Here is a 72,089-nt window from a genome sequence, read left to right as displayed (position 1 = left end):
CATAGTTAGAAATTAGCATTTAAAAAACCTTTGAAATTCACTGAAAAAAACCATAGGTTTCAGGCATGTTACAGTTAGGTATTAGCATTTAAAAAACCTTAGAAATTCACTGGTAAAACCATAGGTTTCAGGGGCGTTATAGTTAGCTGGACTTTTCACTTGTACAAAACCATTGAAATTCCCCCGTTATAGTTAGTTCAGCCAACTATAATTTGCACGCCCACAATGCACTACTCATGACGTCACATATTACATCACTCATGACATGGTCAGTGACATCACTCATGACATCTCAAATGACATCACTGATGACATCATCCTTGTGATAGAGTGGCAGACCTCCTCTCACCCTAATATAACCTTTGATACACACATTCAAAAATAGAAACTAAAATTTTCAAAACAATGGACATACCAATACCAGTTACAACAACATATTCAGTAATTCTAAGATCCACATACACATCCACTCATTTACCAACAGTCCTATACAGTCACTCATACATGTACTCACTCATCATATATACTCATACACCTATACATCCTGTTACACAACACCACTCATCTATAGAGTTACTCACACACATATTCACTCATGCTAATAAAGAATCAAACATCAATTTACTTGCATATACAGTTATACATACAACTCCACACTTACTTCTACAGAAACTTACACATATTTAGTCTTTTAAACAATCACTTATAGAAACACATACATATTCATACAGGAACACTTCCAATCTCTCACTCTTACATATACTCACTTATATACACCAACAGTCACATATACTAATTTAAAACATATGTAGTTACTCATAAAGACACTATTGAGACAGTCATTCACTCACTAACACACCATACACACACTCAGCCACCCATACAGTTCTGCACACATGCTGTCTTCAACACATACAGTGAGTCACTCATTCATGCATCTATGCACTACGTAATGCCCCCACCGAACCATACAGACACTCAGACCCTCATACTGATACTCAAAAAACCAACTAATAACCTATATAGACACTCATGTAGCTACTCACCAACCCATGCAGCCACTTATACACAAAGTGAGAGACTGATACAGATATTTACATATTTAAAAATTACTCACTAAGCCATGTATTCACTAAGATACACTTACTCAGTCAGTTATACAATCAATTTTTCAAAAACAATCATTCATTTAGATACTTATATACCCATTTATTCTTCCATCGACCTTGAGATATACATTTATAAAACGTATTAAATTTTCAGAAAAACACACATTCACTGGATAATGTCATCAGTGATGTCATCAGTGATGTAATTTGAGATGTCATCAGTGATGTCATGAGTGATGTCACTGACCATGTCATGAGTGATGTAATATGTGACGTCATCAGCAGTGCATTGCGCGCGCACAAGTTATAGTTAGCTGAACTAACTGTAACGGGGGAATTACAATGGTTTTGTACGAGTGAAAAGTACAGCTAACTATAACACCCCTGAAACCTATGGTTTTTTCAGTGAATTTCTAAGGTTTTTTAAATGCAAAATCCTAACTATAACGTGCCTGAAGCCTATGTTTTTTTCAGTGAATATATATATATATATACACACACATATATACATATATATATATATACATATATATATATATATTACCTACTGGCTGTCACCAGTAGGGAGTTATAGTTAGGACCTATTATCCATAGGAAATGCGCAACATTCTATTTGGAATAACTTTAGCGCTTGTTGACGAACCTTCGCAAAATTTTCAAAACTGGTGGGGCGCTCTGGTCTGCTCCTATCCTGAAAGTCTCGGGGGTGATTCATTAAGTGGGGGACAAAAAAAAAGGGGTGTCCCAAAACGTGTTTTCCCCATGCAATTTTCCATAGGAACATTTAATCGCAGCTACAGCCCGAACTTCCAAACGGAATCACACCAAATTTGGCAAAAAGGTAGCCCTTCATTCACACTCGTGCCTTTTGGTTAAATGGTGTAAATCCATTCAGTAGTTCCTGAGAAAATCAATAGTAAAATCATAGATATATCTGGGCGGAGTCTAACCACACATCTCATCGTGAGATCTGATTGGCTGTCAGCACTTCATCCAAGAAGTGTTGGCAGCCATCTTGGGACCAATATACATGATAGCACCTCATTAAAAAGCTTTGCATTTAATGTAAGGTTTTAAGACTTTAGCTACATTATAAATCATTTGTTGATGGTACCATACTCATTTAAGGAATTGTGGTGTGTTCTAAGGTGATTTTACCATGTGAAAAAGCCTTCTGCTGGGATATCATGAATCATGTTTGAGAGGAAACTATTTTCTCATGCTTTTCCCACAGAGGTTTGGAAGATGATCTATAAGCTAAACTGAGAGCATATTTTCTGTAAATTCACATTATCTTTCTCAGTCATGTGAGAATGAAGTCTGACATTCTCAGGGCAGAGACTGTCAGTTGATTCCTTTGTGTTCTACTGCAGCTTAAGAATAACTAGAGCGCTACGAATTTCTACGGTTTTGTACGAGTGAAATGGCCAGCTAACTGTAACACCCCGGAAATGTATGGTTTTTTCTGTGAATATACATATATATATAGATATTACCTACTGGCGGTCGCCTGTAGGTAGTTATAGTTAGGACCAAGTTTCCATAGGAAGTACATTTTTTGTTTTGCGTATAACTTTGGCGTTGTTAGATGAATCTTCATGAAATTTTCCAAACTAATTCTTTGTTCATATTAGCTCCTATGCTGAAAGGTTGGGGGATGAAAGCGAGTAAGGGGAAAAAAGGGCGAAAAAAAGTAGGAAAGAGGAGGGTAGGAGCACTGTAACCTCTGTGGGGTGTTTAGGGTGTGCTATAGAGGGGGTGCAAAGCAAACTACTCATACCTACCGGTCTTAAAGTGCTGGGTACGGAAATTAAGTGAGGTATTGCGTAGTCTGATGCTGCTAAGGTGAGCTGCTGCAGGAGACGGGGATGAAAGCGTGAGCCTAAACTGTGTGTCTTATGGTGTGAAGTCATGTGCGCTGGCCACTGCAGCACACCTGAGGAAGTAGTGTCAGCATGTGTTTATACCTACTAGGATGAACTACTGACTCCTACTGGTTTGAAAGTCCAGGGGTATGAAAAATATGTAAGTTATTGTTAAGAGTCTCATGGTGTTAAGCTGAGGCGCTGCCGGAGTCGGAGATTAAAGCATGAGTCCAAACTGTGTGTCATATGCTGTGAAGGCATGTGCTCTGGCCACTGTGCCACATCTGTCAAGTAGTGTCAGCATGTAGTTATACCTACTCGGAGGAACTTTTGTTTCGAACATTGTAACTTGTGTATGGTGCTTAGGGGGTGTTATACAGAGAGTGCGAAGGTAAATTTGCGCGTATCAAATCAATACGGTATTTCTAAAGCGCAAACTACTCACCCCTATGGGTCTGAAGGCCCTCGAGCCTGGCATGGAAATTATGTGAGCTATTAAGTGAGCTATTGCCCAGAGTCACATGGTGCTGAGCTGAGGTGTCCAAAGGTGTCTTTCATAAGCATTTCCAACCCTACCCCAGTCAATGTGCCGAGGTCATTTCCACCACAATGCACAATCATGAGGTCAGGGTGTGGAAGATGCAAAGAGGTTTAACCAAAGGTAGCAATTGGTGCCACTTCTCTGAGCAAACAATTTAATGTCCACATTTTGTAACCCTAGGTCTAAGTCAATACGTCTGTGTTCTGCATACCTCTTGCACCAGAAAATATAGCTATGTCCTACGATTCACACTAGCATTTTGAAGGTATGGCTGGAAGGTATGGAAAGATGTCTGTAGCTCATGCAGTTCCTTTGTAGAATAAGAGATGTGTTTAAAGAAGTACTTTTTTTGCCATACAAAACGTTATGTGATTGGGAGATGAAAAGCATTCTTTTTTAAAAGTAGGGTGCACATTCGTTTTGTGGAAAAGCATATTTGTGATTGGTTAAGAAAAAGCAGTTTCAACGTGGAGTACATATCATAGGATAACATTTTCTCAACTGAACCACACCTGCTACTTGCATTTGGAAGGCACTGTTCGAACTTAAAACAATTGTGAACTTTTAACCTGCACATGACGTTAAATGTTCGAGAAAATGTTGCAAAAAATATCATTACGTTTAAAACAATTGATGAACTTTTAACCTGCACTTGTTGTAGAATGTTCTAGAAATTGTGTTGATAGAATACATTGCAATTCTGACTTCTATGTGTTGTTGAATACAAAAAAAACTGTTTATATGGAAAATTAAAAAGAAACCAATAGAGAGAAGTTTTGAAACCTAAAAGAATCAAGGAACTATTCTATTTTTTTCTTTGCATGTGTTTATGTGTGGAGCAACAAAATTTTAGCCACAACAGCACCAGGAAGAGGAAGTAGCAGGGAGTGGGGGGATGGAGGGAGATGGGCAGAATGGCACACATGCACAATCAAGTACAGCACAAGTATAGATAAACAATGGCCACAATGAAACACACCAACAAGGAGCACAAGTCACACAATCCGCCAACATCACACCACTGAACGAGCAGAGAAGTGAAAAGCACACTGCATTCATACAGAATGTGTACAAAGGCCGGTCGTTGGTGTTGTGGGATGTCTGCGACCGCGGTCATCATGGATGAGATGCCCAGCACGTGGCACATGGGCGAGTTCACTGTGTGTTATGTTGCCAAACAGCTTCTCCTCTCTCCCACGAGCCCCCACAATTTTCTACGGTGTGCTGTTGTATCTCGTGCACTCGTATGGCACACCACTGTAATGCCTCTTTGCGCATGTTCTGCTCCATTCAAACTACACCATCATAGTGCCGTTTGGAGGTGGTGCATGCCACTTTACAACATCGAGTGCTGCGGCCCTTGTGGCAGGCCACACCAGAACACAGAGACACTCTTACCGTACTTCCTGTACACGGACATTTCCGAGACACCCCATTCCCCTTGCCGGATAGGTACACCCCTGCGCTGACCTGTGTACTCCGGACCAGCACACACCGGTTGTGCATGCAAGAGGATGCATGCGTAGCTACATGTCCAGGCTCACTGCCAACACTGAGGTGACAGCACACTGTGATGCTGCAGGGCTTATGCCTATCATGCTAAGACAATGACCACAGGGACACACTTGCTCAGATGCGGGTTTGGGGGGCGTTGGCGGTCCTGGGGTTGTTGTGATGAGTCTTGTGGCCCTCATGGGTATCCCTGTATCATGCTCATTGACTCTATGGCACCTGTGGGTGTTGTGGTGTGGCTGGTAGTCGTCCTGCTTAACACCAGCAGAAAGCAGGTGTAAAACCTTTGTGCTAACGTGGCTTATCGCCGGAATTTGATTCGCATTGCAGTTGGTGTGAAAGTTGTGATGCTATTTTTTTTGTGTGCAGAACAATAGATCCAGCAACTGACGCACTATTCCCAATCAATATAAATACAATGAGATGTCTTTATTGATTTTGAGTGTACACTGCAAGTGCAGCCACTACCTCAGTGCAATTCAATACAGGATTTTAGTATTTAGAATAATTCGCAAAGGTGCACCTCGTACGGGAACGGCTAGTCTGCATTTCATTATCAGTACTTTAATGGAAGTAAAGTTGAGATAAATCTAATACACTATTCAGAAGTTGGTGCAAACTGCAGACATCACCAGTATTCCCGCGATAAGTGCCCCAAAATTTAACACCATGGTGGACCCCATCAAATAACAGTAATAAGAACAAGAAAGAAGAACCAAAAACGTTATTAATTTTTTTTTTCCAACTTTATTTTTTATAAATATATATGTAAACGATAAACGAAAACCTATTTTAAAACTTTATTTTTTTATTAACATATATATATGAGTGATAAACTAATAAAGAAAATTTAACAAAAATAATAGAAAAGAACAAGGCGGAACACTCCTGTGGGGGCCATGGATGTCGACGACAGAACCTGGAAAATAAAGCACAAAATAAGGACGTATGTAATGTGCATATCAAAGGAGGGAGACACAGAGAAACAGAGAAGGAAAAAAAAGCCAGAGAGAAAAAGAGAGGGATGGAATGAAAGGGAGTGAGAAAGGGAGAAGGAAGAGAGAGAGTTAGAGAGATAGAAGGAAAAGAAGGAAGAGAGAGAGAGAGAGACAGACAGACAGATACTGCCGGCTCTGTGCATCCATGATCAAATAATTACATGATGCCACCGGAGTGTGCAGCAGTGGGCACTCCACATGCCCGTCAAAACTCCGCACATCCCAGATATGTCGCTGAGTCCTGAGTCATGAATGGCGGAGACCACATTATCTTCTCCACGTCCCGGCAGATTTCACACATGTCGCTGAGTCCTGAGTCATCAATGGCGGAGACCACATCAGCTTCTCAGCGGCCCAGCTGATCTCACACATGTTGCTGATTCCTGAGTCATCAATGGCAGAGACCACATCAGCTTTTGGGGCCGCTAAGCCTGTGGAACTCAAGTGCGTGCCATGTGGTGGTAGGCCCCTGATGGCCATATGAGCTTCAGGTGGTTCTAACCCTGTGCATCTGAAGTCCACGCCAAGGGGTTGGTAGGCCCCTGATGGCTATACAGATCAGGGTGCGACTAACCTTCTGTGCAACTTTTCAAAGACTCTTTATGGTTGATACACGTGGAGCGTCCGCCATCTAGTCAGCACCGGCAATAAAGGATGTGACGTTGTCGATCTATTATATTTGCGTGGTCACATGGCCTGTGATGCATGTGCCAGATGGGTGTGGTGTGTGTGCAAACCTGCCCTGAGGGAGTGGCTGTGAGATGTTAAGAGCTAGACCACTGACCTGCACACCAACAGCGAGTACGCCTGTGACAGGTAGCTATGTGGGGCCAACGTCGGAACGTAATCACAGTGGCGTGGCGTATGACAGAACAAGGCAGGGATAGCTTCAATGACGCGGACGGCTCATTGTACTGCGTCTGTGAGTCAAGCGGACGGTCTGCAGCTGGCCCTCTGCGAGCCTGGATGCGAACTGTTCATAACTCACACTACGTAAGCATTTAAAAACCATTTTGTGATTCAGTCCGTCAGCTGGCATTTGTCCGAAGCATTTTTGAAAACATATCGGAGTTCTTTCTATGATAAATACCCCTTTGATGCTGCCTCTCCCCACATCAGCAGGTAACGCACCCTCTTCCCACATTACCATCATACCCCCAACAACCTTCTTTGGCCTGGAAGTGTCCCTGTGCGGTTGGACAAAGAAGAATCTTAGTCATGTAAAGATTTACATATTAAAAAATGTATTTAAAGTAAAGAACAACAAATAAGACTAAAGGGAGTCTGGTGCTGTGGTCGCTGCCACGGAGTTGGGGTCACTGCCATTCAGGACTCAGGACACAGTTGCACATGTGGGATCGGCTTGTGTTAAAGAGGGTTAGTGGAACTACGTGTCGTCTGCCTTGCATATGGAAATATGCCTCACTGATCAGAGGTGGTCTGGTGCTGTGGTCACTGCCACGGACTTGGGGTGACTGCTCTTCAGGACTCAGGACACAGTTACACATGTGGGATCAGCTTGTGTTAAAGAGGGTTAGTGGGACTATGTGTCGCCGGCCTTGCATATGGATATATGTCTAACTGACCAAAGAGAGTATGCTGCTGTGGTCGCTGCCACGGACTTGGGGTCACTGCCATTCAGGACTTAGGACACAGTTACACATGTGTGATCGGCTTGTGTTAAAGAGGGTTAGTGGGACTACGTGTCACCGGACTTGCATATCGAAATATGCCTCACTGATCGAAGGGAGTCTGGTGCTGTGGTCCCTGCCATGGACATGGGGTCACTGCCATTCAGGACTCAGAACACAGTTATCCATGTGAGATCGGCTTGTGTTGCACAGTGTTAGTTGGCACCACGTGTCCAAAATTCAAATTGCGAGGCCTGCTGCCCGCAGTGTAGACTGCTGAGTGTTCGTTTGTACTTGAAAATGAATTTGGTGATTGTACTAAAGCTATAACTGATATAAAAAACAATCAAGAAGTAAGGATACTAAAAGGATAATATGTAGATTTGAGGCCTGTAATAGTTACTTGCCTAGTGGTCTCTGTAGTTAATGAATGGAGAAATCATTTTCATTGTGAGCCCTACTGAGTGCAGTGTAGGCGTATGATGAAAAGATGAAATAATTAAAGAATACATTGACGAAGTGTTGTATTTTCTGAATGCAATCTTGTTGTTAGAAATTAGCATTTAACCCCTTCAGCGCGGCGCGGATTTCCACGCCACGCTGAAGGTTCCATGCGCGGGCGGGGCCATGACGGAACGGTTCCGTCATGCGCACAGCGCAACCGACGTGCATGACGGAACCGTTCCGTCATGCGCGTCGAAGGGGTTAAAATTGGAATTGCGATCTGTACTGCCTGTAGTGTAGACTGCTATTCCATGTTAGTTTGCATTTAAAGATTATTTTGGTCATTGAAGTAAAGCTATAACTGATATAACTAAAAACTTCTTGAAGCGAGGATACTAAAAGGAAAATGTTTAGGGTGTTGGACTGTGATAGTTAGTTGCCTACTTGAGTCTGTAGTTGCATATGGAAATACCCCTCACTGATCAAAGGGAGTGTGGTGCTGTGGTCGCTGCCACGGACTTGGGGTGACTGCTATTCAGGACTCAGGACACAGTTACACATGTGGGATCGGCTTGTGTTAAAGAGGGTTAGTGGGACTACGTGTTGCCGGCCTTGTATATCAAAATATGCCTCACTGATCGAAGGGAGTGTGGTGCTGTGGTCACTGCCACAGACTTGGGGTGACTGCCATTCCGGACTCAGGACACAGTTACACATGTGGGATCGACCTGTGTTGAACAGAGTTATTGGCACCACATGTCACCGCCATTGCATATGGAAATATGCCTATCAAATCAGAGGGAGTATGCTGCTGTGGTCGCTGCCATGGACTTGGGGTCACTGCCATTCAGGACTCAGGACACAGTTCCACATGTGGGATGGTTTGGCTTGTGTTGAACATAGTTATTGACACCATGTGTCGCCGCCATTGCATATGGAAATATGCCTCACTGATCAAAGGGAGTCTGGTGCTGTGGTTGTCTCACGGAATTGAGGTCACTGCCATTCAGGACTCAGGACACAGTTTCACATGTGGGATTGTTCCGGTTGTGTTGAACAGGGTTAGTGGCACCACGTGTCGCCGCCGTTGCATATGGAAATATGCCTCACTGATTGAAGGGAGTCTGGTGTTGTGGTTGTCTCACGGAGTTGGCATCACTACCATTCAGGACTTAGGACACAGTTCCACATGTGGGATCGGCTTGTGTTGAAGACGGTTAGTTGCACCATTTGTCACCTCTCTTCCACCATGTTGCCCAGAGGTAGCAGTGAGCAAGGGCCCACAGCCACGTGCATACGTTGGTGATCCCACTGGCCTGCGTAGTGTAAGTTCAGTGGCACCACGTGTCTCCAGCCTTCCATATGGAAATACCCCTCACTGATCGAAGGGAGTCTGGTGCTGTGGTCGCTGCCATTCAGGACTCAAGACACAGTTACACATGTGGGATTGGCTTGTGTTGAACAGTGTTAGTTGGCACCATGTGTCACCGGTCTTCCACAGTGTAGGCCAGAGGCAGCGGTCAGCAAAGGCCCACAGGCAGGTGACACTAACTTGAGCTGCACAGATTGAGAGCATTTGGTCTTCTTAACCCATTATAGACTCTTACACAATTTGCGTTGCTACTAATCTTGAATTGTGAACTGTGTAAACCCAGTGTAGGGCGGAGGCAGCAGTCAGGATGGGCACACAGCCATGTGGCAATGATTTATGGTGCAGTGAGGTAGTAGCACCTGAAGCACACAGCGTTTGCGCACCGTGCGATGATGTGTGGCCTTGGAGGGCCGCACTGGGAGCAATGTGTCTTATGAACTGGACTGCAACATCTGCAATCACCACTGCATCTGAATTGTGTGCGCTGCTGTCTGCAGTGTAGATAGAAGGCAGTAGTCGGTACAGACATAAGTTTGCGGTGCTGTGCCGCTGGGTTCGCAGGGGGCCTGTGTCGAGGAGGCCCGCAGTTATGGCAGCAGCCACGTGCCAGGGTGAGGGCTGCCGCTATGACAGACTCGTTGGTCTTCCCTCAAGTGAACCACGCCTATGGCCTGGCCTATTTATTCATACTCCTACGCTGGAGTGGCGTACGTTGGAGCAGCCCACTCCACTTCCGCTTCCAGGGGGGACAACACAGCTACATGACCGAGATCTTCCCCACTGTCTGAGGTACCATGGTTGCGTCCACTGTGCACTAAACTACAAGTATCAATATAATATCTCCACATGGAGAGGTTTGTTCTTTACATAGTGAGGTCTGTGGAGCACATCAGTGTTACACTTGGCATTGTGTACTTCATTGTTGATGGGTGACTTGCCTCCTTCATATATAGTTGGTTGCCACATCTCCCAACATTCAGCTATTGTGTGGCTGAGGGGTATGGCATTTTGGGAAGGTCCGTTGTCCTGTTTTGCGCTGCCTCGGTGGTAGTAGGGTGGGTGGTGCAGGGGGAGGTTCTGGTGGTGGTGGCGCTGGGTGTTGTGGTCTTGTTGCATGTCGGACCTGCATGATCAGTAGCTCTATCATGTGTTGGTCTTTAGATAGTCGACCTCCTTACACCAGTTAAAGGTTGATGTTAATTTGTTACTGCTAACTTGGCTTATCGCCTGCTTTTTTTAATTGCATTGCAGATTTGGCTGGTCGATGAAAATATGGGGAAGTGGTGTTTTTGTAGTTTTTTTGCCTGGGAACGCCTACTTTGCATTTCATTAGTGTTAGTTGTGGCTCTCGTTTGTGGCGATTTTGTTGGTGTAAGGTATCGATGGAAGAGTGGTGGGATTTGCAGTTTTCACCAAGTTGAGAATGGGTTGATAATTAAAAAACACAGAAAAAAAGATAGGTTTAATGAACATTATAATTAGAAATTAGCATTTAAAAAACCTTTGGAATTCACTGGAAAAACCATAGGTTTCTGGCACGTTATAGTTAGAAATTAGCATTTAAAAAACCTTAGAAATTCACAGAAAAAACATAGGTTTCAGGGATGCTATAGTTAGTTGGACATTTTACTAATAGAAAACCATAAAAATTCCCCTGTTATAGTTAGTTGAGCTAACTATAACTTGCGCCCCCGCAATGCACTGCTGATGACGTCACATATTACATCATTTATGACATGGTCAGTAATATCACTGATGACATCACTGATGACATCTCAAATGACATCACTGATGACATCACTGATTACATCATCCATGTCAAAATCCCAATGCACCTCATCAGACCCTAATATAACACTTGATACACCCACTCTAAAATACAGACTATAATTTTCGAAACCATGAACACACCAATACCAGTTAGTACATATCCACTCACTAATTCCTAGGTCTACACACACATCCATTTATTCACATCCCAGGGTCATCGGCTGATCGAACTATGTGATCCTACCTCTGGTAGGATTTATATTTTTTGATTTTGGGCTTCGTCTGCCTCTTCACTACACTCTGGTTGCTGTACCACACATGTGCAAATAATGTTAGTTTGCGTTTATACTAATTCTGTAGTAATGCATTAAACAAAGCATCAGGGTCCCATTGAGCGCCACCTTCCAGGCGCAGGTCATACAATGTCCCGGGGTGTGCAAGCGCGGGACATTTATGTTTGCTATTACAGGGCAGGAGCATTGCTTGTACCCTGTGATAGTAAATTCTTGTTTGCCTCGTTGAAGCGAGAGGAGGAAAACCTCGTATCATTTCAATAAAGCGGAACCGGATGGAAAAAATGGAGAAACAAAAAATGAAGTGGGGTCTCACCCGTTCATTTAAATGAGCCAACTGGTGGGTAATGTTCTGGGGCCAATCCAATTATTATATTGCGGGGTCTCTGCAGCACTGGGGATCTTAATCACCAATGTAAATTAGGCGCGGGAGGGCACAGACACGTTTCGCAGACTAGGGGATCGACACCTCCCTGGGTATTGTTTACGAATTGTTCGGGGGGCTTCGAGGCCAACTCAAGACCAGGGATCGGCAACCTCCGGGGCTTTATTTAAATATGCAGGGTGGGCCTCGTCAGTCCTTGAAGCCTCGGTGGCCCTAGGCAGTGCCTTATTGGTTCTAAAATCACAGAACAGTTCTCATGGTGTTAGAACGTGATACACTCATAGAACGCTTGCCGTTGTACAATTACCCAGGCTTCATTTATGTAATAGTCTTTTGGTTTATATTTGATAGGTGCACCGGAAAATTAAACAAACTTTCCCCTATAACCTACTATCAAACGTCGATTTTCACAATAAACAACAGACAGGTGTTGTCAGAAAAAGAAGACCCATACACTCGGGTATTTATTGGTAAAAAAAATAACTTTTATTAACACAACACAAATAAATGGAAATTTAACTTTATTCGAACAACAGTAAAACATGAAAGAAGTGGGTGGGACTCATCCAGAAGCAGCGTACAAAACCTGCAAGACAAAAAAGAAACATAAGTATGTGTGCCATGTCTAACAGAAAAAGAAAGATAGTGAGAATGAATGGAGGAAAGTGAGAATGGGACAGAGAGCGAGTGGGTGGAAGGGAGAAGGGGAGGGAGAGTGAAAAGAACAGAGGGAGGAGGAGACAGAGCGCCCGCCTACTGCACCCAGCCCTCACTATTCACCTCCTGTCACCCGTGTGTCTGGGATGCTGGGGTCCACGAGAAAGAGTGCGGACCAGCAAGTCCTTAAAACGAAACAGAGATATGAATGAGCCAGATAATACATTAGTATCTATGGCAACATCACTTGCCTGCACCTGTGCACCCAGGCTGCTGCACCCCAGCCCCTTTCTCCGCTCTGTGCTGAGTTGCAGCTCCTGCGCGCCGAGGCTTGAGTGCTCACCTGCCACAACCGGTGTGTCCAAGGACGTGCCGGTGCGAGCTCCAACTCCGGGGTGCCGCTCTCAGGGTGGCACAGCAGGTCTCCGGTCGGGGACGGTGTCTTGATACCACAGTAGAAGGCATCAGAATGCCCAGGGCATCATCACGGGGTGAGCACCCGCTCCGCCCATTTTGGCTCCACTAACCCAGTGTCTGAAAAGGGAGAAAAAATATACTGTTGGAAACGTCTTGAGGTAAATGAAGGTTTCTTTCAGCGTTAATAGAGAACACCAGTTGAGTGCATCCTTCCTTCTTGAAGTACGATCTCCGAACTGTTAGTGATAATCGTGGTTCAAAGAGGAGTTGGAGTGCACGAGAATACACAAGGTTAAATAATAGTATGTTATGCCAACGTTCACATACAAAGGAACAGAGCGCATGGCAGAAGCAGAATGTGCAGGTGTAATGCAGTGGCGCAAACCTGTGTGCATGTACACTTAGTAATCAGCTCAATACAGTGCCTCAAAAGCCAACGCCACGTGTCTGTAGGGCAGCGCTGCCCGCTGGCTCAGGCCTACAGTACGGTTCAGCAGATCCTTAAAATGAGACAGAGATGTTACTGAATGAGGTCAGATATCACATCGGTACGCTGGGTAGCATCGGTTGTTAGCACATACGCAGACAGGCTGATGCACCCCACCCCTCCCGCAGCACTGCACTCAGCACATGTCTGTAGGCCAGCACTGCCCGCTGGCTCAGGCCTACAGTACGGTCCAGTAGGTCCTTAAAATGAGACAGACATGTGACTGAATGAGGTCAGAGAACACATTATTAAGCAGGGCAATGTTGCCTGTGTGCACCTGCGCACCCAGGCTGATGAACCCCAGCTCTCCCGCAGCATCACGCTCAATTGCAGCCCCTGTGCACCCAGGCCCCATTGCTCACCTGCTGTCATTGTTGTGTGTCCAATCACGACGGGCAGCAGTGTTCACAATTCAGGTGCAGTGTTGATTGCGATGATGGTGTACGCCTTATGGATCCCTTTTTTTATTGCGCATTGTGATATGCGAGGTGGATGCAGCCATATCACCTGAGGCAGTGTAGAAGAACTGGGACATGTGGCATTGTCGATATCCTATTGATTTGTACACAAAGTGGGCTGTGCTTGCATACACCAGGCAAGTGTGGGGGCAAGTGTAGGGGTGTGAATAATAGTTTCGGGGACCTGGGCGCTGTTCAGTTCCTGCCTGGCCAGGAAGTGTACTTATGTGTGTTTCTGTTGCAGTTTTGACGTCGCAGAATGCGCAATTTACATTAATGTAGCATGTGCCGGGAGGGCGGCAACTATCGCTAATGAGGTGCTGTTCGAAAACATTGAATGGCCAACATCACCTGTCGTTGTCAAGGTTGTGGATATGTGCAGACACTCATGTCAATGGTGTGCGGTATTATTGAAAGTGTTGCTATCGCGAAGCGCACACATGTGAATGTGCTTGGACGGAGAGAGGATCAGCAATGAGGCTACGTCATAAATAGTGATAAAGTTCATTATAGTCAAGCAATGCATGCCAAACGTTAATCTGAAAGTCTCACATATGACACACTACTATACTGGTAAAGCCTGACAACAGGGAATACAGCAATACAAATGTATACATTACTGTTTACTGTTTGTACATGTGATCTAGGATGTGAACTCTGCCCGTGGCTGATGATACCCCTTTGGGCCAGCAATACCCGGGCCGAAAAACAGCACAATAATGTGCACACACACACACCAGGGGCATCGTGTAACACACATTTGATTTTTGATGTAACGTTTGAGATGCATGGCCATCACACGTGGAAGGCTAATGTACAGACCATGACTATTGATCAAGATGATCGTTGCATGTTGTGTGTAGTAGAAGATATGTGTACAGAGCAAAAAAACTTTTTTTAAAACCTCTCTAATCAGAAGGGGTGTGTCTTATCAAACACTGTAGAGAGAATGATTCAAATGGGTGGGGTCCTCCAACTGTTCCAATTGGAAATGTTATGAACTAATCAAACTCTTTTTTTTAAGGTCACATGGCAATCGCACATCGAGGGCACAAGGAGGACGCACCCAACAAGATTTGAAGTTTATTACAGTTACAAATATATAAATGTTTAAAATATTTTAGATTATCGCCTGCTCTCATATACATTTAAAAGTTATTTAGATATAGTTTTGAGACAAAAAAAAATGAGGGAATGGCATACCCGGCGCAACTCCATAAATCTATGATGTAACACAGGGCCTAGCAGCATGAACTCATCGCATATGCAATGTACAGCGGGCACGACCCCATACGTACATGACGTGACGTGTGGCTTGGTACTGCGTACCCGTCAGATACCTATGTAGCAGCTGGCGTGAACTCATACGTATATGATGTTACGCGGGACATGGTGCCGCGAATCCTTCGGATACGAAATGCGCATCCTTTACAAGTTTAGCAATATGGCAGATAGGATTCACGTGGTGATGGAGCTTGGTACACTACCGGTATGGGAGTGCAGTTTTCTCAAAAAAAAGATATACATATTTTTTTGAGAAGATATAAAACATTACTCAATTTTTAAAGTTAAAAAAAGTATAATGGAGTTCCAAATTATTACAAAAAAATTGAAAAAATATAGGTTTTATAAACATTAAAATATGAAATTAACATTTAAAAAACCTTCAAAATTCACTGAAAAAAACATAGGTTTTACAGACGTTATAGTTAGGAATTAGCATTTAAAAAACCTTTGAAATTCACTAAAAAAAACATTGGTTTCAGGGACGTTATACTTAGTTGGACATTTGACTCATATAAAACCAGAGAAATTTGCCTGTTATAGTTAGTTGAGCTAACTATAACTCGCACGCCCGGAATGCACTGCTGATGATGTCACATATTACATCACTCATTACATGGTCAGTGACATCACCGATGACATCACTGATGACATCTCAAATGACATCACTGATGACATCATCCACGTGATAATCTGAAGCACATACAGATGCCCTAATATAAACTTTGATACACCCATTCTAAAATGCAGACTATAATTTTTGAAACTATACACACAACAATGCCATATACTACATACCACTCACTGTTTCCTTGGTCTACACACACATACAGTCACTTATATATGTAGTTACTCATCAATACAGTAGTATAATATGCACTCATACATCTATACATGCAGTCACACTCCGCTGCTCATCCATAGAGTCACTCACACACCTAGTCAGTAATGCAAAGATTAAGAATCAATCACATATCCATTTACTCATGTATACAGTAATACACACCAAGTCCGTTATTTATAGACACACCTTATCACTTATTTATAGAGATACTAACACATATTTACTGTCTTATACAATTACTGATACAAGCAGACACTCATTTATACACCAACTCTTCAAATAACTTACTCTCATGAATAGTCATTTATATACTCCAACACTCCCATATAGTGCCTTCAAACATATGTAGTTAGTCACACATATACCACTTAGACATTCATTCAGTCACCAACACACCCATACACACAGAAACTCATCCATACAGCCCTTCCCAGATGCGCTTTTGAATCCATACAGCCAGTGAACTACCCACTCAGACATCTATGCACAGAGTCATACACCCCCCCACCCACACCCATACAGACACTCAGGGACGCATACAGATACTCAGACAACAAATCAATAACCCATATAGATACGCATGTAGCTATTCAGCTACACACCAACTGAGAGGCTAATACAGGCTTTCACACTGAGTAGTCACTAACCCATGCATTCAGTAAGACACGTTCAATCACTCACTTATACAGTCAGTCACGCACCTACAAAATAATTCCTTCAGGCGCTTGTAAATGCATTCATTCTTCAATACACCTTCGCATAGATATATATGAAAAATATTTAAACTTTACAGAAACACACATTCACTGGATGATGTCATCAGTGATGTCATTTGAGATGTCATCAGTGATGTCACTGACCATGTCATGAGTGATGTAATATGTGACATCATCAGCAGTGCATTGCGGGCGCGCGAGTTATAGTTAGCTCAACTAACTATAACAGGCGAAGTTCTCTGGTTTTATATGAGTCAAATGTCCAACTAACTATAACGTCCCTGAAACCTATGTTTTTTTTTTGTGAATTTCAAAGGTTTTTTAAATGCTAATTCCTGACTATAACACCTGTAAAACCTATGTTTTTTTCAGTGAATATATATATACATGCTAATCTATTGTGCACGGCTGAAAGTGCTTTCCAAGACCATTCACATTTCACTGACACCCCAGAGGTGGCATGGGAGTCAGTGATGGAACACTGAAATCTCCATTCGCTGTGGGATCAAGCTGAGCCCCACTGGATGGCAGGGAGACCCTGGCCCTAAGTCTAGGACAGGTGTGCTCTGGTAACAGCGCTCCCAGTGGAACCGCACACAAAACAGGAGACTGTCAGGATCTTCAGAATACAATGGATATGAATAATCTGTTCCCCGAAGAGGGGTCTCCCCCCCGTGATGAGGGCGGGCCTCTGTCTCCATGCTAGAACCTAGAGGACAATGCTTTGGAGGGGAAGGTTCAGTTCTGAGGCAGCCGGGAACAGTCGAACAATTACAGGCCCTAAGCCTCAAAATCCTTATTATTGGAAGACGACCATTCCACACACTCACTAACAGTTTGACTTTTTCATTGTTTCTAATTGAAGGAACTGTAAGGGTGACAGATTCTTCTGGGGGAAGTAGGGGGAGAGGGGCGTTGGAGATATCAGATATGGTTTGTGGTTTACTGTTTATTAGAACCCTCTATACCTACGAGCTCATAAAATCTCCTGGAGGCAAGGGCCACGTCCTGCTTGCTTAACCATGAAGGGATTTCTCTTTTCAATTATCTGACTTTTTAATAACATCCCTGTATAAGGAGTACTGTAATGACAATGTTGGGAGAATGCTCAATGTCCTTTTGGGCTTGCCCCTTGAAAGGAATGCCGTGCACTCTATGTTGCACTTTATCCTCATATTTTGCACTTTCATCAACGCATGAAATTAACTTGATGTTATTTTTATGGATTTCCTTAAATTAGTTGATTTTGTAAAAAATGTTTCAGTGTATAAGTTCGAACTGAAATGCTCTTCTTTGTGATGTTATGCTGAAATCTTTAATTAATCATATAATAAAGAATTCAATTGTCAATTAACCCTGAAGGGTTCTGTATACCACTGAATGGTCTCATCCACACACACACACACATATCATTCTCATCTTTCTCCGCACACACCTAAGAAATGAGACTCCCCATTAAGTCTTGGAACATGAATGTCTCCTAGATTGCACTAAGAGAACGGCAGACCTGTAATATGCTAAAGGCCACCATCCTGATGCTTCAAGAAACCTCACCTGTTGGGAACGCACTGTCCCTTTCTCACACACTATGTATAAGACAGGGTGTTCCATGTGGGATTCGGCTGGGGTTCCCTTGGGGTTGGATATCCTCCTTCATAAGAACCTACCTTTCACTGTGCCTGCCACAACTGTGGACCTTTTAAGCATATGGGATACCCAATTGAACAACAGTGATTGCAGGTGACTTCAATGCCACCCCAAGGCCTGATTTGGACACCTCTGACTACCCCGTGGTAGCCCACTCGGCCCATTCACGTAAACTGGGGGACTGGAAGCATGCCCTGGCTCTCTGCAACAGCTGGAGAACATGGCATGTTTATAGGAGAGCATATACTCACACATCGGCCTACCATAAGTCACTCTTGCATATTGACCTCATCCTCCTCTCAGCAACATATATGCTGCAGGTCACTTCCATGGACATACACCCCAGGGATATTTCCTATCACCCTCCAGTGTAGGTGAGACTGGGGGCGAGTAGTGAGGCTCTGCAATTAATATGTTGCCTCAACGCCTGGTACCTCCCGAATGAAAAATGCATAGAATTCCTCTCTACCAAACTGGAATACTACTTTTCACTCAATGAGGGTATGGTGGATTCCCCTAGCCTCCTATGGGTGATGGTTAGGGCTACCATTAGGGGATTTGCCAAGGTATATGTTAGATGAGCCAACAGGTGGGCACCCTGACAGCCCTTGAAATTTGGATTCTGAACCTTGAATGACAATACGCTAGGCACCCGAGTGAGATTCTCCACCACTGGCTGATGGCAGTGAAAGAGACCCTATGACAAACAGCAGTGAAGGAGCACTGCTAATGTTGAGTGGCATCTACGCACCGGGTCCATGAACACAGTGACAAATCAGAAAAACCATTATACTGGTTGCTTACTGGACATATGGCATCATGTGTAGTGCCTGAAATATGTCATGATCCCCATCCCCATGTGACAACTGCTATAAGTGCAGTATTTGCATCTTATTTTGAGTCAATTTATGGCCACCAAGGATACATACAATGCAAATGACAATACTCAATCCTTGATGATATCCCACTCGCTATGCTTCCCTGGACAGAATGTGCAGCCTTAGATGGTCCGATTGCAGAGGAGAACATTGGGGATGCAATCAAAGGCCTAAACTCTGGCAGGACACCAGGCCCTGACGGCTTCCCATGCAGAATACTACTATAGATATTCTATGCAGTTAATGCCCCATCTGCTCAATGCATATGAGGAAGCAACTGAAAGGGATAAGTCTTCCCCAGGCATTGACACCACCACGATCATTGTTATACCTAAACCAGGAAGCCCAGTGGATCAATGTACCTCCTGTGGGCCCAATTCCTTTATTAATGCAGTGGTCAAGATTTTTGTTGAAGTCCTAACTAATAGACTCTGCCTAGTATTAACTACATTGATCCACCCAGACCCATGCAGCTTCAAGACACTGTCTCCAACAGCTCCTCATGGCCATGACCAGCATGGCTGACCTCTGAGATCAATTGGCACTTCTCCTTTTGGACTTTGAAAAAGCCTTTGATAAAGTAGACTGGTCCTTCTTGAAGCTAGTACTGGAGAGAACGTGTCCTGCCCCAGACTCTGTAGCTACATCACCATCCTAAAAACCGGCTCACAGGCACGGGTACTGGAAAACTGATTTCTGTCACACACCTTTCTCATCCATAGGGGCGCCAGACAAGGCTGCCACTTATTTCCACTTCGATTTGCCCTGGCAATTTTGCTTCTAGTTTGATTTGCCAAAGTGGTGAGCTGGGAACAGGTAGACGGCTCCGAGGGCAGAATTACCCTGTATGCAGACAACATCCTCCTCAACCTCTCCCATACTCTGACCTGTGGTCCCTTATGTATAAAAATACTAGATCTCTATCAACAGGTGTTGGACCTTTGGAATAACCTGAAGAAATCCCTTCTGGTATCGCTGACTGAGGGAGATGGAGAAGCAACTTCAACACCACCTATACCTATTTGCACCTCTTGTTTCAAACACCTGGGTATCCACATCACCAGGAAACCCATTGAGACCTGGAGTCTCAATGTTACCTCCTTGACTCACAGGGTGAAAACACAGCTCCAACCCTGGCAGGCCCTACCACTAATGATTTTCGGGGAGATTGCCTTAGTTAAAATGATGGTACTCCCCAGGAATCTCTATGGCTTCCAAAATTTCAACACTCCACATTCCAGATCAGTGGTTCTGGTAACTGGCAGCCACACTTTGCTTATTCTTCTGGTCATGTGGCCCCTTCCATATTGCACATGACAGGCTGAGGAAATCAGTGAATGACTGAGGTGTGAGTAGGGCAGACCTCAAGCTCTATTATAAAGCCACTGGTTATTAATGACTAGTTGACGGGGGTGGAATGATCCTGCCTATCGCAATGAATGAATGACTTGACTGGCTGATGGGGATCCTATATGATGACCTGATCCTTAACGATCTTTCGGACACTACTAGGGTGGTCCTCCATAGCTGGAGGGAGGTGTACCAGGCTATGGGATGGGGTAAAACTCCGATGCCCCAGACCCTGCTATGGCAAGTGTGCCACCTCCTACACACTGCCCAACGGCAAGGCTTCACAAAATGGGACATGATCGGTATCTCGCCCCTTTGGGACATCTGTACAAGTGGTGCAATTGGCTCCTCCCATGATCTTCAGACACACTCACAAGGACACAATTTCCCAAGTACCCCCAACTGCGGCATGCCCTACAGTCATACAAATCTCAAATCTCAGGCCAAGTTATTGATCTGCAGACTGGGGAATGGGTGTCTCCCAAATTTACCATACACTAGTGATAAATTCCCTGACAGCTTCCAATCCCTTAGACAAAAGTTGGAGGGATGGTTTGGGCAACTCAATGATATGTCCATCATTTGTTTGCTGCAACACTTTTCGCCCTAAGTGGGATGCGTATGCCCAGACATGGGTCACTTGCTCACTTTGCCACTGGATTCAAGCTAGCCTGGTTGAAGAAGGGTGACAAACCCTGAAACCCGTCCCAGGATGCTTGTTTCCGGTCCAGGGAGGACCCGGCCTGGCAGTTCGGTCTGGACTGTTCCCATGAGGCACAGGGTCAAGACTGATTTGCATATGGCTGGGTCCAAACTGGGGTGGTGTAGTGGGCAAAAGAACAATGGATTTAACCCAGATCTTTTGACTGGGTAGAATGTTTGCATGGTCAGCATTCTGTCCATAATTTGTTTACTGTAACACGTATTGGATCCTGGCACAAATGGACCCACGGAATGTAGTAATATTCATGAGGCTTCCACTCCTACAACTGAACTACCTCCACACCACCTTCTTTACTCCGCTTCTGACTCTGATGAGCCAGCAAGACCCAGTACCCACAATGTCCTTGAAGCCCATGCCCCAGCGAGGACCTTTACCATGTTGTGTGGCCATGTCCCCCCATTGCATCCTACTGACAACATATCATGGCTGTCCAAACCAGGGTATTGGAGACCCCTATCACTCTAATACCAGCACAGACACTATTGGGTATTCTTGACAGAGTTTGTGACAACTGTGGGGATCGCTTTGTAATCGAATTGGCAATGGTGGTGATAAGGCGTGACATAGCTCAGAGATGGAGATCGGACGCACTGCCCACTGTTGTTGAGTGATGTAGGGGCATGGATTGGTGCACACGATATTGTCAGTAACTGACAAATCAATAAAATTGTTTATCAAAAAACAAAGAACCACTACAGTGAAAATTAACTCTACCAGTAACATGGTGTCTCTAACCTTATCATGTATGTGCTTGTGTTAAAAACAAAGGGTTGGAGGGCATCAGTAACATTTGTCCCCATTGTCCTTAACTGTCTGTATGTGGTTCAGTGCCAATCGACCAACTGACAGATGAATCTCTTTAAATATATATTAAAATAGGTTACCCACCAGAGTTAAAAGGAGGCACTGGTTTACAAAAGCTATAGATGAAGGGAATATGAACAAATGCTTACTTGTCTTTAGCAGCCAGTTTGGAATGATGTGTCTTTTGTGGATTCCCATGGCTATGGCTACACACAAGCGATTTGACCTAAAAATGTTACATTGTGGAGAAGCGGGCACAGTCTGTCTGCTTCACTTCTCTTATGAGCACAATAACTTGAAATTTAAAATTCATACATAGGAAAAAATAACAATGATAAAAATTAGGGGTGGGCGGAATTTGCGTAATCGCGTTACGCAAATCTCCGCGAAACGGTAAAAAATCTCCGCGAACACGCAGAAATTCCGCGAACACGCAGAATTGCTTGTTCGCGATACTTTTTTCCTGTTCGCGATCGCTGTTTGCGTGCTCGGGGTGAAATATCTCGCGAACACGCATATTGAGAACGCGAACAAGCAAAACATTTCGCGAAGTCGCGGAACGCAGATTTTTGGGCAATTTTGCGTTCTCCGCGGAACGCGAAATTACCCAAATTCCGCAAATTCCGCGAACGGAACAGAATTTACCGCCCAGGCCTAATAAAAATAAATTGTCAATATAATGAAAGAAACTTTGCCTCAATTTGGGTATATATCTACTTATATACTAAAGAAAAGGTTAGAGTTTTTTCAGTTAATTGCTATTTTTTTTTAACATAAAGTAAAAGTTTATTACCATATGTCATGCAAGCCCCCGCCACACATGGCTGGACAACATGCACAGCATGCAGTTGGGTGCATGGCCTAGCCTAAGGCCAGGCCCTGCATCCAACCCCTTGCAGGCAGGCAACCACACACTATATGTGGGGTGGGGTTGGCCACAGGGCTTTTGGCCAGGCCTATATCCACACCATTGTGAGCAGCCAACCCCATGCTACACACAGCGTCCTGGCATGCACAGTGTTCGGCTGGTCTAGCACATCATGTCTGCACTCAAGCAAACGTACTGCCTTTGCCAAAGAGTCACAACAAAAAAATATAAAAAGTGAGTCTATAGTCTTTATCAAGGAATATATATATATATATATATTATCTACTGGCGGTCGCCAGTAGATAGTTATAGTTAGGATCGTGTTTCCATAGGAAATCCTCAACATTCTATTTGGAATAACTTTGGCGCCGATTGACGAATCCTCGTGAAATATTCAAAATAGGTGGGGCGCTCCGCTCCTTCCCTGAAAGTCTCGGGGGGATTCGTCAAGCGGGGGCTGAGAAAAAGTGGGGTCCCAAAACGCGTTTTCCCCATGCATTTTTCCATAGGACCTTTAGTCCAAGCTACAGCCCGAACGGCTGAACAGAATTACTTGAAATTTGGCAGAGAGGTAGTCCTCAGGTCAGGGATGTGTCTTTTGCAGGTCTGGTGTAAATCTGTTCAGTATTTCCTGAGAAAATAGCATTTAAAAGCATATATATATCTATACGCTTGCACCGTGCGCGTACGGTAAAACTTACCATACGTGCACGCTGCCGTGCGCGAGCGTGATTATGATTGGTTGTTAGATCTTAGTAAACATTCGAATCGGTCGAAACCAGGAAGTGTCGGCCGCCATTTTGTCTCTCGCAGTCTGAGGGCGTGAAAAACAAAGGTGGAGAATGTGAGAAGGGGGCAGGGTGGACATTTCCTGACCCCCTAGCCTTAGTCAGGGGGTCCCAGAAGGACCCCCAAGGGCCAAAATTTCCTTTAATTTTTTTGCGAAAAAACGCGGAGTATGCGTAGCGTGCGCGTATGGTGGAAACTGAAAAATTCCGCGAACTGCGTAACGTGGGTATGGTACGGTATGCGCACGGCGAAAAACCTTAAAAAAAAAAAATATTAAATACATAACTTAGCATTTAAAAAACCGTACAAATTCACTGAAAAAACCATAGGTTTCACACACGTTATAGTTAGGAATTAGCATTTAAAAAACCTTGCAAATTCACTTAAAAAACCATAGGTTTCACACATGTTATAGTTAGCTGGACATTTCACTCGTGAAAAACCATTGAAATTCCCCTGTTATAGTTAGTGCAGGCAACTATAACTCAAGCGACCGCAATCCTCTGCTGATGACGTCAGATATTACATCACTGATGACATATGTGTCTTTCTGAGAAAAAAAATATTTGTAATATGTGTATAGCTAAAAATTAATGGAAGAAGACTTGGGTAAATAAGTGTCTAAATACAGTGATGTAATATCTGACGTCATCAGCAGAGGATTGCGGTCGCGTGAGTTATAGTTGCCTGCACTAACTATAACGGGGGAATTTCAATGGTTTTTCACAAGTGAAATGTCCAGCTAACTATAACATGTGTGAAACCTATGGTTTTTTAAGTGAATTTGCAAGGTTTTTTAAATGCTAATTCCTAACTATAACGTCTGTGAAACCTATGGTTTTTTCAGTGAATATATATATATATATATTCACTGAAAAAACCATGGGTTTCACACACGTTATAGTTAGGAATTAGCATTTAAAAAACCTTGCAATGTCAGTGAAAAAACCATAGGTTTCACAGACGTTATAGTTAGCTGGACATTTCGCTCATAAAAAACCAATGAAATTCCCCCGTTATAGTTAGTTAAGCTAACTATAACTCGCGCACCCGCAATCCACTGCTGATGACGTCACATATAACATCACTCATCACATGGTCACTGACATCACTCATGACATCACTGATGACATCTCAAATGACATCACTGATGACATCACTGATGACATCATCCAGTGAATGTGTGTTTTTCTGAAAATTAAATAGGTTTTATATATGTATATCTCAAGGTCGATGGAAGAATAAATGGGTATATAAGTGTCTAAATGGATGATTTTTTTGGGAAAAATTTATTGTGTAACTGATTGATAAAGTGTATCATAGTGAATACATGGCTTAGTGAGTTATGTTTAAATATGTAAATATCTGTATCAGTCTCTCACTTTGTGTATAAGTGGCTGCATGGGTTGGTGAGTAGGTACATGGGTGTCTATATAGGTTATTAGTTGGTTTTTTGAGTATCAGTCTGAGTGTCTGCATGGTTCGGTGGGGGGTATTATGTAGTGCATAGGTGCATGAATGATTGACTCACTGTATGTGTTGAAGACAGCATGTGTGCAGGACTGTATGGGTGGATGAGTATGTGTAAAGGTGTGTTAGTGAGTGAATGACTTTCTCAATAGTGTCTTTATGAGTAACTACTTATGTTTTAAACAAGTATATGCGACTATTGGTGTATATACGTGAGTATATGTGAGAGTGAGAGATTGAAATTGTTCCTGTATGAATAAGTATGTGTTTCTATAAGTGATTGTTTAAAAGACTAAGTATGTGTAAGTTTCCGTAGAAGTAAGTGTGGTGGTGTGTGTATAAGTGTATATGCAAGTAAATGTATGTTTGATTCTTTATTAGCATGAGTGACTATGTGTGTGAGTAACTCTATGGATGAGTGGCATTGTGTAACAGGATGTATAGGTGTTTAAGTACATATGAGTGAGTACATGTAAGAGTGGCTGTATAGGACTGTTGGTGAATGAGTGGATGTTTATGTGGATCTTAGAATTACTGAAGAGGTTGTTGTAACTGGTATTGGTATTTTCAATATTTTTAGTCTCTATTTTTTAATGTGTTTATCAATTGTTATATTAGGGTGAGAGGAGGACTGCCACTCTATCACAAGGATGATGTCATCAGTGATGTCATCAGTGATGTCATTTGAGATGTCATCAGTGATGTCATGAGTGATGTCAGTGACCATGTGATGAGTGATGTTATATGTGATGTCATCAGCAGTGGATTGCGGGTGCGCGAGTTATAGTTAGCTTAACTAACTATAATGGGGGAATTTCATTGTTTTTTTACGAGTGAAATGTCCAGCTAATTATAACGTCTGTGAAACCTATGGTTTTTTCACTGAATTTGCAAGGTTTTTTAAATGCTAATTCCTAACTATAACGTGTGTGAAACCCATGGTTTTTTCATTGAATTTGTATGGTTTTTTAAATGCTAATTCTTATATTTAAAGTGTGTGAAACATTTCTTTTTTTTTTATGTTTGCAAGGTTTTTTACATCTTTTTTTTAAAACTTTTTTTTCCCTTTAAACACTATGGTAAAATGTAATGCATTCTGCAATATATAAATTTTCACCTTTTTTTAAAAAAAACAGGTAAGATATAGTAGTATAACATAGTGAATCTTTTTTACCAATTTTTTTTTATTTTTTTTTATTTTTTTACCGTGCGCGTACGGTAAGCTTACCGTAAGCGCACGTTTTGCTTTATGTACGTAATATTTCAACTCTGTTTGCGTATGGTTTCGCAATTTGCGTAGACGTCCGTACTGCCTACGCGACGCGTAAGCACATACTTTACACGCGTACGCGCGCGCACACGTTACGCGGAAGTGTTCGAGCATGCCTGTTATGCGCATGCGCGCGTGCGCGTGTCTTTTGTACGCGCATGCGTACTTTTACCGTAAGCGCTCCGTAAGCGCTCCGTAAGCGTAACGTATGCGCACGGTTGGTCATGTGATCAAGAAACAACACTTTTGATTGGTTTAAACTACTTTCAGTTCTAGAACCTTCCTACACCACACCCATTCCCCTCATTACTGCTTGTGACCCCTTAGGAGAAGGAGCTGAGTTGTCTTTGTGATACGATGGCAGAACAGCAGTCCTCTTCTGAGAGTGAGCCTGGTAGCAGCATCATCAGAGAGAGAAGGAGGAAACAAAAGACTTCTTTTGTATGGGAATATTTTACCTATCCAGAGGGGCAGAAAAAGGTAAATGCTCCTTTAGTCACCTGCTCACTTTGTGAGCGTGTCTTATCTAGAGGGAATCCAAGGAAGAAGTATTCCTTTGGAAATCACTCTATGGTTAGACACATTAAGGATAAACATCCCAGGACTTATGCTCGACATACTGGAGAAACATCTCCAGTAAGTCACCCGAGCACACCTGCAGAAGCTCAGCCGAGTACATCTTCGGCAGCTTAGCTGAGCCCTTTTCTGCTCCTCTGGAAATAAACCTTTCGTTTTGGGAGGGTTACAATGAGGTGCACAAGATGTCATGGCCTTATTGTTCATGCGGAGACCAGTGTTTCCCTCATAAACAATAGGATAGACCAGCACATCTGTGGTCCTTGTTAGTATTCCCATTTTTTCTTTCCTCTTTCCCTTTATGAACACAACGGTTCTTTTAAGAGCCAACCTTACCTCTTAACTTTTTTTAAAATTTTTTAAATGGCTTTTTTTTTTTTTTTTTACCGGTACGCGCATTTTTTTTTTATTTTTTTTTTAAACAAAAAAAAATTAAACACCCTACAAGGTCCTTGAGGGACTACTACAGCAATGAGAAAAGCATAGAGAAGAGTAGTGAAAAAAAGTGAGCATTAAAGTAAATGTGTGATAATTCCAGAAATTTCACATTTACCTGACAATGAAAATAACTTAATTAAAAATAAGTGATTTATTTAACTTTATATAAAGAAGATTATTTTTCATATTTTTCCTTTCTCAATCTGTAAAAAAAGAAAAAGGTATTAATATTTAACAATACATTTTAGAATACAGTGCACATATTTTCATATTTCAACAAACATTTTTTTGCCCTTTTTTTGCTGTTTTCAGAATATATTGCATTTCACTGTAAATCGTAAAAGCAATTGCATTCATCACTTAACAGCGGGCATGATTCTACAGGATAAACTGCTGGGTGTGTGCTAACAGTCTGCTTATGCAGACTGTGTATTCTCAGTTGCAAGAGACATATGCATGGTTACTTCCAAAAAGAACCAGAGAGACACGAAATACATCTCTGACAGCAATTCCTCTGTGCTCACAGACTCATGCAAAAATCACCACATACATCCCCTCTCAAACTCATAACTCACCTTTAAAATTAGTTAGTTGAGAAAGAAATGTGGCACTCAAACAGCAGACTATCAGAGTCAGAATATCAGAGCTGTACACCTCTCTCCTCTGAGCAGAACCAATTAATGGCAATGTTTCCCTCTCTTTTTTCACACATATACATGTTAATTACAAATCTCAGTGCTTCCAACTTTTTTTCAAATGAAATCATACATTTCTATTGGTTGAAAACTTCAACCCTTTTCCAAATGTACCCTTCCCCCAACTTGACTTCTGCCTGCTACCATAGCAACAGCTCATGGAACACTGCTGTGAGGAGAGAGGTCAGAAGTTCACCACACAATGTTTCAAATCGAAAGACCAAGAGTGCTTCACCTGTCCAACCTAACAGCAAATCCAAACTATTCTTCTTTGGGAACACAATTTTCTGAACCAATACAAAACATGCTTCTAAAAATGTACACATACAGCCTACTTTTTACTGTAAAAAGATTTGAATCAGCCAATGAGTTCTTTTTATTTAAAAATGGGTTCCATTTACCACAACAACTTGCGTTACGACATGCAAGACATTTATAGAGGAGATGGTGTGCACTTCAATGATGAAGGGAACAGAGTCTTCCTCTTGAACCTCAGACTCTGCATCGGTACTTACTTGTAGGTACCAAAAAACAAACAATAAACACAATAAACACAAGGGCTCTTTTTAGAGCCACCTTATATCTAAACACTTAAATGCGATTTATTTTTAATTTGTTTTATTACGTTTTTTTTCGGGTGCGCGCTGGGTGCGCGCACTCGGCGATATTTTTTAACAAAATATTAATCTTTTTTTTTGCCCTACAAGGTCCTACTTTGACCCCCTTACAATGCCTACTGGGTCTATTTCTACCCACTCTGCCCCCTTTTCAAGTTCTCCCCCTTTGTTTATCACCCCCTCTTTATGCGATAGACAAAATGGCGGCCGCTGCTTCCTGATTTCCACCGATTCGAATGTTTACTAAGATCTAACAACCAATCAGAATTGCGCTCGCGCACGGCGAGGTGCGCGCACCCAGCGCGCACGGAGCGCGCTTAGATATATATATATTGATTTAAAGGCTGTTTTCTCATAATCTACTGAACAGATTTACACCAAACCTACAAAAGGCACTTCCTTGACCTGGGGACTACCTCTCTGCCAAATTTCTAGTAATTCTGTTCAGCCGTTCGGGCTGTAGCCCTGTCTAAAGGTCCTATGGAAAAATGCATGGGGAAAACGCGTTTTGGGACCCCCCTTTTTTCTCAGCCCCCGCTTGACGAATCCCCCCGAGACTTTCAGGGTAGGAGCGGAGCGTAGCGCCCCACCTATTTTGAAAAATTCACGAGGATTCGTCGACCGGCGCCAAAGTTATTCAAAATAGAATGTTGAGGTTTTCCTATGGAAACGTGGTCCTAACTATAACTACCTACTGGCGACCGCCAGTAGGTCATATATATATATATATATATATATATATATATATATATATATATATATATATATATATGACCTACTGGCGGTCGCCAGTCGGTAGTTATAGTTAGGACCGTGTTTCCATTGGAAATCCGCAACATTCTATTTTGAATAACTTTGGCGCAGATTGACGAATCCTGGCGAAATTTTCAAAATAGGTGGGGCACTCCGCTCCTATCCTGAAAGTCTCGGGGGGATTCGTCAAGCGGGGGCTGAGAAAAAGGGGGGGTCCCAAAACGTGTTTTCCCCATGCATTTTTCCATAGGACCTTTAGTCCAAGCTACAGCCCGAACGGCTGAACAGAATTACTTGAAATTTGGCAGAGAGGTAGTCCTCAGGTCAGGGATGTGCCTTTTGTAGGTCTGGTGTAATTGTGTTCAGTATTTGCTGAGAAAATAGCATTTAAATCAATATATATATCTATAGGCGCGCTCCGAGCGCGTACGGTAAGCTTACCATACGCGCACGCTGCCATGCGCGAGGTTAATTCTGATTGGTGGTTACATGACTGTAAACATTCGAATCGGTCGAAATCAGGAAGTGTCGGCCTCCATTTTGTGTGTCTCACACTGATAAACAAAGGAGGAGAACGTGGAAAGGGGGCAAAGAAGAGAGTTGCAGACCCCCTAGCGTTTGTCAGGGGGTCCAAGAAGGCCATAAAAGTATGAAAAATACATTTAATTTTTTTTTTTTAAATCGCGGGGTGCGCGTACGGTAAGCTTACCGTACGCGTACGGTAGAAAATAAAAAAAAAGAAGAAAAAAACAAATTTAAGTGTTAAGATATTAGGGGGCTCTAAAAAGAGCCGTTGTGTTCATTGAGTGTTTTTTGGTACCTACAAGTAAGTACCGATGCAGAGTCTAAAGTTAAAGAGGAAGACTCTGTTCCCTTCATCATTGAAATGTACACCGTCTCCTCTATAAATGTCTTGCATGTTGTAACGCAAGTTGTTGTGGTATATAGAACCCATACCATAGTCTCTGAGGAAAGCAGAAACAGATTTGTTGACGTGCTTTCTTGCTTTGTCAATCTGCGGACAAAATTGGTTGGACCAGTTCCACTTTTGCCTTTGGCATATGTTAGAATATACAAAGGCAGATTGAGGAAAAAGCAACATCAATTGCACAAAGGTGTCCTTAATAAGCATTTCCAGACCTACACCAGTTAAAGTGCCTAGGTCATTTCCACCACAGTGCACAATAATAAGGTTAGGCTGTGGGAGATGTTGAAAGGTTTTCACCAAAGGCAATAATTGGTGCCATTTTAACCCTCTCTGACCAATCCATTTAATGTCTACATTTGGCAAAGCAAGGTCTCTCACCATACCTCTGTTTTCTGCATACTTTTCACTCCAGAAGACATAGCTGTGACCTACAATCCACACTGTGAACATCTTTCAAGGAGATCTGGATGCACTCAGGAGGTGTAATTCAGTAGAATGGTAAAAAGAAATGAAAGACAGTTTGGAAATGGAGGCATACATATTTTTTTATAAAAAAAAAAGAACTGATTGGCTGTTTCATACCATTCTACACTAAAAACTAGGCTGTATGTGTAAAATAATAGAAGCATGTTTTGTATTGGTACAGAAAAATGTGTTACCAAAGAACAGTACTATGGATTTGCTGTAAGGTTTGAAAAGTCAAGCACTCTTGCTCTGTGGAATTGAAACATTGTGTGGCGAACTTCTGACCTAACTCCACACAGCAGTGTTCCATGAGCTGTTGCTATGGTAGCAGGCAGAAGTCAAGTTGGGGGAAGGGTACTAGGCAGAAGTCAAGTAGGGGGAAGGGTACTTTTGGAAAAGGGTTGGTTTTCAACCAATAGAAATGTGTGATTACATTTGAAAAAAAGGGGGAAGCACTGAGATTTGAAATTAACATGTATATGTGTGGAAAAAGAGAGGGAAAGTTTGCCATTATCTGGTTCTGCTGAGAGGAGAGAGGTGTAGAGAACAGAGGTCCTGGCTCTGATAATCTGCTGTTTGAGTGCCACATTTCTATCACAACTAACTAATTTTAAAGGTGAGGTTAGAGTTTGAGAGGAGATGTATATGGTAAATTAAGAAATGAATAATAGAAATGTAATTCTTTTTGTTGAAGTTGTGTTTATTATTTTCTGTTTTGGGAGAAATTTAAATGTGAGGAACATGTAAAATAATATGGACTATGTTTTCACGATAAATTAAGGTGTATTGGTCTGGACATGGGCTTTTTAAAAAATCTGAAAAGTGGATTCATAATGTGTCAGTCTGTAAAAGTGAATATTACTTGTCAAAAAAAAAGAGCAGTAAGTGTGCTTTCAAATTGGCAAAGAAATTTCGTTTTGTGACTAATGTGAAAACATGACTCTGTGTGCAAAGAGGAATTACAGGCAGAGATTTATTGCGTTTTGCTCTGGTGATTTCACAGTTGCATTAGTAGGAAAAAGGGGGAACCATTTTTTGGTGCAGAAGCAGACTCTTAGCACACACCCAGCTCCTTTCCATGTATAATCATGCACAGTATTCACAAGCGAGTGGGGTTTGAGGTTTCAGTCTGTAATGCAAATACATTCAGCATCACTAAGGCTGGTTGCCCTTGCTGGAGTGTAGGCAGTCACCCAGCATACACATGGTGGTGGTCTGAAAAAGCAGTCTGGACATGGGCTTTTTAAAAAATCTGAAAAGTGGATTCATAATGTGTCAGTCTGTAAAAGTGAATATTACTTGTCAAAAAAAAAGAGCAGTAAGTGTGCTTTCAAATTGGCAAAGAAATTTCGTTTTGTGACTAATGTGAAAACATGATTCTGTGTGCAAAGAGGAATTACAGGCAGAGATTTATTGCGTTTTGCTCTGGTGATTTCACAGTTGCATTAGTAGGAAAAAGGGGGAACCATTTTTTGGTGCAGAAGCAGACTCTTAGCACACACCCAGCTCCTTTCCATGTATAATCATGCACAGTATTCACAAGCGAGTGGGGTTTGAGGTTTCAGTCTGTAATGCAAATACATTCAGCATCACTAAGGCTGGTTGCCCTTGCTGGAGTGTAGGCAGTCACCCAGCATACATATGGTGGTGGTATGAAAAAGCAGTCTGGACATGGGCTTTTTAAAAAATCTGAAAAGTGGATTCATAATGTGTCAGTCTGTAAAAGTGATTATTACTTGTCAAAAAAAAAGAGCAGTAAGTGTGCTTTCAAATTGGCAAAGAAATGTCGTTTTGTGACTAATGTGAAAACATGACTCTGTGTGCAAATAGGAATTACAGGCAGAGATTTATTGCATTTTGCTCTGGTGATTTCACAGTTGCATTAGTAGGAAAAAGGGGGAGCGATTTTTTGGTGCAGAAGCAGACTCTTAGCACACACCCAGCTCCTTTCCATGTATAATCATGCACAGTATTCACAAGCGAGTGGGGTTTGAGGTTTCAGTCTGTAATGCAAATACATTCAGCATCACTAAGGCTGGTTGCCCTTGCTGGAGTGTAGGCAGTCACCCAGCATACACATGGTGGTGGTCTGAAAAAGCAGTCTGGACATGGGCTTTTTAAAAAATCTGAAAAGTGGATTCATAATGTGTCAGTCTGTAAAAGTGATTATTACTTGTCAAAAAAAAAGAGCAGTAAGTGTGCTTTCAAATTGGCAAAGAAATTTCGTTTTGTGACTAATGTGAAAACATGACTCTGTGTGCAAATAGGAATTACAGGCAGAGATTTATTGCGTTTTGTTCTGGTGATTTCACAGTTGCATTAGTAGGAAAAAGGGGGAGCGTTTTTTTGGTGCAGAAGCAGACTCTTAGCACACACCCAGCTCCTTTCCATGTATAATCATGCACAGTATTCACAAGCGAGTGGGGTTTGAGGTTTCAGTCTGTAATGCAAATACATTCAGCATCACTAAGGCTGGTTGCCCTTGCTGGAGTGTAGGCAGTCACCCAGCATACACATGGTGGTGGTCTGAAAAAGCAGTCTGGACATGGGCTTTTTAAAAAATCTGAAAAGTGGATTCATAATGTGTCAGTCTGTAAAAGTGATTATTACTTGTCAAAAAAAAAGAGCAGTAAGTGTGCTTTCAAATTGGCAAAGAAATTTCGTTTTGTGACTAATGTGAAAACATGACTCTGTGTGCAAATAGGAATTACAGGCAGAGATTTATTGCGTTTTGCTCTGGTGATTTCACAGTTGCATTAGTAGGAAAAAGGGGGAGCGATTTTTTGGTGCAGAAGCAGACTCTTAGCACACACCCAGCTCCTTTCCATGTATAATCATGCACAGTATTCACAAGCGAGTGGGGTTTGAGGTTTCAGTCTGTAATGCAAATACATTCAGCATCACTAAGGCTGGTTGCCCTTGCTGGAGTGTAGGCAGTCACCCAGCATACACATGGTGGTGGTCTGAAAAAGCAGTCTGGACATGGGCTTTTTAAAAAATCTGAAAAGTGGATTCATAATGTGTCAGTCTGTAAAAGTGATTATTACTTGTCAAAAAAAAAGAGCAGTAAGTGTGCTTTGAAATTGGCAAAGAAATTTCGTTTTGTGACTAATGTGAAAACATGACTCTGTGTGCAAATAGGAATTACAGGCAGAGATTTATTGCGTTTTGCTCTGGTGATTTCACAGTTGCATTAGTAGGAAAAAGGGGGAGCGATTTTTTGGTGCAGAAGCAGACTCTTAGCACACACCCAGCTCCTTTCCATGTATAATCATGCACAGTATTCACAAGCGAGAGGGGTTTGAGGTTTCAGTCTGTAATGCAAATACATTCAGCATCACTAAGGCTGGTTGCCCAAGCTGGAGTGTAGGCAGTCACCCAGCATACACATGGTGGTGGTCTGAAAAAGCAGTCTGGACATGGGCTTTTTAAAAAATCTGAAAAGTGGATTCATAATGTGTCAGTCTGTAAAAGTGATTATTACTTGTCAACAAAAAAGAGCAGTAAGTGTGCTTTGAAATTGGCAAAGAAATTTTGTTTTGTGACTAATGTGAAAACATGACTCTGTGTGCAAATAGGAATTACAGGCAGAGATTTATTGCGTTTTTTGTCCTGGTGATTTCACAGTTGCATTAGTAGGAAAAAGGGGGAGCGTTTTTTTGGTGCAGAAGCAGACTCTTAGCACACACCCAGCTCCTTTCCATGTATAATCATGCACAGTATTCACAAGCGAGTGGGGTTTGAGGTTTCAGTCTGTAATGCAAATACATTCAGCATCACTAAGGCTGGTTGCCCTTGCTGGAGTGTAGGCAGTCACCCAGCATACACATGGTGGTGGTCTGAAAAAGCAGTCTGGACATGGGCTTTTTAAAAAATCTGAAAAGTGGATTCATAATGTGTCAGTCTGTAAAAGTGATTATTACTTGTAAAAAAAAAAGAGCAGTAAGTGTGCTTTCAAATTGGCAAAGAAATTTCGTTGTGTGACTAATGTGAAAAGAAATGTAGTAATATATTTAAATAAAATAAAGGGTTTTTTTTTTAGTTTTTTTCAGGTATTGCTGAAGAGCAGTGAACAAAATTTAAGATGCCTACAAAATCCAGAGTTAAAAAAACCCAGAAAAAAAACGTATATTTGAAGACAACTGGAGGACCAAAGTTAGTAGAAGATGCTCATGTTGGGAAAAAGAAAAAATCTTCTGGTAAGCAGAAAAAACAATTTCTTAAAAATATATTCAAAAGAAGGAAAAATGTACAAAATGTCTGTACTGGAAAGAATGTTATGAAACGAAAAGGACAGGAAAAAATTGAGAATTTAGTTAATGCAAATATACCTTCTGCAACTGAAAAGATTTACATAAACAGAAAAACAGCGTTTAAAGAGATACGTAGAAAAATGTTTCAGAGAAGAGTTATGTCCAATTTGATAAAGGATGTGAAGAAATATAAGCAAAAGAGTAAGTTTTATAAAAGAAAAAAAGAAATTGAAGTCATTGCAGCAAAGGCATTAGAATTAAAAAGGAAACTATTCATTTCAATTTTGAGTAGGATGCGTACATTACACAAAATGGTTAATGTACTGAAATCACATAGCAAAAGGAAAAGAGTAGTGAACAGAACAAACTTTTGTAAAGTGTTTTTAGGAAAGTGGATGCATAGTTCAAGTAGTGAACCTTTTTTTAATGAAAAGAGCTATTTTCAAAGTAATAGTTTGCTGCATGCAGTTGACACCAGAGGTCGTGGTTACGAAGTGACAAATGGTTGCATAATGGAGAAGGAGATAATGGTTCCAAGAGATGAGGTACAAGTGATGGCGGATGAGGCTATGGGGAGACGTCCTAAAGCCCCAGTGTACACTTGGAATTGTAGTAGTATTTGCACTGTGCGTCAGGAATCTATTGACAAATTTCGTGAGTTTCTAAGAGAATATAGTAAAAAAAGTATAAAACAGAAGATTAAGGTGCTTCAAAGTCTGGATCCATGCAGAGTGAGAGAGAATACTGGTTTGCAGGGTCATTCTCTGGCTTGTCTATCTAGAAAAGTGTGTAATAGTGTTTTCCATCATTTTAGGATGCTGGCTGTTCATCATACTGAAATGAGAAAGTTTGTGAGACGGTTGTATTTTGCAAAAAGTCCAGCAATAAAGTTAAATGAATTGAATAGGGCTCTGTTCCGAGGAACGGTATCAGATGTAGAGAAGGTTGTTGATGAAATTCAGTTTTGTTACTTTGGTCCTGAACAAAACAGTGCAGAGAAGGACACAGTAAATGAGGAAGAAGTGGAAGAGAATGTAGAACCCTCTGTAAGTAACACATTTAATGATCACATAACAAAATTTGCAATAATCTCTAATGAAAGACCAAATTTTACTTGTATTTGTTGCCGCAGAACTCATTATAGAAAACAAACTAGGAAGGTTGATCTCTACAGAAAGAGTGAAAATGAAGATAATTATAAGTGGAAGGATTTTGCCACATATATATTTCTTGAAAATTGTTTTGATTTGGGTGAAGATCAGCGTATTTGTAAATACTGTTACAACAAGTTAGAGGAAAATAGAATGCCGACCAGAGCTGTACATAATAATTTAGAATTGGATGCTATTCCTGCTGAACTTTCTGAATTAAAAACATATGAGTCTATACTCATTCAATGTGTTCATCCGTTCCAGACCATAGTACGTATGGAGCCCAAAACTGGTAAATTACCTCCTTCAGATTTACTGAGAGGTTTAAAAGGTAGAGTGGTGTATTTGCCCTTGGATTTGAAAAAAAATATGGAAACTATTGATGCGGATACTTTGGAAACTGAACCATTAATTATTCTGGTTAATGGTGTACCTACAAAGAATAAGAAGATTTGGCAGGAGCTGGTGGATGTGCGGAAAGTACAAAGAGCAAATTTGTATTTGAAAAGGAATAACAAATGGTATGAATCAATTTATATAGAAGAAGAAGAAGATTTACAAGAAGACACAGAAACACCAACTGGACAAATTGAAAAAGTGGACAAGTCAAAGGAAGAAGAAATATATGAACATTTTAGCATACATCCTCTCCATTCAAAAGAAGTTATGGGAGACAATATTGATCTGTTTCAGATGAAGAAAGCAAAAGGAACTCCCGTGAGTGTATGGGAGGAGAGCTTGGAAGCTCGATGTTTTCCCCAGCTGTTTCCTAAAGGAAAAGGAGGACGATACGATGAACGTCCGGAACAGATTCCAGCTTCTGAGTATCGGACTACAAGACTATATGCTGAAGATCCCAGATTTCGACAAAGTATTCCTTATTTGTTCCATCTTTTATTTGAAAGCGACTTGTCTGCACTGTCTTATGCAGTAAATCACATTTTAAAAAGTGGAGTACATTTACAAAATGTGTCTGCTAAGGATTTTATGGAGAAAGTGCAGCACCGAGATGATCATTTGGAAACACAACTGATCAATCTGATGGCTTGTCAGCGTGGGACAAATGAATATTGGTACCGACGCCATGGTGAATTAAAATGCATGTTACGGAATTTAGGAACACCAACATGGTTCCTTACCCTAAGCTGTGCCGAGTACGCTTGGGATGATTTACTGGATTTTCTACGAGAGGCAAATTCAAACATTAAAAACATCGAATACAAGACAGCAGGAGAACTGTGCTCATTGGATCCAGTTAATGTTTGCAGATATTTCAATCATAGATTTGAGGCTATGATGTCCTTCATCTGCAATAAAAAAATCCACCTCTTGGAGAAGTTGTAGATTTCTTTTGGAGAAAAGAGTACCAGGCAAGAGGTGCTCCTCATATTCATATGCTGTTGTGGATCAAGGATGCCCCAAAGTTTGGAACAGATGCTGATGAAGCAGTGTTATCTTACATTGAAGAATATGCAACATGTGCTATACCAAAAAGCACAGAAGAGAAAAAGTTAAAGGAGCAAGTTTTACGTTTCCAAAGTCATCGGTGTGGAAAGTACTGTCGACGGAAATACAAGAGCAAAGATAAATACTACACTAAATGTCGATTTGGATTTCCTAGACCTGTTCTTTCAAATGGAAGAGTAAACAGTTTTATGTCAGCTGTGAGACATACTATCACAAGAAAATCACCTAAGAATACCTACAACTTAAAAAGAAAAGAAGAATCAAAAAATATAAATGACTACAACCCAGTCATTTTATCCATGTGGAACGCTAACATGGATATACAGCATGTAGCTGACAATTCCATTGCTGTTGCTCGATATGTAACGTCTTACATTACGAAATCAGAAAAAACAGAATTGAAGGAAATGTGGGAAGAGATTTCTCACGAGAAGACTGTCAGTAAGAAGCTGTACAGTTTCAGTTTGAAGATGTTATCGCATTGAGAAATTGGATCCTACGAATGTTCAGATAGGTTATCTTCTGCAAGTCTCTACTCAAAAATCAAGAAGAATAATTTGGGCAAGTTTAGGCCTTGCAGCAATGAGAAATCGGGTACTGAAATCTGTTGGAGAAATTGAATATTTGGCCGAGAATGACCCACAAAGTACAGATATTTTGAAATCAAACATGTTGGACACATATTATCCAAAAAGAAGTCAACATCTGGAGAACATGTGTCTCTATGAAGTGCTGCAGAACTACATTTATTCACGGAAAGCCGCAGAAGACATCAACAATGGAAAATATAAAGTGATTGGTGAGGAAGGATGTTTGGTGAAGCAAACAAAAGGAAGTTTGATAAATCACAGGAAGCTGAGTTGCGACACTACTGACAAAAAGGAATTTTACTACTTGGCTCTTTTACAGCTGTTTAAACCATGGCGTTCAGAGGACGAACTACTGGGAGAATTTCAAAGCTATGAAGATTCTTTTAATGCTTGCAAAGACAGCATACAATGCAGTACATTCACAACTTATCTGCAAATGTTAAATGAAGAAATTGAACAGGAAACTACAATTGCAGCAGAAGTAGCTAGAGACAGTTCTCAAGACAGCCAAAGTTCAGGAACACTCAGTCAAGATCCTCTAGGACAACCAATCGTTGAAAATGAAGCATCAATAGCCATGAATGAAGTGGAAACGGCTATGAATCAAGCTCAAGAAGAATTTATAGACTTACAAAATTTGGAAAGACAACTGAATGAAGAGCAGCAACAAATTTATGAAGAGATCAGAAGCAAAATTGATCACGGATTTCAACATGAAAAAAAAGAGTGCTCATGCACATCATTTCATCCAATCAGGATGTATGTAAGCGGACAAGCTGGAACTGGGAAAAGTTTCCTTATAAAAGTCATCAGAAGCTACCTACAGCAAAAAACGGATTCTACTTTGTCTTGTGTGGTCACTGCTCCAACTGGGTTAGCAGCATATAACATAAAAGGAATCACTTTAAATCGTTTGCTAATGTTACCAGTGGAGCATGAGAACAAAATACAATACAACAAGCTAACTGGAGAAGCATCCTTGGAAGTTTCAAGAGTATTGAAGAAGATGAAAGTTCTCATTATTGATGAGGTGAGCATGGTATCAAACTTAATGCTTGCCTTTGTGCATTTAAGAATGCAGCAAATTTTGAAGACAGACTATGACATGTTATTTGGTGGAAAACACGTCATAGTTTTTGGAGATCTTTTGCAACTTACTCCAGTTAAAGGACAACCAGTGTTTAATACTGTCACACATGAAGACACGAAGAAGTCATTGGGAAGCATCGGTAATACAAATATTTGGTCCTTCTTTGAGTACAAGGAACTTACTACTAATATGAGGCAAGCAAACGATGAAGAATATGGAAGTATTCTGAAAGATATCAGAATTGGACTACTCACTGAAGCTGGCACAAAAGCATTACAGAGTCGGCTGCTACATAATTTATTTCCAAAGGAAGAAATAGTTGCAGAGAAGATATACAAGAACATTGCAGAAAACAAAAGTGTCATCTGCTTAATGCCAACTCTACGTGAATGTTCAATATTCAATGAGGAGCTTTTGAAATTGGAAAAGGAGGAGATCAGGAAATTGGAAGCAGTTGACAAAATTGAGGATGGAAGAATTACTGTCACAGTAACAGGCACACTGAAAAATAAATTGAATTCACTAGAGAAGAACATTTCCAAAACGGCTGGATTAGAAAAAAATCTATATGTTTGCATGAACTGTAGAGTATTTTTAAGGAGAAATTTGGATGTTGAAAAAGGTTTAGTTAATGGAGCTATGGGAAGAGTTGTGGGTTTTATTAATTATCAGAAAAAAGATGGAATTGAATGTTTAAAAATAAAATTTGATCAGATAGAAGAAGTTAAAGATATTTGTCGTTGTTCAGTTCGTTTCATGCTTGTGAAAGACTTATATGTACGTAGAAAGCAGTTTCCATTTTCTCTAGCATATGCTGTAACTATTCACAAGTCTCAAGGATTGACTGTAGATTGTGCATTTGTGAACATTGGTTCAACTGTGTTCAAAGAAGGTATGGCTTATGTAGCTTTGTCACGAGTGAAAACATTATCTGGTTTATTCATGATAGACTTTGATGACTCAAAAGTTAGTGCTGATGCAAATTGTGTAAAGGAGTATAATAGATTAAGAAGAACCTATGCTCCTCATTTAGGTCAGTATCCTGTGTTGGAGAAACATGTAGTTTCTCGTAAAAGGAGAAATGAGAATATCTGTAATGAAGATGTAGAGAGGAGGAAAAAAAAGAGGAGTGATGTAATTGCAAGCAAAAAGAAAAAGGAAAATGAAGAACAGGTTGTAGGATGTAATTTTGAAAATAGCTCTGGTGTCAACTGCTACGCTAATGTAGTGCTGAATGTTGCATTTTATCTTGAAAGTTTGCAAGAGCAGATAATAGTAAATCAGGGAAAAAGATTCTGTTCTGAGCTGAGTCTCCTTTTTCATAAGCTGAGTAATGATAAAAGTCAAATAGAAAGTGCTACTGAAATTAGAAAACTTTTAGATGTATGTTCAGGACGAACACAGTTTTCTCAAAATGAACAGCAAGATGCACATGAATTTTTGATGTATTTTCTTCAAGTACTGGAAGAAGAAGAAGTTGCAATTGATATTTTATTTGGTCTCTCTTATAAATGGGAACATACTTGTGAAAACTGTTATAATATATGTGGCTCTAATGTTGATAATGAAAGGTTTATTTATTTGACATTACCAGAGAGTAAAACAGTCACTTTTGCTAAATTAGTTAAAGATGCTAATCATAGCATGCAATGCGGTGAGTGTCAATCTGACATGTTTTCAACATTAATTTTAAAGGAATACGGACAGTATGTAATTTTAATGATGCAACGATGTAGAGCTGATGGTTCAAAATTGGATACTTTAATAAAGAAGTTTACAGGACAGCAATTATCAATTTCAGGAAAAACTTTTGTAACTGTTGCAATAATTTTCCATGAAGGACCTACTGTTACTTCTGGACATTACACAGTTTATCTTAAATGTGAGAAAGGCTGGACACTGTGTAATGATTCCCAATTGGTTTTTAAGCAACGTTTGCCTTTTGATTTAGCAAATTCCTATCTAATCTTCCTGAAACCTAAATTTTAGAGAGACTTGGCAAAATCTGGACAAAACAATTTTACCATTTTATTGGATTACCATTGGAATTTTCAAAAAAAAGATTTTTTAAATTATCATTTGGCCTAATGGAAAGATAACCAATTGTAATGTGGACTTTTATAATTTTTTATGAAACTTTCAAAAACCAAAAATTTAGATAAAATTGGTAACATCTGCACAATTCAAATTTTGGAATGTTATTGGAGTGCCATTGGAAATTTTTTCAAAAAAGAATTTTAAAATTACTATTTGGCCATGCGGAAAAGTAACCAATTCTATTGTGGACCTATTAAATTATTAATAAATCTTTCGGGAACCAAAATGTTACAGAGAATCGGTGAGATCTGTACAAATTTAACTTTAGAATTTTATTGGATTACCATTGGGAATTTAATCAAAAAAGAATTTTAAAATTACTATTTGGCCTAAAGGAAATGGAATCAGATGTATTGTGGAGTTATTTGAGATATAATATTGTGATTATACTTCTGAAACAAAAATATCAGACGGTATTTTAAATAAATAAGTATTGTTTTTAGATGATATTTTTTTAGAATATTATGCATTTCTATAATGTTAAGTTTAAGTGAGAAGAGATTCTGGGCTTTTTTAATACAATCTTTGAGATTGTTATTTTTTTTTTGCCCGCTGTTAAATGATGAATGCAATTGCTTTCACAATTTATAGTGAAATGCAATATATTCTGAAAACAGCAAAAATAAGGCAAAAATATTTTTTGATAAATATGTAAATATGTGTACTGTATTATAAAATGTTTTAAAAAATATTAATACTTTTTTCTTTTTTTTCAGATTGATATAGAAAATTTTCGAAAACTAGAACCATTTTTAAAGCAATTTTTTAGAAAAATAAATGAAAAAATATTTTTTTGAGTGGGTATGGTAAGTCACCAATATCATGGTTCCTTTTTTTCTACTTCTCTACAATCACATTTTCAATTTTTAATTGTAGTCTCTCAAAAACAAAAAAAAAAAAAAAAAAAAAACCTTGGGTGCGCGCAGGGTGCGCGCACCTCAAAAAAATTTCTAAAAAAATTTCTAAAAAAAAAATTTGTTTGGTTAAGTTTATAAGTGGCTCTTAAAAGAGCCCTTGAGTTAATGGAGGGAAACAGGAAGAGAAAAACGCAAAAAAAGAAAAAACATCTATGGCCTAGTGCACGGATGCGCATCAAATTTTCTCTGAAGGAGATCAAGACTGGTCTCCCCCACAGTAATAAGAGAACCGCAATCAGTGCACCGTGTAGACAACCTCGCCAAACAAGGTGGACCAACAAGAGGTATAGAAACAGGTGAAGGCACCATCGCAGCTGAAGTGCTCCCCTGAGCTGCCGAAGATGTGCTCGGCTGAGCTGCTGCTGATGTCGTCGGCTGAGCAGGTGGAGGGTTTTCTCCAGAAGCTCGACGATAAGTTACTGGATGCATTTTGTAAACATGTCTCAACATAGTGTGAATGCTAAAAGAATATTTCTTGTTAGGATTCCCACGAGATAAGACTTTTTTACAAAGTACACATGTAACTTTCGGTGCATTTACCTTTTTCTCACCATCTGGAAAAGAGAAAAACTGCCATATAAAGCTGTCTTTCTGCTTCCTGTTCCTCTGCCTCTCAAGAGTGTCCTGGTCACTGTCTGAAGTAGGTTGCTGTTCAGCCATTGTCTCTCAACAACAGAATAGCTCCTTCTCCAAAGGAATCAGAACTAATAATGAGGGGAGTAGGTGTGGTTTGGGAAGAATCTGGAACAGAAAGTACTTCAAACCAATCAAAAGTGATGATTCTTGATCACATGACTTGCCATGAGGGGATTGGGTGTGGTATTGAAACAATTAGAAACTGAAAGTAATGATAACCAATAAGAAATATTGTTTTATTATGTATAAACCCGAGGTGCGCGCACTGCGCAAGCTCCGAGTGCACACCCCGTGATGACGTATGCACGAACGCGTAAACGCGCAGGTGCATACGTCATATGCGCATACCTAGCGCGCATACGTTGAACACGCGTATACGCGACCGTTATTGCGCATAATTTTAGCGTATGCGGAAGTAAACCGCGTCGAGCGCGTAGGACGCATGCGTACGTACGTACGCATACGTACTGGGTGCGCGCTCCCAGCGCGCACCATGAAGTATATTTGCGCACGTAAATAACGTACGCCGGAATTCATAAAAAACTTACGAAATAGTACTAGGAGCGCGCTCAGAGCGCGCACCCCAATAATTTATAAAAAAAAAAAAAAAAGTGGACATAAAATAATTTAAAAAAAATAAATAAATAATATCCTAATTGAATTTTTAAAAAAAATAATTTATAAAAAAATACAGATAATATATAAATGAATATATAGTAATTTTATTTTAATAAAAAAAAATATCTTTAATTAAAAATACATAACTTAGCATATAAAAAACCATACAAATTCACTGAAAAAACCAAAGGTTTCAAAAACGTTATAGTTAGGGATTAGCATTTAAAAAACCTTGCAAATTCACTGAAAAAACCATAGGTTTCACACACGTTATAGTTAGGAATTAGCATTTAAAAAACCTTGCAAATTCAATGAAAAAACCAAAGGTTTCACACATGTTATAGTTAGCTGGACATTTCACTCGTAAAAAACCAATGAAATTCCCCCGTTATAGTTAGTTCAGCTAACTATAACTCGCGCGCCCGCAATGCACTGCTGATGACGTCACATATTACATCACTCATGACATGGTCAGTGACATCACTCATGACATCACTGATGACATCTCAAATGACATCACTGATGACATCACTGATAACATCATCCTTGTGTAAGAGTGACAGACCACCTCTTCCCCTAATATAACCTTTGATACAAACACTTAAAAAAAGAGAAATTTTAATTTTAAAAACAATGGACATACCAATACCGGTTACAACAACCTATACAGTAATTCTAAGATCCACATACACATCCACTCATTCACCAACAGCCCTATACAGTCACTCATACATGTACTCACTCATCATATGTACTCATACACCTATACACCCTGTTACACAATGCCACTCATCCATAGAGTTACTCACACACATAGTCACTCATGCTAATAAAGAATCAAACATCCATTTACTTGCATATACAGTTATACACACACCACCACACTTACTTCTACGGAAACTTACACATACTTAGTCTTTTAAACAATCACTTAACGAAACACATACTTATTCATACAGGAACTCTTTCAATCTCTCACTCTCACATATACTCGCTTATATACACCAATAGTCACATATACTAGTTTAAACCATATGTAGTTACTCATAGAGACACTATTGAGACAGTCATTCACTCACTAACACACCCATGCACACACTCATGCACCCATAGAGTCCTGCACACATGCTGTCTTCAACACATACAAAGACTGAGTCATTCATTCATGCACCTATGCACTACGTAATACCCCCCACCAAACCATACAGACATCAGACACTGATACTCAAAAAACCAACAAATAACCTATATAGACACCCATGTAGCTACTCACCAACCCATGCAGCCACTTATACACAAAGAGAGAGACTGATACAGATATTTAAATATTTAAACATTACTCACTAAGCCATGTATTCACTATGATACACTTAATCAGTCAGTTACACAATCAATTTTTAAAAAAAAAATCATCCATTTAGACACTTATATACCCATTTATTCTTCCATCGACCTTGAGATATACATATATAAAACATATTTAATTTTCAGAAAAACACACATTCACTGGATGATGTCATCAGTGATGTCATTTGAGATGTCATCAGTGATGTCATGAGTGATGTCACTGACCATGTCATGAGTGATGTAATATGTGACGTCATCAGCAGTGCATTGCGGGCGCGCGAGTTATAGTTAGCTGAACTAACTATAACGGGGGAATTTCATTGGTTTTTTACGAGTGAAATGTCCAGCTAAGTATAACATGTGTGAAACCTTTGGTTTTTTCATTGAATATATATATATATATATATATATATATATATATATATATATATATATATATGTATATATATATATGTATATATGTGTATATATATATGTATATCAGATATGTCATGTTTTTCCAACAATCACTAATATTTTTAATCTAATGTATATTTCAGTAATTGACACAACGTATTGTTTATTAATATTGATTACTATGAACAATTTTAATAAAGCTTTAATAAAAGAAACATGTCTGTGAGTCATTCTTTTAAAATAGTTGTATTGAAAAATTACAAAAAAAACACTCAGAGACACATTGGGTTTTTTCTTAAATAATAGCAACATGTCTCAGTGTCTTTCTTTTAACATTTTCCTGCCCACAAAATGCAATCCTAAATATAACCACAAGAAAGCTTTGCATTTCAGCTGAAGAGCATAGAACTCTATCTAGGAGTATTTAAAACAATATGGTAAGCTTTCTGTGGGTCATGGATTTAATCATCAAGACAATTTTATTTTATTGTTGATGAGGGTCTTCTATTGTCCCTTCAAACCCTCACAACATAAACAAAGAGTTAGTGGTTCCCCTTCCTATACTAAGGGTGCCACCAAGCGCCCCAAAATATAAACAAAACAGATCTTGCAGGGCTTTATGGGGTGTTTCTTCAAGGAGCAGTGAATAATAAAGGAGATGCTACTGCTGCTAATTTACAAATCCTGTTGGTGTCCTGGTACCCATCCAGGGCGTACTTTCTAAAAAATTATTGGTGTAGGGTGGTGAGAAGCCCCCCTCCCTTAACATTTATAGTCCAAAGGGTCTCTATCCTCCTGGGCTGTTATATTTTTAAAGGGGAAGGGGATGCACTCTCCTACCTCCCCGACCCTTTACAGGTGCCACATTCTCTGGGCCCTTTCTTTTTAGGGGTGGGGGCTCACAGACCCACTCCCCGAGCCTCTCTGAGGATGGTGCCACTAGGGCTTTTCTTTTTTGAGCGGGGTGCCAACAGTGGTCCCAGGGATCCCATTACCTGTTGCCATAGGTGGGTACCCCAGTGTCCACCCAGGCTGCCCACTAGATAGTACATTGGGGCTGCAGGGAGTAGCCTCATGGCACACACGGCCCCATTGGCTTCCTGCATGCACCCAACCTGGATCCAGATCCCAGTTTAAAAAAACACATACACCTACCCACATACCCACACACCTAGTCATACACTCACTCACACACTCACACACCCTCACACACAACCACACAACCACTCACACACCAACTCACACACCCATATAGCCAATCACAGACCTACATAGCTCCTCATATATCCACTTACATATCTTCTCACATAACCACTCACAGACCCACAAACCCACTCACACAGCCACTCACAGCACCACACAGCCACTCACACACACACACTTATACACACACACTCTCACATACACACTTACACACCCATGCATCCACTCACATACCCATACAGCCATTCACAGGCCCACAAACCCACTCACACACCCACACAGCCAGTCAAACACTCATTTAAAACACCCACACAGCCACTCACATACCAACTCAAAGACCCACTAAACTACTGTTAGACCTGCCACTTTTGGTGTGTTTTCCCATCTTTTTTGCTTCTGACCTCCTGTTTTTGAATGAGTGCTGCATTTTGTTTTTGCTGGTTTTAGACCTTTGGTCACTGATCGCTGCTAACGTGCAAGTGTCCGCTGTATAAATTGTGATTATGATTGATTAGCCATGATTGGCATATTTTTTAAAATAAAGCCGTTGCTGATTTACCCCCGGAGCAGTGTCACATTTTCTTTGTAAAAGAGGAGGGAGTATGGTGGACATATGCGGCCAGCTGCAGGTGCTGGAAGAGTGGCACGCCCTCTCGTTCTGGAGCTACGTGGATTACCTGTGCCTTGGTGTTCATTTGAAACGCGTTGCCCCCTCAGGCATTGAAAGCCCATGAGGAATACATCGCCAATATGGGGAGAGAGGAGGCAAACTATTGCCTGATAAGGGGGACTCAGGACAGCTTTACGATCTGCAAGACTGCGACGGTGGGGGGACCTGGCCCGACACTGTCTGGAGCATCACTTGATGTCTTAAGAGGCACCATCATTGAATGGACCCTTACGAAGGACTCAACTTACAAAATTGCAGCAGTGCAAATGAGGAGCGCCGAGTGCCTTGCATCTGTGAGGCAAGGGTGGGGCCTGTTCACGTGACTCGAAGTAGTCACGATGGGAACAACTACAAGTAAGGAACCCCCGGAAGAGCAACTAATAATCTGGATGGGCACTGATGAAGCCATTAAGGCAGAAACGCGTCTGCCCTGCGTTTCCATAGACTCTTTAATGCAAGCGCTGTTTTTAAAATAAAGCCGTTGCTGATTTACCCCCGGAGCAGTGTCACATTTCCTTTGTAAAAGAGGAGGGAGTATGGTGGACATATGCGGCCAGCTGCAGGTGCTGGCGGAGTGGCACGCCCTCTCGTTCTGGAGCTACGTGGATTACCTGTGCCTTGGTGTTCATTTGAAACGCGTTGCCCCCCCAGGCGTTGAAAGCCAATGAGGAATACATCGCCAATATGGGGAGAGAGGAGGCAAACTATTGCCTGATAAGGGGGACTCAGGACAGCTTTACCATCTGCAAGACTGCGACGGTGGGGGGACCTGGCCCGACACTGTCTGGAGCATCACTTGATGTCTTAAGAGGCACCATCATTGAATGGACCCTTACGAAGGACTCAACTTACCAGAATGCAGCAGTGCAAATGAGGAGCGCCGAGTGCCTTGCATCTGTGAGGCAAGGGTGGGGCCTGTTCACGTGACTCGAAGTAGTCACGATGGGAACAACTACAAATAAGGAACCCCCGGAAGAGCAACTAATAATCTGGATGGGCACTGATGAAGCCATTAAGGCGGAAATGCGTCTGCCCTGCGTTTCCAGAGACTCTTTAATGCAAGCGCTGTTTTTAAAATAAAGCCGTTGCTGATTTACCCCCGGAGCAGTGTCACATTTCCTTTGTAAAAGAGGAGGGAGTATGGTGGACATATGCGGCCAGCTGCAGGTGCTGGCGGAGTGGCACGCCCTCTCGTTCTGGAGCTACGTGGATTACCTGTGCCTTGGTATTCATTTGAAACGCGTTGCCCCCCCAGGCGTTGAAAGCCCATATGGAATACATCGCCAATATGGGGAGAGAGGAGGCAAACTATTGCCTGATAAGGGGGACTCAGGACAGCTTTACCATCTGCAAGACTGCGACGGTGGGGGGACCTGGCCCGACACTGTCTGGAGCATCACTTGATGTCTTAAGAGGCACCATCATTGAATGGACCCTTACGAAGGACTCAACTTACCAGAATGCAGCAGTGCAAATGAGGAGCGCCGAGTGTCTTGCATCTGTGAGGCAAGGGTGGGGCCTGTTCACGTGACTCAAAGTAGTCACGATGGGAACAATTACAAGTAAGGAACCCCCGGAAGAGCAACTAATAATCTGGATGGGCACTGATGAAGCCATTAAGGCGGAAACGCGTCTGCCCTGCGTTTCCAGAGACTCTTTAATGCAAGCGCTGTTTTTAAAATAAAGCCGTTGCTGATTTACCCCCGGAGCAGTGTCACATTTCCTTTGTAAAAGAGGAGGGAGTATGGTGGACATATGCGGCCAGCTGCAGGTGCTGGCGGAGTGGCACGCCCTCTGGTTCTGGAGCTACGTGGATTACCTGTGCCTTGGTGTTCATTTGAAACGCGTTGCCCCCCCAGGCGTTGAAAGCCCATGAGGAATACATCGCCAATATGGGGAGAGAGGAGGCAAACTATTGCCTGATAAGGGGGACTCAGGACAGCTTTACCATCTGCAAGACTGCGACAGTGGGGGGACCTGGTCCGACACTATCTGGAGCATCACTTGATGTCTTAAGAGGCACCATCATTGAATGGACCCTTACGAAGGACTCAACTTACCAGAATGCAGCAGTGCAAATGAGGAGCGCCGAGTTCCTTGCATCTGTGAGGCAAGGGTGGGGCCTGTTCATGTGACTCGAAGTAGTCACGATGGGAACAACTACAAGTAAGGAACCCCCGGAAGAGCAACTAATAATCTGGATGGGCACTGATGAAGCCATTAAGGCGGAAACGCGTCTGCCCTGCGTTTCCAGAGACTCTTTAATGCAAACGCTGTTTTTAAAATAAAGCCGTTGCTGATTTACCCCTGGAGCAGTGTCACATTTCCTTTGTAAAAGAGGAGGGAGTATGGTGGACATATGCGGCCAGCTGCAGGTGCTGGCGGAGTGGCACGCCCTCTCGTTCTGGAGTTACGTGGATTACCTGTGCCTTGGTGTTCATTTGAAACACGTTGCCCCCCCAGGCGTTGAAAGCCCATGAGGAATACATCGCCAATATGGGGAGAGAGGAGGCAAACTATTGCCTGATAAGGGGGACTCAGGACAGCTTTACCATCTGCAAGACTGCGACGGTGGGGGGACCTGGCCCGACACTGTCTGGAGCATCACTTGATGTCTTAAGAGGCACCATCATTGAATGGACCCTTACGAAGGACTCAACTTACCAGAATGCAGCAGTGCAAATGAGGAGCGCCGAGTGTCTTGCATCTGTGAGGCAAGGGTGGGGCCTGTTCACGAGACTCAAAGTAGTCACGATGGGAACAACTACAAGTAAGGAACCCCCGGAAGAGCAACTAATAATCTGGATGGGCACTGATGAAGCCATTAAGGCGGAAACGCGTCTGCCCTGCGTTTCCAGAGACTCTTTAATGCAAGCGCTGTTTTTAAAATAAAGCCGTTGCTGATTTACCCCCGGAGCAGTGTCACATTTCCTTTGTAAAAGAGGAGGGAGTATGGTGCTATGACGCCATAACCTCAGAATGTGAAGAATAGCTGGAGAAGCTGTAGGAGGGGATATGCCACTCTGTTGGTTGATGTGTTAAGCTAGCCTACTGCATGCTGCTTCTCTCTTGGGCAGTGAAAGGACTGGACTTTGCTTTCTGTATCCTGTTTCCTAAGGTTCTCCAAAGGCTTGTGTGAGCTTGCCTCCTGTTAACAAGTCTCAGGGCCATCAAATATTTCACCTGCAGCCCCAGAACTCCTCTGCTGGGAATACTGACCTGCCATGTGGTGCCAATTCCTGTACTGGCCACTTGAGGGTAGCTTTGCTGCAAAGAAGAGAAGAAGATACATGCATCACCCTTCAGTGCCTGTTTTTCCTGCTGCAGCAAAGCAGTGCGGTGGAAAAGCTAATGCATCACTGAGGTGCGTCTGAAGAATGGATGCAGCGCCTGCCATGTGGCTGAAAAGATCACCGCAGCCTACGTCCTGATCACCATGTCTCCAATGTCCTAGATACCCGCTCTGACCACAATGCAGGCCCTGCTGTGTGACTGAAGAAACCGAAGCATCAACTGCTACGCAGCTGGAAAATCAACATAGTGCCTGTTTCGCCACATTGACCCAGCGGTCCAGATTTTCGGAGCATCGCACCTGTGCGCCAAGTTCCTCATTAATGTCGCCCAGCACTAAGGAAAAGTTTGATTGAATTGTCAGTCAGTCAAAAACTTTATTTCGGCCACAAGGGCCATAAAAGCAAGAATACAATACAACAATTTATATGTCAAAAGCAAAAGCAGATCACATTTTAACCACCAGGACAGAGTAAAATAGTCAGATTAAAATTTTCACATTATTAAGAGTTGGTGGAAAATTTCCTGCGCTGAAACCATACAGCATTAAGAAAACGTGAAACTGCGAACACAATTGGGGGATGGGTGTCGTATTTTAAGACTCGCAGGGCATTAACACAGTCTCTAAAACCAAGGTTCCTACAAATCGATTTTACCCAACGTTTCCTATGGGTAAGGTACGCTGGACAAACAAAGAACATATGAATTTCATCCTCCAGTTTGTAGCCACATGCAGGGCATGAAATACTATTGTTAATGTCCCATCTAGAAGTAAAGGACCTGAGTGGTAGGGTACCCATTCTAAATTGAACATATAATTTCCTGGCTACAGGAGGGAAAATCTGATCCAAAAATAAGTCCCTCCCATAGTTCGGTTTAATCTGAAGAAACTGTTCAGTCAGCCTGCCTATATTAGGATCCATGTGCAGGCGTGTTAGATGAAAGTATCTTAGTTCTTCAGCAAGATTGGTTTTAGAAACAGATAGGCAGGAACCTTCTGGGATATCCCAGAGTTCCTGGCGACCAATCTTGAAACAAGTTTCCCTAACGTGGGTTAACCAAGGAATCTTCATGTGTTTAAGTGTAGGCCAGAGATCCAGAAATTCATCTCTAAAAATTTCCAGGTCTGAATTAGACCATAGTCTCTTCCAATAGTGGACAGGCCGGGCCGCCACCACTTCTTCAATAGGAAGCAGTCCCAGATCTAGTCTAATTGGGACCAGCGGGGTGCTAGGGGGTAAACTTAGTAGTTTCCTGATAAAGGAGTTTTCGACCCTCGTTAGACTATCTATTTTGGAATGGCCCCATAGTTCTGCTCCATAGGTAGAGGCAGGTCGGGCTTGAGTTTTAAAGATTTCTACCACTGGAGCCGCTGGTTTAAAAACCGTGCCACTAAACAATCTAGCCATACCTCCTGTGGTTTGGGTCAACTTGAGTGTAGAATTGACCACCTGGCCTCCCCAGCCAAGATCTTCTTGGAGTGTAATCCCCAAGTAAGTGAACGTTTTCACCCTTTCAAGGGGGATACCATTCAGAACTGGGCTGGGGCGAGTACTTTTAGGAGGGTTGAGAATCATAAATTTCGTTTTGGCTAGGTTGATCTCAAGGCCCCTGTCACCACAGAAGTCAACAAAGCCATCTACAATTCGCTGGATTCCCATGGGAGTGCGTGACAACAGCAGGGTGTCGTCAGCGAACATTAGGGCAGGAACCTTGCCCGAGGCAAGCCTAGGAACATCAATATCTTTGAGGGCTAAAAGGTGTTTTATGAGTCCATTGATGTATAGGCAAAACAACGTAGGAGCTAACACGCATCCTTGTCGAACTCCTCGGCTAACAGGGAAGCGGTCGGAGAGTTCGCCATACTTCCCACATCTAACCTGGGCGAAATTGGCCTTGTGTAAGTTCTTCAAAACATCCAAGAGATAGGGGGGAATGTTGAGCATTTGCAGAACGGCCCAGAGCTTTTCTCTCGGAACCTTGAATTGTATTGAACCTTTTTAAAATGATATCTTTATTGTTGTATTTTGGATTTTTGTCTTTTGGGTCTCATTTAACTTAGTTAAAGATTGGTTAATTTTCTAAACTGGTGCAGTGTCCATTTGTAGAATATTCACTGTGTTAATGTGTGTGTTGGTACAAAAGCTTTACATATTGCATCTGAGATAAGCCTGACAGCCCATGCCAAGCTACCAATGGGGTGAGCAGGGGTTATCTTGGGTGTGTAACTCCCTTACCCTCACTAGAATAAGGGCCCCTACTTGGACAGGGTGCAAGCCACTTCTAACTAGAGACACACATGTCTAACATCTACTCACACACCAACTCATACACTCACACAACCACTTACACACCCATGTGACCCTTCACACACCCATATAGCACTCACACACCCACTCACAGACCCCCCAAATCATTCATATAACCACTCGCAGACCTACACAAGTACTCACACACCCACATACATACCCACACAATCACTCATACACCCACTCACATGCCCATACAGCCATAAAACACCCACTCACAGAAACACATAATCACTCACACACCCACACAGCCACTCACACACTCACACAGCTAAACCCACACAGTCACTCACACAGCCACTCATATACACAATTACACACCCATGCATTTACTCACACACCTACTCACATCCCCATACATGCATAACACACCCACCCACAGACCCACAAAACCACTCACACACCCACAGAGCCATTCACACACCTACTCACACAGTCACAAACAGCCACTCATATATCCACACACAGGCAGTGATACAATTATTGAGATAAGGATAACATATGTTTGTATTACATGTGTTGTTACTTTAGTATTGAATGTGTGTAATTTAACTGGCAGAACCCTTATTTGTCTGAGGCTACATGTCAGATCAGCAGATTTATAAAATGAATTAAAGAAACTTGGTACATTGCACTTATAGAAAGACTACAGAAGTTACCTTACCTGTTTAAAAATATAATAATAATGAATGTGTGAACATTTATTTATAAACTTGTGAAACTGTATATCAGTAATTTGAACTTATGGGTCAAATTGTAGATCAATTTATATTAAAAAAAACTGGGGAGAATTGCTAACAAACCAAAGGTTGCAGGGACATTATAGTTAGGAAATATAATTGTAAAAAATGAGAAATTCACTAAGAAAACAAAGATTACAGTTTTTTTTATTTGATTTGACACACACAAAATCATAGAAATTCAGCAGCTATAGATCAAGTTATTTAAATTAACTATAACTCATGCCCCAGGGTAACTATAACTTGCACCATTGCCATGTGCTGCTAATTACCCCACATATTACATCACTGATGTATCTTCTATGACATCATTGATAATATCACTGCAACATTTGCAGTGAAATTATTGATAGGAAAACTGTGCATGCTGGGGCCACGAGTTATGGTTATCTTAGGGCACAACGCTTATACTACTTAACTGAATGCTACTCCAGTGTACACAACCCCACTCTATAACACTACACTCCATGGTATTCCACTCTATGCCACTCCAGTGTACACTACTTAACTATACCCCACTTCACCCTATGATAATCCACTGTAAGCTATTATACTGTACACCACTCCACTCTATGCCTCACAACTATATGCCACCACACCCTAAGTTATTCCACTCTATGACACTCCACTGTAAACAACTCAACTCTTCTCGGCTCCCCTATATGGCACTTCGCTGTATGACAGTACCCTGTACGCAAATGCACTCAAAGTTATTTCACTCGACACCACTCCAATGTACAATACACTCCACTCCATGCCACTCCACTCCACTCCACGCCACTACACTTAATTCTAAACCACTCTAAGCCACTCCATCCTACACCACACCACTGTAGGCCAATACAATTTTACCCTGATCCAGCCTATACCACTCGAGTCTGCTGTATTTCATTGTATTCCACTTTGCTCTATGTGACTACACTGTACACAGGAACACTCTACACCACTCCACTGTGCACTGATACACTATATGCCAATCCACTGTAGTCTATGCTATGCTATTCCACTCTCCTGCACTCTCCCCCACTCCACTGCACACTATTCCACGGTATGTTATTCCACTGTATGCCAATCCACTCTATGCCACTCCATTGTACACTATTCCACTCTACTCCTGTCTACTCTATACTATTCCACTGTATGCACTCCACTGTATGCAACTCAACTGTATTCTATTCTACTGACCCTCAGTCCAGTGTATGCCACTCCAGTCTAGGAAACTCCTCTATATACTATAACACTCTATGCTATTCAACAGTATGCTACTCCACTGTACACCACTCCACTCTACGTTAATCCATTATATGCCCTTCCACTCTACCCCACTCCATTATGCGATTTTCCAATATACGCAACTCCACTATACTCCTTTGTATGGCAATATACTCTACATCACTCCTCTGTATCCTATTTCATTTGAAGATATTCCACTCTCTGCCACTCGACTCTGTACTATTACACTGTATGCAATACCACTCTATGCCACTTCACTCTACAACTGTATGTCATGACATTTAACCCCACAACACTCTAAACCATGACACTGTACACAAAAATCCTCTAGAATATAACACAATACAGTATGACACTGCACTGTACGCCACTCTGGTCAATGCCACTTGATTCTTCTGTGTTCTATTTTCGTTACTCCACTCTACGCCCTCCACTCTACCAAACTCTACTCCACTGTATAATACTACTCTGTACAACACTGTTCTCCAGTCTATGTCACTATAAAACACTGTAATCCACTCTATGCCACTGACTGTACTCCTCTCTACAACACACTGCGCAACTCCCTCTATGCCACTCCACTTGAATTTACTCCACTCTAATCTACAACACACTACTCCACTCTAATCAACTCAATTCCACTCTATGCGACTCCACTGTATGTGTAAGCCACTCAACTCTACAACACTCTATGTCACTACACTCTACCACACTCTTCTATACTATAACACACTCCACTATACAACACTGTACTTCAGTCTATACCACTCTACTATATGAATGTTTCACAACCTCTATGACACGGTATACCAGTCCTCTGCCACTCTACTCTATTCTATTCTATGCTACACCACTGCACTGTACCCCACTCCACGGCACTGTATTATGCGAGATGCCACTCCACTATATGACACTTTAGTCCACTCTACGGTATGTCACTCCACTAAATTCCACTTTAGATAGTTTATCCCACTCTGGGCCACTGTATGACACTCCAATGTGCGCTGCTCCACTCTATAACACTCTATTTCAATCTATGCCATTGTATGATACTTTACTATATTGTATGCTCTTACACTTCACTGCACAACACTCTACTCCACTCTATGCTACTGTAAGACACTTTACTCAACTCTATGCCACTCTGCGACACACTACTAAACTGTAAGACACACTATGCAACTACCTCTTTGCCTCACCACACTACCTTACCCTATAACACACTAGTGCACTGTACCCTACTGTACTCCAATACCAGACTGTACTCCACTCCACTCTACCCGACTATATGCCATTTGACTCTACAACACTCTATACCACTAATTCTACGACAAATTAAAAAAATGTACTGTGTGCCACTGAACTCTAAAATACTCTACTTCAGTCTATGCTACTCCACTGTACTCCACTGTATGACATTTTCCTAGACTACACAAAATGCCAATCCACTCCTCTGTACTACACGCCACTCCACTTTAAAACACTTTACTACACTATATGATACGCCAGGACACTCTATTCCACTCCATGCCACTCTACTGTACAACATAAGACTCTACTCTATTACAGTTTACACCACTTTATCCAACGCAACTACACTGAACTCCACTCCACCCTAATCAACTATATGATGCTTTAGCCCACTCTACACCACTATTCGGGTTGGAAACTTATTCTATAGTTGGTGCAACACACATCTTCTTGCCCACCTGTACTAGGACTCCTTTGTTCGTCTCTAAAAGAAGAGGAATAGCCATCCTGAATAGGAAGGCCCTGCAATGTAAAAAATCAATAAGCATGGTATAACCAGGAGGGGAGGTATATGTTTATGAAGCTGTCTATTTGCATTATAATTATGGTGGAAGCATCGGTAAATGTACCATAGTCTTTACTTTCTAGATTCTCTAACAGAATTCAGTAAAACAGACGTGTCCGAATATAATTCCAGACCTGAATCTTTACTGAAACTAACAGCTTGACTCATATAATTCCAATGACAGAACCATAATAAGAAAGAAAATGGGTGACCTTGACTTTTTAGGTCTATGGAGGTTTACCCATGTAACAGAAAATGGATACATCTTCCTGCTTCTGCACAAGTCTGTCAGCTGCACATTGACAACTTTTGTTCTTTTCTTTTTTTGTGTGACCCCATAGGTGAAAGACTTAAACATACCAGAAGGGGCCTCTTAGAACATATTCTGATAATATTGAAAATAGAATGGGGTCTCACAAGCGCACCAAGTAAACCAAAGCATATGAACTTTTCCCAATACAAAATTGACTGTAGAGAAAAAATGCTGAAAGGTCATATGACAATTTACCTGCATTAAAAAAGAGACTCTGTTAAGTTCCGCAGACCCATTGGGTGGCCTATAGGTTGAGTAAAAGATGCAAAAAGATTAAAAACTCTGACATCTACAAAAGATGCAAGAAATTACAATGGTGTGACCTTGACCAGTCCATTAGAATGTTACAAAGTTTATTCACCAACTCTCCCTCTGATGATAACAAAAGGGAATTAGAAAAAGCAAAGTTGGCCCTGAACTCTCTGTATATGTCAAAGGGTGAATATGTTCTGTGCCACCTCAAAAACACACCATTATGAGCAAATAGAAAAAGCTGGGAAACTGTTAATGGCTCAACTCTAAAAGAGAGGGTCTGGAGCGCGGGTTGCGGGGGAAAATGGTGGCCGTCAGCTAAGCGGCCGTGGCTGACTGTCCTGTCAGGGCATGATCCCGGACTCTCTAATCAGGCTTCTCGCATAAATATCACATAATCTGGAGTGAATCTACCCCCTCCTTCTGAGTGTACCTTCTTTTCTTGTCTGTTGTCCCCCTTTCCTCGAATTTTGCCCGGCGAATGGCTCCTGATCTCCGGGGAGGAACACCGACATCAGCGCTCCGAGCCTCGCGGTGGGAGGGCACAGCTTGAGAATGGCACCGAAGCAGCATTGCGTGCTTCCTCGTCCGGGCGTCAGGTGGCAGAGTCAGCACTGGCGATTACTCTGTAGCAGTGCTGAGACGCGAGAGGACCGCTACAAGTGTGCAAGCGCCCCAGGTAGGGCACGAGGTGGCCGGTTTGGCCGGTTTGGACCCAGAGGCAAGGGTTGTGGTCAGAAAAGGAGGTAAGAACTTTCTTTGTTATTTGGGACACCTCCTTTCCTGAAGCGCGTATTTCAGCAAACAAGGGGAGTCTCCTGCTGCTACTTGGAAGCTAGGGGGAGAAGGGGGAGCCCCTTACTTTATGGAGAAGTGTGAGGGCCTGCAAGAAATAGGTGTCCCTGCGTCAAACGTTTGTAGGTATACCCTTAGAACTAGGGCTGTTCAGCTTCCCCCTAGTATTGGTCTGACTACCCAAGACTCCCCTCCTACAGTTATAGCCACAGTAAATGTGTTAAACATGCAAAAAGAGAAAGGAGGAATAGTGGACACCAGGGCGGAAGAGAAGGGTGTAAAAATTGAGGCAAAGGTAAGAAAGCTTTGGCCCCTAAAGTCAAGATCACACCTTCCCTAAAGTCATATTACAAAGTTATCGCTGTCCTCGAAACACGGGTCTTCAACAAGAAAGGTATACACCTCATTATGGAAGAAATTCAACCTGCTGCACTTTTGACCTCAGAGAGAACGACAGAGGTTTCTGGAAGCCAACAAATATCTGTTCACCCTACGGTCACCAATTCAAATTGTTTCAGTGTGATGGAGGCGCATGATACGCAGCCAGGCCCCTGTACAGAACTATTTGAACAAGCAACACCTCTCCAACATCTACCTCCCCCGGACCCAAGGTCTTTGGCCGATATCCATCTAGCACTTAAGGATGAGATGGGGAAGAGATTCACAGTGTCACAGTCTAATCAAGTGGCGATTCAGGAATCTTGTGCAGTGCTAGCCCAGAAACTGGAGGAGGTAACGCTAAGAACAGGCATTTTGGAGCAGGAGATTCCAAAAATTAAAGAGGCACTCAATTCCTCCTCGGCAGAAATGGCTAAATTGGCAAGTCAAAATAGGGAAATGAGGGATGACCCAGAGCGTCTGGAGAACCACGCTAGGAGAAACAATATGAGACTGATCAATGTTCCTGAAGCACTTGAAGGTTCTGATATTGGGGGTTTGTGATATCTTTATTAAAGAAGACAGTCCTAAAACATACCCCAAATACAGACCTGGCTCAGGAAATACAACGGGTGCATCGTGATCCCTACAAAAGAAATCCAGCAAAACAGAAACCGAGGAAACTTTTGATAAATTTTTATACGTATACAGTGAAAGAGGCAATTTTAACAACAGCACTCAAGGAAGGAACATTAACATCTTATTCCCCTTCTAAATCTTTTTCATTCACTACCAGATATGACGTATGTCACACCACCGGGCTGAAACAATGGGAGATGGGTAAAGGAATGGAGGAATTGAAAAAACTGGGGGCTAGGGCACAAGTGAAGTTTCCTGCATCACTTCGTACAATGTGGAACAACCGTATGTACAATCATCGCTTGGTTGAGGAGGTGGACGACCTCATTGATAAAATTAAAAAAGGAGTAGGGGGTACAGGCGAGGAATAATGTTAAAATAAAGGAGGCCATGAGAGATAAGCAGTCCAGGGAAAGGAAAATGCAAGGTTAAATTTACCCTTTTTGGGCCCGAGGGACTGAAGCCGATTAGGCTTTTAGCCTAAATAGTAGGAAGGGTTCCCCGGGGGGTGGAGGGGCATGTGGGAGGGATGGGAGGGTGAGAGTGGGGGCAGCACAAGGTAGGGAGCTGTGTGAAAAAATACAAAAAAATCCTCTATCACACCTTCAATTTCAAGTAGCCCTTCTTGGGTTCCTTGTATTAGGAAAGGGAAAATGGGTAGCTGCGACCTAAAAATCCTTTCATGGAATATTAATGGTTTAAGATGTACCCGGAGGCAACGACTAGCGATGAAATACCTAGAGCAAAGTCCTGCCCATATTTGTTTAATTCAGGAGACCCATCTGAGCCATCTAGAGAGTCGGACTATAATTGCAAGGTATTCTTGTCTAAAATATTTCTGTAATTCAGAACAGACAGTTAATTGTAAGGGGGTGGCGATCCTGATAAAGCAAGGGGCGGGCTGTACAATTAAATCAAGTAAAACTGATCAAACTGGGAGATGGGTAATAGCTAAATTAGATTGTGGAGGATCAGAAATATTATGTGTATCTTTCTATGGTCCTAATATTGATGACCCCTCACATATTTGTAAGCTACAATGGAACTTGATGGAAGCAGGTTCCCCTATAATAATTGGAGGAGATTTTAATGTACTTCTTGACGCATTAAAGGATAGATCAAATCAGAGCCACTACGTTGGGGCACCCAGGGTATGACAAGCATGAATTAATATGATTCACAATATTGAGCTTGCAGATCTATGGAGAGTAAAGATGGGTAATAAACAGGGCTTCACCTTCCACAGTAAGAAACATGGACACTTTTCAAGAATCGATTATGTTTTTACTGATAGGTCAGGTGCAGATGATATGATATCAATAGCTATTCAGCCCAGCCATATATCAGACCATGCTCCTCTCGTTTTAGTTTTACCAGGGAGCCGTTATAATTTAAGACCCAGATGGATGCTCAAAAGATCTATGTTGACCGACCCAGAGATATTAAGAGATCTTAAACTCACATCCCAAGAGTATTTTTCGGTAAATATGGTATCTACATCAATGGATTATATTTGGGACGCTTTTTAGGCTTGTTTGAGGGGTTTGTTACATAGTCGCATTTGTACCAAGAACAGTAAAGAATCGCATGAGCTATGAATGTTAGAGGATAAAATCTCTCAATTCAAAGCAGAAAGGATGCGGCTTAATCAGGGGGCACCCAAAGAGTTCTACAAGCTCAGATGGATCTGGAAAATGCCCGCCTGGAATATAGGGTAAGGCTCGACCAGAAATGTAAGGCACAGTGGTTGACAAAATCCATGCAGAACTTTGAATATTGTGAGAAGGTAGGAGCACTCCTGACATGGAAAGCCAGAGCAGATTATGCTAAAAATCATATAAATTAACTAACAATAAATGAAAGTGGGGGGACATCAAGTAGATTGGAGGATATGCAAGCCCGGATGCTTTTATTATTCTCTGAGCTTTATAAGAAAGAGACGATACCAAATATTGAGGTCTTGAAAAATTGGTTGAAGGAGAAATACCTTTCGACCCTAACAGCTGAAACTCGTGAGAGTTTAGATGCCCCAATAACAGAAGGTGAGATTAGAGAGCATATCCGGAAATGCAAAAATAACAAAGCAGCAGATACGGATGCGATCCTCAGCCAGGTATACAAACTCGTTTTGGAAGAGTTGGTCCCGATTTTGGGTATATTATATAACTCAGTCTATCAGATAGCAGGTAAGATACCCAGGTCTTGGAAGGAGGCAACCATAGTACTTATTTTGAAACCAGCAAAGGATCCCTTAAAGGTGGACTCATATAGACCAATCTCCCTGCTAAATGCCGATTATAAGATCTTCATGAGCATTCCAGCAGGGAGGCTGGTTAAAATTGCCCCACAGCTGATTAATACTGCAAAGAAGGGATTTATCCCAAAAAGGTACATTCAAGAGGAAACGCAGCAATTAATAGGCAACATAGATCTGGCCACGACTCGATCCGAACCCTTGGCCGTAGTGGCACTTGGCGTTCAATAGGGTCTGTTTACTCTACCTCTGGGAAGTATTAAGGTCAATGGGCTTTGGGCCCATTTTTATACCAACCTTGGTAACTTGTTATCAGGGAGCCTCCGCTAGGATATTATTACACAGGATTTTAACATCTAGTTTTGATATCGTAAGAGGAACCAGACAGGGCTGCCGCCTTTCGCCCCTATTATTTAATATATATATATATATGGAACCTTTGGCACAAATAATAAGAACAGATGACCTGATTACACCCTTTAAATCTTATCAATATAGCAGCAAGGTTGCATTAAACGTGGATGATTTGCCTTTATACACAGATAATCCAGTGGGGGTAATACGAAGAGTCAAAGCTCTGTTAGAGGAATTTGGATCTATGACTGGATATTTAGCCAACACCTCTAAAACAGAAGTGATGTGCTGTAACATCGATAATTGGGGGAAGAACAAGCCAAGAATTCAAATATCTGGGCATCATAATAGTTAAAGAAATTGAGAATACCCCGCAGATTAACTTAAAAAGAACTTTAAAAGAAGTTGATCGACTATTTGCTAGTTGGAAAAACCTTCCTTTCACAATCTATGGCAGGGTTAATCTAGTTAAAATGGTTATCCTCCCAAAACTAACATACCTCTTCAATGCCATTCCTCTCAATTTCCCTAACCTTGATTTCAGTAAAATTCGGAGTAAGATTGGGAGTTTCATCTGGGCTAATAAAGGGGCTAGATTGGCTTGGAAAAAGGTTAGGCGTGGCTAATTAAAGGGGGGCTTGCCCTTCCGGATATCAAATCGTACTGTGTTGCCTTTCAATTTAAAAATATCCGGATGTTGCTTACAAAGGCAGATGAGTCATCATGGGGCAAACTTTTGGCTGAAATGATAAGGCTGGATGGTAGAGATGGCTTTCTATATAATTTCGGGGCACCTAGGTACTTCAAAAAAGTGCAATTAAAGGTACTAAAGGCTGCCCTTAGTCTGTGGTACAAGGTCAGAAGCAGATGGGGGATAGGATATTACTCTGAGTTTGCCCCAATCTGTGATTCCCCAGGGACCCCTTTATGTCTCAAAGATAGTCTTGCAACACCAATTAGAAGAGCGGGTGTCTCAATATGGTCAGAATTGTTAACAGCAGCAGGGGTCCACCGTGGGAGGTTTTAAGGGCTAGGATTGGAAGTGGCCTCTCCAGATTTAAATACATTCAATTAGCCTCTTGGTATGTTGCGGAGAAGAGGGAAATACATGGGGACTGGGAGGTGGAGCAATCCCTTCAAAATGTAAACCTCAAGAAAAATGGTATAAGCAGTTTCTTAATGCGGAGGAGAAGGAATGCCCCCTACAACACCTTGTATGGAATCAGGTCCCTTTGGAATGTCACATTGAGGAACTATTTGAAGCCTCTTTGATGCTTTTGTATATGTGAAGCCAGCAAATCTCAGGAAAAAACATTTTTTCGTGATAAACCAATTATACTATACTCGTGCAAAGATCGCCAAGTTTGCTCCACTTTCTACCCCTGAGTGCCCTAAGATACGATCTTATTAAAGCCAATGACATTCACATTTTTTATGAGTGCCCTAGACTTAGTGTTTTCTGGAGGGGAGTTGAGGAAGCCATGCATTGTATTTTTGGAGAAGAAATTATCTTAAATGTGACTGTGGTTCTTTTCAAAGATGCCGACACGCTAGGCAAGAAGATGAGGCATAAACCTAGAGGTTTACTGTTATATCTTATCTTAATGGCACAGAGGGACATTTGTAAGAACTGGCGAGATCCCTTGCCCCCTAAGCTCGAAGATTGGGTTAAAGCTGCTTTCGCAATGGCCCAACTGGACCAGGGAGGAGGAGAAGAGAACTGTTCAAACATCTGGCAGGTCTTTACTCTGTGGGGTAAAAGGTTGAACTTGAATAATTTCTCTCGGTCCTATGATTACACCAAGCTATCAACAATGGGGCAGGTCTGGTTGGGAGCAGACTAAAGCGAATGCAGTAGCCGCAGGGTGCTCAGGTTGGAAGGGTGGCTTTAAAGAATTGCAGACACACATTTGGTGAGATGAGGACAACAAAAAAAAGGGAGGGTCATCAGTGGCAATACTGGTAGTGTATGCCAGTCAATAAAACTTAAAGACAGTCCTACAGGAAATTTCTAATTTCTACGCTGAATAAAATGGAGATAAGTACAACACAAAGAAAAGTAACACTGCGGTCTGGGAGAAATGGTTCATCAATAGATTGAAACTATTGAAGGAGGTAATCCCTGTAGCCATCACTGACACGCCTACTACAAAGCTCATAGGGAAGAGAGTTTCCAGGGTGACTTTGACAAATGTTGCAAAACTCAGCTAGTTGATGTTCTTTTTTAGGCTTATAAATAGGTAGACCATTCTGGAGCCTTATTCACACTTTACACTAAAATGTTGAACTCAGCTCTCCCCATACCTGGTATTGCCCAATTTACGTCATGGGATTTTTGAGAACATATTGGTGAATAGGCTTGACAAAAGTTCTACCAATACTGATCCACCATAGCCAGGTTGGTTTTATATCTTACAGTACATCCATAATTCATGTATGAACTATAAACACTACTGCACACACTGTGGATTTTTACAGATTCTCCTCAGGAGGTGTTAGTCCTATCACTGGAAGCCAAAAATACGTTTTAATGGGGTTACATGATTTGTACACTTACGAGGGTGGGTTTTGGGAGAGATTTCAATTAATAAGGTAAGAAGATTGTACAGTTCTCTGAAAACTAGAGTGAATTGCAGGGGATTCATGTCTAAGGCCTTCAGGATCCACAGGACTATACGGCAAGGGTGCTGTTCATCTTTCTTATTGTTTTCATTAGCCTTGGAACCACTAGCATCAGCCATGTGGCAAAATGAAAGACTTTGGAGGGGCTAGATTTATTATTTCCACTGCTACATTTGCAACAATAGGGAACATGTTTGGACTTTGGAAGGGTTACATTGACTATTTCCACTCTGGCATAAGCAAAACTGGGGTAAGAGTTGGATTTTGGAGGTTCAGAACTAATATTTCCAATCCACCATAAGCAACAGTAAGGGAAAGGTTAAACTTTAGAAACCTTGTATTTAATGGTCCTTATTAGACCTGGCATCCATGGTGTGGTTTTCTCCTAACTTTTTGCCTTCAGACCTCCTGTTTTTGCTAACTTAATTTTTGCCGGCCTTAGTACTCTGCACACTTTACCACTGCTAACCAGTGCTTACGTGATTATGTTCTCTCCCTTAAACATGTTAAAATGGCTTATACTCAAACACTTGTAAGACCATAGTAAAGCAGCACTTCCTGTGTACAGGGCCTGTAAATGTAATGCTACTACTAGGACTGCAGCAATTATTTTGCCATCCACTTAAGAAGCATTTTAAACATGGTTTAGGCCTGCCATTGCAGTCTGTGTGTGTGCAGTTTATTACTGCCATTTCGACCTGGCAGGATGCGGTGTACTGAAGACGCTGAACATGTACTTTTAAATTTTACATGTTTTGGCAGTGAAAAACTCTTACATTCGTTTTTCACTACTGCAAGGCCTACCTCTCTCATAGGATAATATTGGAGTTACTATATTACATTTTATAAGTGTTATTTCCAAATGGGAACAGGTAACCTTTTTGAGCTTGGTGTTTCTGGAATCGCAATTGCTAATCCTAACCTATGGTGATGCCAGATTTTAAATTACAATTCTGAAAATTCCACTTTTATAAAGCTGGAATTTTCCTGCTTATGCCATTTGGTGCCTGCAGTATGTCTCTGAGTCACATGACTGGGTGTGGGATATGGTTGGGCGGTGTGCATCCCCCTAGACAGCCACAAACAATGAGGGGGTCAGGTGTGAATGGTTGGGCCATCATTGGCCGGATGGGCGGGAGGAGCAGGGCCTAGCCCCACTTAAACTTGAATAAGCGGTGACCTGTCTCCACATAAAGGGCTGCACACCCTCAGTAGGTAGTCTGGAGACAGGGCCAGAAAGGCAGGGATGCCACTCTGCTCGAATGCTGCTCTGAAGGAACTGCTGCCCTGCTGTGCTGACCTATGCCTGCTGCCTTCTTGCTTGGATGAGAAGAAAACTGGACCTGCAACTTCATCCTTACACCCAGGACACAAGAGTGACTCCAAGGGCTACATGGCTGGCCCTTGATCTGAAGCCTCAGGGACACAACAGGCATTTAACAACCTTGCACCTGCACCTGGACTCTGTAAGTATACCCTACCATGTGGTGCCACCCCAGTCCTGGATCCTTGGAAGTGGGCTTAATGTGCGCTGCCAGCCTATGTGGATCCAGCATAACCAACACATCTCCTATGCTGGTTAATGCAAACCAAAGCAGAACCAAAAGGCTCCGGTGCTGCATGGATTGGACATGTCCCAAAGGCCTGCAACACATCGCAGCCCTTTGGAAACAACTCATCACCCCAACTGTGCAATGCATCCTCGGCACAGGCCCTTGCAATTCTCATCAAAGCAGCCTCAACTATGGACTCCACATCACAGCCTGACAGCTCTTCCAAACAGACACATCACCACTCCTGTGCAACACATTCTCGACGTAGGACTTCACATAACAAGCCCCGTTGACCAGATCTTCAATGACGATGCCGACCCTTGCATTGCAGCCTTACTGCAAATCAGATCCAACACATTGCTTCAGCTGTCCAACAATCCTCGCAACAATCAGCAAACCAGGAACTAAGGCACTTTGTTCATTGGGCCTAACTGTGTCCCTGTAGCCGGTCCATGCTCCATCACGGTCAGTCTGAACTTGTGACTTTGTCCCAGTCCGGCGTGACCAGATACCCACAGTTGGCGCCTTGTGCTTTTTGGTACTATTTTTGCGAAAACCTATGAAATTGCATATCTCTGGTTATAAAAATTGAATTTTTCTTATGTGTATCTTGTTCTATTTACTAAGGTAAGTTCTATTATTGTATCTTGTTGTGGGATCCTATTTTGTGGTGTTTTCACTTTATAACTGTTTGAAGTATTGCACAAATACTTTACATATTGACTCTAAGTCTAGCCTGAGTGCTCTGTGTCAATCTACCAGACTGTTGAGCACATATATATTTAGGGTTGGCTAGTATCTCACCCTGACAAGGATTGTGGTTGCTGCTTGCCCAGGGCTCCCGCACCAGTCAACCAAAACCCCAAATTCTTACATTCCTTATCTAAATTTAATACACAATAAATTACATATATATCTAATAAATGCAAATAGAATATATTTGGATGCAAATATAAAAAAGATTTTCAACATTATATATTTGTATAAATTATTTTAAAATAAAACAAATTAAATTGACATGTACAATTATACATAATATTATATTCCCCTATAATTTCAACAACCACAAAAACAAATTAACATAATAGCAGAAACAAACAACACTACACATGGGGGTGACATGATTCACTCGGATGCTTGGGTTTAGGAAAGTAATAAATTAAAGTATGCTCAACTATCACAATGCCTTAAAGTCATGCTCTTGAGGGCATAATGGAAGCAACCTGAGTAACAGATATTGAGATTTGTATTAATTTAGAGCCAATGTAAACTATATAATGTCCTAATACCTGAACTTTAATCTAGGCATTTAGAGCAAAATCTGTGACAAGAATTTACAGACAAAGACTGATCCTGCATTTTGACACACATCACACCAAAATTAGGAAGCCCAACTGAAATGTAGTTACAATTTGTTACAATTACTCATTAAGCACAGCGAATACCCTTGGGTATCTTGGCACTGAAGCAGAAGTGGCGAGAGGGATGGAGGTGAAATCATTGTTTAAAAAGCCAGGTTTTCAGCAGTCACCTAAACTGAGACAGAGAGGGAGCTGATCTGAGATAGAGTGGGAGGAGATTCCAGGCTGTTGCGGCTCTAACCACAAAGCTGCTGCTACCCCATTTATATTTTTTTAATCTGAAAGAGTTTGCTCTGAAAGAGCCTGCTGATCTAAAATTTCTTGAGGGGCTATACCATGATAGGGCTTTTTTGAGAAACCAGGGTCCTGAATTATGGAGAGCCTTATAGGTCAAGCAAAGGGCTTTAAATGTAATCGTGTTTTTGACTCACAACCAATGGAGATCCTTCAGAGCAGCGGAAACCGAAAAATGCCTTGGTACATCCAAAAAGAGCCTGGCTGCCAAATTCTGGAGGGCCTACAGCTTATTTCGATGTTGAGCTTGAAGGGTGATATAGAGGCAGTTACAATATTTGATTTTAGATAAAACAACAGTGGAAATGACTGACTTCCTGACTGACATAGGTAGAAATATTAAGATTTTTGTAAGAATTCTTAGGATGTTATATGAAGAGGACACTACTGCATTAATTTGGTTTCCCAAGAGTAAGTGGTCATCAATCATGACCCCAAAGTCTTGGCTTTCCTGGTGCAGGAAGGGGGCCCATCTCCCTAGGCCAACACTGGGCAGACCAAAGGTTAAGGTTGTTGCCGAGTGAAATCACCGTAGTCATTCCAGCATTAAGCTTAAGATGGTGTCTGTTCATGAAACCATTGATGCCTTTCATGCAGTCATGTATACGGGAATCGTTGGCATCCTGTGAGGCTGATAATACAATTTGCGTATCATCTGCATATGAGGTAAGGGAAAATCCGAAGGATGCGACCTGGGGGGGCTAGGTCTGTGATGTATAAGTTAAAAAGGGTCGGGCTGAGCGAGAATCCCTGAGGGACCCCACATGTCTGGTAAAATGGGCCTGAAGAGAAGGCATCTAAATTGATAGTATTTTCTCTGTTTGACAGGAAGGATGAAAGTAATTTGAGGGCAAGATTTTGTATGCCCTTTGCTTCCAGACAGTGTAGAAAGGTGGAATGATCCAACGTGTCAAATGCTGCGGATAAATCCAGCAGGATGAGGGCTGCTGATCCCCAACTGTCTAAAATGAATTTGAGCTCATCGGATGACTTAATCAGAGCGGTCTCTGTACTATATTTGGATCTGAATCCGAACTGGGTGGGATCCAAACAATTGGAATCCTTGATGAACTGATTCAGTTGCATGTTCATTACCTTCTCTACAATTTTCGCTGGAAAAGGGCGCCTGGAAATGGGTCGGTAATTGCTGGGTCCTCAGGATCTAAGTTGGCTTTTTTTAGTAGAGGCAGGATGGAGGCTCATTTCCATTGCAATGGAAACAAACAAGTTTTAAACATGTTATTAAATATGGCTGAGAGCTGGGTAGCAATGATGTCAGGGTCTAGCCTTATAATGGAAGGTGGACATGGGTCTTCTGAAGAGCCTGTCTTGTTGGTTCAGATAAGGTCTTTTATAAGTGCCGAGGATACAGGTGAAAAACACTCAAAGCGTTTGTTAGTCAAATCTGTGTCGGATTTGTCTTGACAAGTGCCTAACAAGGAATTATTGTGGGGAGTAAATGAGTAAAAAATTGAGTCAATTTTGTCCCTGAGGTGTAAAGCAATGACATTGTAGAAGGACTGATTAACCCAGTCTTTTTTTGTTGAGGTTGTTTGGTTAACTTATTAATAACTTGATGAAGTTTTTGTTCAGGTTGTTTGGTTAACTTATTAATTACTTGATAGTCACTTTAAACTTCTCCCAGCTGGTACTGGACACCCACTAAGTTACACAGAGCCAAATAACTAGAGATTCCCTATTTTAGAAGTATCCACAACCTGACTGTGATCTACTTCACATTTTGAGGTCTTAACTAAGCTTGGAGCTGTATGGGAATGCTATATTGAACATATTAGAAAGACCCTATAGTTGTCACCTGACACATTCCTGCTGATTAGCGATATTCCATGACACTTCTAACATTCCTGACTTCATAGTACACCATAAACAACAGTTGTTGACAGCCCTAGCTAATTCCAAAGTATACATCCCAAGGCACTGATGGTCATCTGCTGTATGACTACATGACAAATAACCAATGCAAGTGCATGTGGCTTTTTATGAGAAGAATCATATATAGACAGTGTGAGGAATCTGGTTGCACTGGTGCAAGTTCATCAAACAACTTCATATCACCTTCGCTCTTCCACACCCCTCTTTGGCCAGCCACTGCTGATCACTGCTGTCCACTGCCACTGTTAACACAAGCTGTAACCTTGGTACAGCAATCAAGGTGGCAGAGGACAAGCTGCCTACATCTTTTTGCCCACGCCAGGCCCCACACCAGGCTTAGCTTAGCTGCAGGCTCTGCGGGCCCGGGCTTTGCTGGGCTGTGGCCTGTCCATGTGTATGGCGGCACTCCAGCTCCTGTCTTTGACATAGCAGATGATGGGGCCACTACCCAGAGATATGCAATAGCTGAACTCTCTCTAGAGAATTTTAAGACAAAAGTACATGCCAAAATGTTATCAAATGTACATTATAGGGGTATTGCATAACATCGAGGAGCTCTTTAAGTAACATGATGTGACTGGATGTTTTAAAGGGAACAGCACAGCCAAGTGATATACAACATATTTTTTATCCAGACCACACTCCTTTGCTGTGAGCACAGAAGTCGAGCACACACGGGTTGTCAGGAAAGCAGCGCTTTAATAAAATCACAAGGCATGACGCGTTTCGTTCATTCGAACTTCCTCAGATGCCACAATTACGTGAATCATTTCAGCCCACATTTTTAAACTACAATGTCCAACTGTGATTGGCTGTGAACATTGTCTGCACTGCATCAGGGAAAACCTGGCTCGGACTTAGCAATGTAAGTCCATGCGGAACAGTCACCAAACATAAGTACTTGCCCCAGTGGGCGGCGTCTGCTCCGTTTCCCCAGCATGCCTATGTTCTATTGCGGGTGCGATCTTCTACTGGCAGCTGCTCACCCGATCCCTCACCTCACCGCTGCCATCCTGGAGCAGGAACAGTAGGCACTTCCCAAGTGAGGAGCCGCCTCCCACGAAGTCGTAGTCCATCTGTAATGGCAAAATACACTGTTCCAGGTAAGCGGGTCTTCGGCGTTTTTGAAAAGTTTTCAAACTGCTACCAAAATGCCACCAATACCACCGAATCACTTCCGAGGTGGGCGCTCACAGGGTGCTGATGGCTGCACCCCAAACATCCAGACCACACTCCTTTGCTGTGAGCACAGAAGTCGAGCACACACGGGTTGTCAGGAAAGCAGCGCTTTAATAAAATCACAAGGCATGACGCGTTTCGTTCATTCGAACTTCCTCAGATGCCACAATTACGTGAATCATTTCAGCCCACATTTTTAAACTACAATGTCCAACTGTGATTGGCTGTGAACATTGTCTGCACTGCATCAGGGAAAACCTGGCTCGGACTTAGCCATGTAAGTCCATGCGGAACAGTCACCAAACGTAAGTACTTGCCCCAGTGGGCGGCATCTGCTCCGTTTCCCCAGCATGCCTATGTTCTCTTGCGGGCGCAATCTTCTACTGGCAGCTGCTCACCCGATCCCTCACCTCACCGCTGCCATCCCGGAGCAGGAACAGTAGGCACTTCCCAAGTGAGGAGCCGCCTCCCACGAAGTCGTAGTCTATCTGTAATGGCAAAATACACTGTTCCAGGTAAGCGGGTCTTCGGCGTTTTTGAAAAGTTTTCAAACTGCTACCAAAATGCCACCAATACCGCCGAATCACTTCCGAGGTGGGCGCTCACAGGGTGCTGATGGCTGCACCCCAAACATCCAGACCACACTCCATATTTTTTATGTACACTTATTCCTTAGACTGCATGTGTCTGGAGCCAGTAAATGCTGTTACAAAAATGTTTAAAAAACAGTAGTTCATAAAGACTGATGTCCCAGGTCCATGGGTAAGTAATTAATCCAATCCAGGATCAAGCCTTTCATTACTGTACTTATAGTCCTGTTTGTGTAATGAAATTAAAAATCCTATATAGAAGCTCACCCAGTCCAGAATGCAAAAGAAAAATCCTGGACTGCGTGGGATAGTTACCTGTGACCTTGGAAACCAGAAAGGTCAGCCATTCTATACCTCAAAATACACTGCCAAGGATTAAGAGGCATGACCATCAAATGCAGGTGATGAAGGAAGAGGAAGTGTGAATTCCACGATATGTGGCTCATCCTTTCTTTCTCATTACTTTTAAACATAAGAGAGAGCTACACTTTGATAGGACTCACTTCTGCTGCCTTTACTCATAGAACCCTATCAATCAATCAGTCTTCTTGTAAAGCATGACTACTCTCCATTAAGGGTCTCAAGGTGCTGAGGAGAGGGGGATCTGCTATTCAGTCAAGAGCCAGATCCTGAGGTCCTTCCTGAATTGAGGCCGAGATGGAGATTGCCTGAGATGCAGAGTTAGGGAGTTCCATGTCTTTGCAGTGAGCTAGAAGGGTTTTCCTCCAGTAGT

The sequence above is a fragment of the Triturus cristatus genome, chromosome 8 (genome assembly GCF_964204655.1).
Source record: "Triturus cristatus chromosome 8, aTriCri1.1, whole genome shotgun sequence".
Taxonomy (NCBI): Eukaryota; Metazoa; Chordata; class Amphibia; order Caudata; family Salamandridae; genus Triturus; species Triturus cristatus.
This window is presented reverse-complemented; position numbering follows the sequence as displayed.